Here is a 71,281-nt window from a genome sequence, read left to right as displayed (position 1 = left end):
TGCAGAGCCACAAGGGCCCCTGAGCCCCCTCTGCTCCTGCCCCTGTGCCCTGGGATGGTCCCAAATCCCCCGGCTGTGCCCTCCTGGCAGGAGCTGTGCAGAGCCACAAGGGCCCCTGAGCCCCCTCTGCTCCTGTCCCTGTGCCCTGGGATGATCCCAAATCCCCCTGGCTGTCCCCCTTGTGCAGAGCCACAGGGTCCCCCCTGGTCCCCTTTTCTCCAGGATCTCTCCCCTGTCCCTGCAGGAAGGAGCTCCCCAGCCCTGCCCAGGCTCTGGGGTTCGCTCTCTGAGCCTGGCCCTGACAGCTCTGTCACAGGGGACAGACAGCAGCCCTGATTCGAGCTGAAGTCTCCTCTCTGATGGCAGCAGGCTCCAAAGCAGATGCTGATCATCAAGACAATCAAATCAAGCTGCTGAGATGTGAGCCTGTGGGACGGGCAGACACGCTGGGCTGTGTGAGCAGCCCTGGCATTTATTGCACTCACTCCGGGCTGCCCGGCCTCCACAACCTTTTCCACACAGATTATTTTGGGGCTGGGCAAAATCGCTGTGAAGAGCGCGGCTGCTGCTCTGGGAGGGCCTGAGCCAGCCCTGAGCTGCTTTAATCTGCTCTGACGTGGCTCAGTGCGGGCACAGATTGCACTCAGCAGCTGCCTCCCAACTGCTGGGGACAAATGATGCTCCCAAAGTGGCCAAAGTGTCCATGGAGTGTCCCTGGGCCAGACTCTGTGCAATGAACTGGCAAATTCTGGGAACAACTTCCACATTCCCAGCAGCTCAGGAATGTCCGTCGCACTTGTAGCTGGGAAAAACCCAGCCAAAAATGGTTGGAAGTGTCCCAGGCCAGGCTGGATGGGGCTTGGAGCAGCCTGGGATAGTGGGAGAAATCACAGCCCATGGCAGGGGTGGGATGGGATGGACTTTCAGCCTTCCAACACAAATATTTTAGCATTCTGTTATTCTTATCCTTGAATTATTTTTTAAAAAATTTTAAGGTGGGTTTGGGAGAGTCCAAAGCATTCATCATTACCAGATGGACCTTGTGGCTGTATCTTAAAACTTCCTGTACCTATCAGGGATCTCCAGGAATGAAAGATCAAAGCACAGAACTGAGGGTCTGCAGCTCTTCCTATAAACCAAAAATTCCTGTGCCTGTCAGGGATTCTGGGAACGGCAGAGGGAATCCCAAATCCCAGCCCTGGGATCTGTAAGGGATTGCAGGAATGGGAAAGGGAATCCCAAATCCCAGCCCTGGGATCTGTCAGGGATTGCAGGAATGGGAAAGGGAATCCCAAATCCCAGCCCTGGGATCTGTAAGGGATTGCAGGAATGGGAAAGGGAATCCCAAATCCCAGCCCTGGGATCTGTCAGGGATTGCAGGAATGGAAAAAGGAATCCCAAATCCTAGCCCTGAGGATCTGCAGCTGCACAGCTGGGGCTGACCTGGTCAGGGTGGGGCTGACCCATCTCAGGTGGTTCTTATCCCTATTTTTTTTTTTTTTAACATTCCTGGGCAGGGAATTCACTGGGAGTTGTGTCTCTGGTGCTCGGTAAGCCTTTCCTAAACTGGGTCTGAAGCTGGGAAAGGGAATGGGAATGGTTCTGGAGCTGGTGGTTTGGAACTCTGCTCTGGCTCTGGAAGTACTCCTGCCTTCAGTGGCACTTGTGTCTCGCTGTTATTTACTCCCTGAAGGGAAAGAGCTCATTTGGATTTTATTTTTAGTGAAGTTTGGGATAATTTGTCCCAGAAGTGTGATCTGAGTGCACACAGGAGGTCTGGATCTGAGCAGGGGCAGTGCTGTGAGTCCCTGTTTGGGCCACAGAATGGCAGGAGTTGGATGATTTTTAATGTTTATTACTGCTTCAGATAAATTGCAGAGTAACCAAGTAATCAAAAAATGCCACATTTTTATTAAGGTAAAGAAATAGGAGTTTCATTTGGGGGAGGAGGGTGTGCTGGGTTTTCTTCCTTTTTTTTTGTTAGTGATTTTTGTGTTGCTTTGTTTTTTGTTTGTTTGATTGGGTGTTTTGGGTTTTGAGGGTTTTTCCCCTCTCTAAAATCTTTCCTTGAATTGTGGTTGAACCTGAAATGACAACCCCAAACCTGCAGCTGCCTTCACTTGCAGCCCTTCAACTGAAGTCAAACCACATCTGCTGCTCTTGTCTTTGGCACTTCTGCAGTCACAGGCTCAGATAAAACTGAGAACAGCCTCAGTGATTTGAGATGAGCTGGCAGGAAAGGTTTCTTTAAATTAAATAAATAAGCAAACCATCCTCTGGCTGCGGACAGTGAGCTTGGAGCTGGAGTTTTCTGGGAAACATGGAAAGGGAGATGGGGTTGAACCGCAGGATTGCTTTTGAAGTTTTAGATGATTGGCTTTAAGGCATTTACAGCATGGTGTGGCAAAAGCTGATAGGCCAAAAATGCTTATAGTGTACTGTAATTAGGAAATATTTGGTTTCTGATTGTGATGATGTGAATTACAACATCTGAATTGTCCCACCCTTCTCATGAGACTGGAAATGGAGTAAAAGTTTTTAAAACACCTAGGCAGTCACTGCATTTTTCTGGTTTATCCCCTTTTCTAATTCATTTCCAGGGACTTAAAATGGGCTCAAATGCTGAGCCTCAATGTCTTTATACCACCCCCAAATAAGCCAGAAAAAAAACCAGCTGAAAAGAATTGTTATATTTTCTTGTTCTGTGATCTTGTGAATGATGCAGCTGCACTGCCTGGCACCGTCTGGAAGGGCTGGAATTTGGGATGGAATCCTGTGCCCTTTTGGGACCACGTCTGTGTCAGGGTGGGACCATCCTGGGGCCCATTTGGGACTATCCCTGCTCCCACTTGGGACCATCCCTGCTCCCTTTTGTGACAATGTTTGTGCCCTTTTGGGACCATCCCCAGTGCCCTTTTGGGACCATGCCTGCTCCCTTTTGGATACATCCCGGGTGCCTTTTTGGGACCATCCCTACTCCCATTTGGGACCATCCCTGTTCCCATTTGGGACCATCCCAGCCCATTTTGGGGCAATCCCGGGCTCGATGCTGCTGCAGCTCCCGATCCAGCTCGGAGGGATAAATGAGGAGCTGGAGGAGCGGCTGCCGCTGATGAGGGCCAGCTCCGCGGGAATGTTAATTGCTGTAATTGGCTCGCGGTTGCCATGGCGATGGCAGGGCGCTCCGCCGGGGCTGCCACGGGCGAGGGGGGTTTGTTCTCTGCATCCTCCCTGGATCCTCATTCCTGGAAAAAAATAAATATGCCCATGTCCCTGCCACTCGTGCCTGGATCTGCGGATGCGCTGCCTGTGGCAAGACACGGATATCCCATGGATATTCCATGGATATTCCATGGGTATTCCAGAGATATTCCATGGGTATTCCATGCATATTCCGTAGATATCCCATGGATATTCCGGGTGTATTTATTGCCGTGGGTGATCCTCTGCTGTGGCTCAGTCCGTCCTCTCTCCAAGGGCTCCCAAGAGTGAAGATGAAGGGTGGTGGGATTTAATTGGCATCTGTAGGAATAATTTCCCGGCTGATCCAGATGGGATTTGGGATTTTTAGGAGTTACCACATTCCTGGAATAAGGAATTGGAAGCTGCACAGACAATCCATCCCTGCCTTCCTCAGGGTTTATTTTTGGAGGATTCCAGCTCAGGTATTCCTGTTGTGGAGGAGCCTTCAGGAATTTCAAGCTTTTACACTAAAAGGACAATTTTGGGAAGTTCTTGAGGATCTGTCACTTTTCCTAAGTGAGGATTCCTGTGTCCAATCTCCCATTTCCTCCCTCCATCCCTCCCTGGGTCCCCCCTGTTATTTTGAAGCACAACAAAGTTTCTAACGGAGAGCAAAAGCTGCCAGAGGCTCTTCCACGTTTCCAGTGGCAATAATTCCCTGCCCAGCTCAGCCGGGATCAATCCATCCGTGGCCATTCCTTCCCTGCAGCCCAGAGCAAGTGGGAGAGTTAGAAATAAATAATTTGGGAGGGTCCGAGCAAAGCTGGGCATGGCTGAGGTGCCCCTGCCTGGCGCAGAAGGAGGATTTGGATGTGCAGCATTCCCGGAGCTCAGGGATCACAGCTGATCCATTTGTGAACCAGGAAAACCCATCAATAAATCCCGTGCAGGAAGGATCCTTTCCCCCCTCCTTTTCCAGGATTTCCAGGGTGATGTGCTGGATCCAGCCCCGCTCCCTTTTCCCTCCCCGGCTCCCAGGGAAGCTCTGGCCAGCCGGGAGAGCCACGGGCCGGCTAATCACAGGCCCGCAGGAGCTGCCCTGGCCTGGCACAGCCCTCCCTGAGAGGTTGTTTATTTTCCATAAATAACCCAATTTTTATTTTCCGAGTTTAAAGAGCTGGGGTGGGGTGGTTTGAAAGGCACTGGATAGCTTTCCCTGCAGGAACAGCGCCAGCCGTGCTGGGGAAAAAGGGGAAAAGGGGAAAACTTCTGTCCCGGCTCTCTTGCCCAGCCAGGGTTAAATCCTCGCAGATCCTCTCAAACAGAAAGCGGAACCGCCGAGCTCGTGGGGGATCCCGGATTTGATGGGGATGCAGGTCCGGGAGCAGTGAGAGATGGTGGGTTGGTTATTCCCAGGCTTGGTTATTCCCAGGCTTGGTTATTCCCGGGGTTGGTCATTCCCGGGGTTGGTTATTCCTGGGGTTGGTTATTCCCAGGGTTGGTCATTCCCAGGGTTGGTTATTCCGGGGTTGGTCAGTCCCGGGGTTGGTTATTCCCAGGGTTGGTCATTCCCAGGGTTGGTCACTCCCGGGGTTGGTCACTCCCGGGGTTGGTCACTCCCAGGGTTGGTTACTCCCGGGGTTGGTCACTCCCGGGGTTGGTCACTCCCGGGGTTGGTCACTCCCGGGGTTGTTTATCCCCGGGGTTGGTTATCCCGGGGTTGGTTATTCCCACAGGGATCCCGCGGAGGCAGCGCCGTGCGGGGCTGGAGCAGCTCCTGCCTCCCCTTCCCGGCTGCCACCCTGCTCTGAGTGTTCAAATTAATGACTAAAAGAAGGAATTTAGGCAGAGATTTCCGTTTGAAGTCTCCCTCGCCGTGCTGAGCTCTGCAGGGACATTCCCATCACAAAAAAGCGTCCCTGGAAGAGGCACCTTTATTTCTCCTGGATGCGCAGTTGTTAGCCCAGTGCCAATCTCCTTTTGCCGTTCTGCTCTCAGACAGTGACAATAAATCCGAGCTCCGGGGCTTTTCCTCCGATAATTCCTCCCGAATCCGGGCTGGGTCTGCTCCCCGTGCCAGGAGCTCGGCTCTAGCCCGGGTTTTCCTTCACGGGAACAGCCTCGGGCAGGAATTTCTCTCTCCCCGCTCCAGCTCCATCGTTCCTAAGTTTATTCCAAATATTTAACTCCGCGTTGTCCCCCGTCCCATTTACCGGCTGCAAGCGGCGGTGCTGCGGGATCAAATCCCAAATTCCAGCCCAAAACACACAAAGGGGTATGCGGGCAGGAAATAAAACCCATCCCAAAGGAATGCCCAGCCTGGGGAAAGCCGGGAGCGCGGCCGAGCGGCTCCGGGATGGAGGGAAGGGGACAGAGCCCTGATTTAAATTCCCTGTGAAACCGCAGGGCTGGGGTGCCGAGAGGCTTTGGGAGCGTTGTGTGCTCGGGAATATTTGTGTGTTTTCGCTTTGGGAAAGGAGGGATTGGTGCTGCTGCTGCCGAATTCCCGCTGGAAGCAGCGGGATCAGCGCGGGGCTCCCCGAGCCCAGCCGGGAAGGCATCCCTGTGTAATTGGGACTTTTTGTTTTGTTTCCTCCAAGGGAATGATCGCCCTGATTGTTCCGGGAGGGCAGGAAAAGGGTGATGGTGGGAACAAAGCTGGAATGGAATTCATCCTCCCGGGAAAAGGGGCTCAGCCCGCCGGGCTGGGTGCTCTCCTGAAAGAATTCCTTTTTTTTTTTTTCTTTTTTTTTCTTTATTATTAATAGAAATGCCAGTTAATTTGATTTATAATCCGGAGTGTTAATGGAAGAGAATCGTAAAGCAGCCAGCTCGGGGAGCTCGCCGTGCAGCTCCTCTTTAATTAGCCCCGAGCTGACGGACAATTCCGAGCCCCCAAGCCCCGAAAATCCAACCCCGCTCTGTCCAGCACCCAAATCAAACTTTTCCTTCCCGACGATCAGAACAGAACCCTCTGTTGTGGCGGGTTCGGTTTGTTTGTTTGGTTTTGGTTTTTTTTTTTTTTTTCCCGGTAATTTTATTTTCTCTCCAGCACGGCGGCTGCCAGAAGCCAGCAATGAGCAATGTTTGAAGGGGCAAAAGCGCTGGCTGTAAATGTGCACAATATTCCACATTATATACATGTCATTCCTGAGCACTGTTGGAACGAGGCAGTGTCAAATCTGGATGACAGATTGAGGTGAAAGCTGGGAAGGGAGAGCCTGGGAAGGAACAGCCCTGACTGAGGCGGGCACCCTATAGAATTTATCCTGCAGGCTACGAGGAACCGGTTCCACCGCGGAGAGCGGCGCAGGAGGGATAATTGTCACTAATTTGGGGCTGGGCAGCCGCCGGTCTCACAATGCCACCTAGTGCTGCTGGCCGGCTCCTCAGAGCCTGACCCGAAACCGGGACCTGGCCACGGGTCCCTAAATCCCAAACCTGACCCCAAAATCGAGACCTGACCCTGGGTCCCCAAATCCCAACCCTGACCCCAAAACCGGGACCTGGCCACGGGTCCCTAAATCCCAAACCTGACCCCAAAATCGGGACCTGACCCTGGGTCCCTAAACCCCAACCCCGACCCCAAAATCGAGACCTGACCCTGGGTCCACAAATTCTGGCCTCGACCCCAAAACTGGGACCTGGCCCGGGGTGCCCAAAGCCTGACCCCAAAAACGGGACCTAACCCCTGGTCCCCAAATCCCAGCTCCAACCCCAAAATCGGGACCTGTCCCCAGAACCCGGCCCGACCCCAAAACGGGACCTGGCCACGGGTCCTCAAAGCCCAACCCTGACCCCAAAATCGGGACCTGACCTGGGTCCACAAATCCCAACCCCAACCCCAAAATCAGGACCTGGCTCTGGGTCTCCAGAGCCCAACCCCAAAATCGGGACCTGGCCCGGGTCCACAAATCCCAGCTCTGACCCCAAAATGGGATTTGACCCCGGGTGCCCAAATGCCAGCCCTGGCCCCAAAATCGGGACCTGGCCCCAAATCCCAGCCCTAACCCCAAACTGGGATCTGCCCCCGCCTGCCCTTTCTGAGCTGGAGCACAAACTCCCCCACACGGAGTTGTTGAAAATCTGCTTTTGAGGGGTTCCCATGGGAAGGTCGTGCCCCCAGGGCCGGGCATGGGTGGGATCGGGGCTGCCCGGGGCTGGGAGGCTCCAAAGGAGGGATAACATGGAATGATGGCTCAGGTGGCAATGAGGGGGCTGCTCCCCTTCATTTGGGGCTGGCAGGAAGGAAGGAATTACCACAGGAGTAAGGAAAGGCAGGCTGCAGCCCGAGAGCTGCACAGGGCTGGGCATCCAAGGTTTATATTTCTCATTATTTTTAAAAATTAGCTTAGATTATCTGATTTTTTTTTTTTTTTAATTTATTTGCTCCCACTCAGTGCTGGAAACTTTCTGATAAAGCATCCAGGCTGCACAGAGCTGGAAACCAGCAATGAGTTCCCGTGGGAGATGGAGAAGCTCCTGTGCCGCCAAGGAGGAGCATCAACACCATCCCTGGGTCAGTAAATTCCAGGGGAACATTCCCAAAGTGAACCTGGGTGCAGGTGGGAGCCAGCATCTGACATCCCGGCCTCCAGGGCCAACCATGTCCTTCCTCCGGGGTGGATTTGGGGAGCAGAGTGGAAATTCCGAGCTTTCAGTCATTTTTTAATTTTCAGTTTTTAACAGAAGTCGTGATTCTCAAATGCCTTGAAAATCTGGGAAACAACTTTGGGTTTGTTTTGGTTTTTCAGTGGGAGTTTTTTTGGTTGGGTTTTTTTTGGTTGGTTTTTTGGGGGGGAGTTGGGGTTTTTTGTTTTTTTGGGGGTTTTTTGCCTAAATCTGTAACATCTGAAGCAAATATTCCATCAGAAATACATCATGGATCTCAGGAAGGGTTTAAACACCCCATCACTATTCCATATGGAGGAATCAGGGAAATTTATTTGGGATTTTTTTTTTTTTTTTGGTGCTGTTTCCCTTTCCCTGCACATTTTGGGCCTGGGACACAAATCCAGGGATGCTCCAGGGTTTGGGGGCAGAGCTGGGCAGCTCAGAGGGTTTTCCTGGGAAACCTGCCTGGCTTTTGTCAGAAAGAGCAACAAAAAACCAGCAGGTCCTTACAGTGCAGTTCTATCCCACCCAGCTGGCAAAAAGGACCCATTTAAAAAATAATAATTAAAAATCTGAGGAGCCCTGTGAGGAGCAGCCGTTCCAAGCTCCCCCGAGCTCCTGCTGCCCGTGTGTGCTGCCGAGTCAGACAGGAGAAACTGGGAACTGTTCACAATTGGGGCACTGTGTTGAAAGGGATGTTCCTGGCAGGAATGAATCCTGGTGCTCTGGATACATCTGGGGGGCTCCGGAGAAATTTTAACTTGGAGGAGCTGGGAACAGCCAGGAATCAAGGGTGATGTTGTTATTTTATTAATTGTGGAGACATCCAGAGGTGCTGATTCCTCGGAGAGGGAAGGATGATCAAATCCTGGAATGGTTTGGGGTGGAAGGGACAGGAAGGATCATCCCACCCCACCCTGCCATGGCAGGGACACCTCCCACTGTCCCAGGGTGTGCCAGCCTGACCTGGGCACTGCCACAGCTGCTCTGGGAATCTGTGCCAGGGCCTCATCTCCCTCACAGGGAAGGATTCCTTCCCAATGTCCCAATATCCCATCCATCCCTGTGGATCTGTGAATTTACTGATCCCTGCAGGTCTGGGAATTCACTGATTCCTGGGGATTTGTGAATTCACTGATTCCTGGGGATCCGTGGATTCATTGATTCCGGGAGATTTGTGAATTCACTGGTTACTGGGGATCCATTAATTCCCTGATTGCTGGGATCCATGGACTCACTGATTCCTGCAGATCAGTGAGTTCCCTGATTCCTGGGGATTCATTAATTTATTGATTCCTGGGGTTTGTGAATTCACTGATTGCAGGGATCCATGGATTCACTGATTCCTGGGGATCTATTAATTCACTCATCCCTGGGGATCCATGAATGTATTTATCCCTGTGGATCCGTGAATTTATTGATCTCTGTGGATCCATGAATTTATTGATTCCTGGGGATTTGTGAGCTCACTGATTGCTGGGATCCATGGATTCCGTTTGCCCAGTGCCGAGACCTGGATCTGCAATTCCTTCCTTTGGGATCAGAGTGATGCCCAGCACTGGGATCAGCACACAGGGTGTGCTGGGGAGGCTGCTGTGGGACTGGGGTGGGCACTTCCCATGGGATACCTGCCCCCATCCCGGGATATCTGCCCCTAAGCGTTATTGAACTCTGGGCAGCAGCCCCGCTTTTCCCCACAGGGATATCTCTCCCAGGCCTCCATGAATTCCCATTAAAGCGATCCCGAAGGACGCTCGGGCTGGAGGGAGCGGGGCTGAGCCCGAGCCCGCATTCCTGGGGCTGCAGCTCCATCTACCAGGGGCTCCGGGAACGGCCTGGGATGCGGGATATGGGATATGGGATGCGGAATATGTGATATAGGATGTGGGATAGGAGATGTCGGATATGGGATAAGGGATAGGAGATGTGAGATGTGGAATGAGCCATATGGGATGTGGCATGCGGGGTATGGACTATGAGATATGGGATGTGGAATACAGGATATGGGATGTGGGATATAGAATGTGGGATATTGGATATGGTACATGCGATGTGGGATATGGTATATGGGATAAGGGATAGGGGATGTGGGATATGGGATGTGAGATATGGAACATGGGATATGGTATATGGGATTTGGGATGTGGGATAGGAGATATGGGATGTGGGATGAGTGATATAGGATATGGGATGGGGGATGTGGAATGCAGGATATGGAATATGGGATATGGGATACAGCCACGCCACCCCAGCGCACCTCCACCTCCATCCTCCTCCCTGCAGAGCTCATCACCCCCCTCTCTGTGACCACAAACACCTCGAATTAATCGGGATCTCCTTCCTTTAGCTCTTTTCCAGCTCCATCCCCGTTCTCTGGCGCAGCAGGCTGTGCTGGGCAGGACCAAGCCCTGGACCTTTGCTAAGGAATTTCGGAAGGATTTTCCTCCCGCCTGTGGGAAGAGGAGCTCAAAGCCCCTTTCCTGCCCATCAGAAGTGTCAAGTGTTGCCTCTCTCTAGTGATGTAATTAACGCCCGTAATTAGCGGCTGGAGCGGATCCCCAGCGGACCAATGGGGATAACAAAGCCCTGAATTTCTGGGGTGCTGAAGGACAGCCTGACCCGGCCCAGCTCGGCACTCCTTGTCCCCTTTGGAATAAGGCCGGCTCGGGGAGGCACTGCCACCCTCTGTACACCGAATTCCAGCCAAATCTCCGCTCGTTATCGGCTCGGTGCCTTTGTCGGGGGCAGCTGATTGCAGCTCGCTCGTTAATTGCCGTTGATTAGCGGAGTTTGATAGCACGGACACCTTTCTGCTGCTGCTGGGGTTCGCTGGTTCCAGCGAGCGCCGGCAATGTGGGGAAATGCTTCCCTCTAGTGCTGCTGGCTGGGCTGTGCCCGGAATTACATATTCCGTCTTTGCCAAGGCGCAGGGCTCGATTTGGGGTGATTTGGAGGGTGCTGGGTGGGGCTGGGGATTCCCTGGTCGGGCTGGGGCTCCTTGGAGCGAACCCCTCATCCTGCAGGGATGGGGCAGCGAGGGATGCTCGGGGGAGACTCCCCAGAATTAACTGCCCAGCAGGGCAGGGAAACCTGGGCTGTGGGAATCGCTGTTCTGCTCCAGATGAGCTCAGTTACGGCTGAGCTTCTCCTTGGTGTTTTGCGGAGATAATCAAAACTCCACAACTTTGTGAAAGTTGTAAAGCCGGGATGTTTATTACAGCACTGGACGAGTGTGGGAATCGCTGTTCTGCTCCAGAGGAGCTCAGTTACGGCTGAGCTTTGTGGGAATCCACAAAATCAGAGGGGTTTGGGAAAGCTGCAGAAGGCAGGCCTCAGAGACAGCAGAACTGTGATTGGAGCTAAGCAGCAGCCATGACATTGGTCAGCAGAAAAATTATGTGAAATGTAGAAAAGCAAGGGCAAATAGAACAATGGTCTGTGTACTAACACTTGTCTAGAATGGCTCTCTAAGCTGCAGAAAAGTTTATCTAGTGAGATATTAGGAAGGTTAAAGCTTAATAATGGAGCTCTGTGCATTGTGTTTAAGGCTCACAAGCAGGGATTGTATTTGAAATAAGCAAGCATTGTTTAACTAAAGGTACCTGTGCTTATGGTGGTTGGATGGAACTGCTGTCAATGTGCTTTTGCTTTGTGTGATTGGTTAAGAAGCTTATAAAGTGAGTCGTAGCATTAAGTTCTGTGTCTGCTGCCTGGGATGTGAGCTGGTGGCATCTTCCCATTGTCATCACCATGGAATGAGACTGATGCTGAAAATCAAACAGCTCAAAGCACGTTCCCAGCAGTCCCGTCCCGTTTGTGATTTGTACAGAGCCCCCAGCCATTGATAAGCTTCTCCTTGGGGACACAGGGCTGGCCCTGGGGCTGGGGGCTCCTGCTGCCCCTGGGAGTGGAGCCCACCCAGGGCTGCTCTTGGAGGAAAACTGAGCTCTCCTGAATTTCCACCCAATTCTGGATGGAAACAACCCCTAAAAGGCAGCCCAGGGCAGGGCTTGACCCCCCTGAGGTGGTGCTGAACAACCCCACCTGGGACTGCTCCCAAACCTCCCCAAAACGCTGAAATTTGTGTGGGAATTGGGGAAAACGGGGAAGGAGATGCTCGTGGATGGCTGCAGAGTGAAGGTTTCCTGCCATTAATTCCCAAAGTTATTCCTCATACAGCATGAAAAGCTCTGCTCTGGCAGCACTCTACTGAAGTGTCTCAAATGTGCATTTAATTTGGATTTAATAACACCATTTTTCCCTCGGAAAACTCCGTCAATTATTGAAAGCATTTCTTGAGGTTTAGCAATTATTTAAGAGGTACATTTACAGTAAAGTAATTAACTCAAATGGCATCGTTGTGGAAATGGTGTATTTCAAACAAATTTCAATATTTGTTCGCCAGAGAAAATATTTTCTCCTGCTCTAATTTGATCATCTCCCAGGCATTGTCTGGAAAAGTTTTTGGTCTCATTCAGCAGCTTGCTGGGGAGTTCTGATGGGGATGTGATAACAGGGAATTGTTTTAAAGGGGGGAATGGCTCCAGCTGTGTCCAGCCTCTCAGGGATTCTTCCTAAGCTGCTTGTTGGGTTTTCCTTAGAGAAAAAAAATCAATTATAGGAGAAAGTCACGGGTTCTCAGATTGATTTGGGTGGGAAGGATTTTAAATCCCATCCCAATCCAGCCCTGCCACAGCAGGGACACCTCCCACTGTCCCAGGCTGCTCCCAGCCCCAATATCCAACCTGGTCTGGGACATTTCCAGCGATCGAGGGGCAGCCACAGCTGCGCTGGCAATTCCCAGCCAGGAATTCCCAATTCCCAATGTCCCATCCAGTCCTGCCCTCTCCTCTCCCCTGGGCAGCAATTTCCTGTCCCCAGGGAAAGGAAACAAACCCTTGGATTTGTTTAATCCCAACAAGAACCCTTGGAGACCCCAGGGAGGGGCACAGGAGGGAGAGACCCCTGGGAAAGCAGCCATGGAGTGACCTGTGAGGGACATTCAAGTGATCCCACTCCAACATGGGGCAGGGACATCCCCACATTTGTGATTATTCCTCAGATATTCCTCATTGCTGCCCTGAATTAACTCCTCATCTCTCCTCCTCTTCCTGCCCTGCTCACTCTTAGACATCTTCTGCTCATTTAGAAGAAACAGAATTAAATGGGTGTCCAAGAAATTGTCACCAAGACTGCCTGGGACTGCACGGCTGGGGATGCTGAGCTCCCTGCTGGAATTTGAAGGCAAGCCCTGAGCTGCAGCTGCATTAACAGAGGTCCAGAGCTCAGGTGAGTGCTGGGATGAGCAGATGAGGAAACTCAGCATTCCCTCTGGAATGGAGGCTGGGGTGGCCCAGGTGGAAATCACAATGAATGTGTGCCCAGGGATTGCCAGGATAACAAAAACTTGGGATGAGACCTGCCCAGGGTAACACAAACCTGGGGTGAGACCTGCAGGAGCCACCTGTCACAGAGAGTTCCTGATCCATGGAAGGTGATATGTTGGAGTTCTGGTTGCTGAGAGTTTCAGGCTTTCTGTGCTGAGAATTTCAGATTTCTGTGCTGGCAGGCACTGACCCCCAGGAGAACACTGCATTGACCTGAGGCTGTGGAGAAGCTCCCAGAATGGAATGATGGAACTGGGATTGTGGGTGTGGAGTTTGGATAGAAGTGTGTGATATCACAGGGTGGGAAACTCAGAGTTTGAGGGTTTAGAATACAGTCATGTATATAGCACAAGATGGAGGGTTTAGAGTGGAGGCTGGTCCTTCTTCTTCACCTTCTCCTTTTCTTCACCTTCTTATTTTCCTTCTTCACCTTCTTCTTCTCCTTCTTCTTCACCTTCCTCTCCATGGGTTTGGGTGTTTTTGTGTAATTAATAACCAAGAACCAGCAGTTCTTGGTTATTAATTACAGACGTATGCAGGGCAGGGGAACAGCACAGAGAGGCCCTGGGGGCTGAGCCCACCCAGCACCCCAGCCTGGGAATTGCCTGCCCTTGGCCAAAAATGTGGCAAAACTCTGGCACTGGCTTTGTCCACCTCTGGAATTGACTTTGTCCAGCTCAGGATTGGCTCTGTCCAGCTCAGGATTGGCTCTGTCCAGCTCTGGCATTGGCATTGCCCTGTCCAGCTCTGTCCATCTCAGGATTGGCTTTGTCCTGCTGGCTTTGCCCAGGAATGTCCCTGATGGGAATGTGGCTGGGACAGGGCACCAGGACGCACAGACTGGGCCCTGCTGGCAGCCCTGGGCTTGGTTCTGCTCCTTGCTTGCACCTGGTTTATGGAAAAGCTCCTGCCTGCAGATATTCCTGCCTGGGAAGGGCTGGATCTGCTCAGAAGAGAGGAGGAAACACGAGTGCAGCTGGGACGGGTTCCTTGCTTGAGGCTTCCTTGGAAAATGCTGCATTATAAAACCAGGGAATTGCTCGGGTTGGAGAAGAAATTTGAGGTCATCAAGAGCAACCATCACCTGCAGCATTCACCACTGAGCCATGTCCCCAGGTGCCACAACCACACATTCCTTGAATATTCCGAATGACCGGGGCTCCCCCACTGCCTTCCAGTGCTTTCCAACCCTTCCCATGAAAACTCCTTTCCTCACATCCACCTGACCCCCTGGACATAGCTGGAGGCCAACATCCACCTCTCACTATAGGACATGAAATAACATGATGTGAACACGCTGCTGTTTCTAAGGTAAAAAGGGAAGTTTATTTTCTGACTTTAACATTTATAGATTTCTAAAAGCACCAGTGGATTGGAGGGTGACAGTGCCACCTCTCCAATGACACTGGACAAACCAACCGTTTATCAAAATTTTTTCTTCCATAAAAGAATGTAAAACAATGAGTTATTTACAGAGAGTGCGTGACAAAGTTCGTTACAAGAATGTAAACATCAGAAGGCTCAGAAAAACTTAAAAAATCAGGGTGACATCCCCCCAGAGCTGGAGAACTGCACTCAGAGCACCCAGATCCCCCTGATCAGGCTTTTCCCAGAATTTCTTGAGTGCTGTTTTGTGTGGCTCTGAGCTGCTCCAGGATTCCAGGCTCCATTCCCGGGGTTCCAGCCCAGCTCCTGGCACTGCTGCTGCCTCCCTGAGAGATCTCCTTTGGCGCCTGTTTGCAATATTGGCTGTTAGACACTTTCCCCCCTGAATCTTGTGTCTCCCAGCAGGAATCCGCGCGGGCGAGCTCGGGATGAATTCCGAGGAGATTCCCAACAGGAATTTTCATGGAATACGCGCTGGAGGAAGCTGTGCCATCCCCGGAGGTGTCGAGGCCCGGCTGGACAGTGACTCGGGGCTGTCCCCTCCCTGCATCCCACTGAGGGGAGCTCTAATCCCAGCAATGAGCCCTCGGAATGCCCAGGCTCGCTATTTACCACTTTTATCATTATTTATCATTTTTATCATTATTTATCATTTTTTATATCTGGTGCTTGGGTTTGTTCTGTCAGTCCTTGGAAGCCTCTTGGGTTACCTGATAGCAGAAATTGAATAGTTTGTGGGGTTTTTCCATCCAGGATAAATATAAATATAAATATAAATATAAATATAAATATAAATATAAATATAAATATAAATATAAATTGTTATAGCGTTAATATTATCTATCATTAATAACATTAATGATTATAATGATAATTAAAAATTAATATAATAAATATTATTATAGATACAACTGCATATTTACAGAAGTATACATATAAATATATATGATGCATATTTATGTTCATTTATATATTATTATATCATATATGATATATGATATATAATATATAATATATAATATATAATATATAATATATAATATGATGTAATATATATAAATACTTTATATGTTACATAATATATATTATATATTATATATTGTATATTTGTAACTTTATTTATATTTATATTTATATTTATATTTATATTTATGGTGTATTTTTATATTTCTGTTTATATTTATATAAGTAATTCCTGGAACAATCCACTCTGCCTTCACAGGGACACTGTCCCCTTGGTGTCCCCTCAGTGCCACGAGTGCATGGTGACAGTGATTATGGAATTCCTGGCTGGAGGAACCTGGCACACAATGCTGGATGTCCTCAGTTCCAGCAGCCACAGAACAAACCCCAGCAGCCCTGGGTGTGCAGGGGCTGGGATTTGTCCAGCCCTTCCAGAGGGTCTGTGCAGCCTGGCTGTGGGGCTGGGATGCTCCTGGTACCCTGAGCTCCAGGGGGAACCAGAGCTGGGAATTCTGTGCCAGCCCCTCGGGAGCCTGGTCCTGGTGGGGAACCCTTGGCACAATAAATAGTTTTAGTGGCTGTAGCTGAAAGTCACGTTTGTTCTGCTGAAAAAACTTTAAAATGGCACATTCCTCCCCTTAGGTGTCCTAAAAATGGGATTTTTGTTGTGCAGGGCCTCTCCAGGCAGAGCCCAGAGCCCCTGGCAGGGCCTGAAGGGGCTCCAGGAGAGCTGCAGAGGGACTGGGGACAAGGGATGGAGGGACAGGAGCCAGGGAATGGCTCCCAGTGCCAGAGGGCAGGGATGGATGGGACATTGGGAACTGGGAATTCCTGGCTGGGCTGGGATTGCCAGAGCAGCTGTGGCTGCCCCTGGATCCCTGGCAGTGCCCAAGGCCAGGCTGGAGCACCCTGGGATGGGGAAGGTGTCCCTGCCATGGCAGGGGGGGGATTGGGGGGGATTTTGAAGGTCACTCAAACAAAACCAATCTGTGATTCCAGACTTTCTAAAAAGCAAGAACAGCTCTTGTTCTCTGCAAACCACACAGTTCCTGTTGACTCCGCATGGATTTGGCCCCACCAAGGCCCTGTGGCCTCACCAGGACCTGTCTGAGGGGTGGAAACCACATCTAACCCCAGGTAACTCCTTTCCTCTTGGGCTACCTTCCATTTCTACATTTTCAGGTTTTCTCTGACATTTGAAAATAGCTGTGCTCCTCCAGAGCAGAAAAACAAACCCAGGGAATGTCACCCCCTTCCCAGAGCCCCTGCTGACAGCCCAGGTGCCAAAAACATCCCCCAGGACAAATCTCCCCTGGAAGCACCTAAGGCATGCCTTGGCTGTGGGGTACTGGCCTCACCCCACATTAAAGGTTGATTTTCCCTCTATTATTGGAAGGAATTGCAGCAGGCTCTGTGTGCCCCATGTTTCCTGGCAGCTCCCTTATCTGAGATGCTCAAGAGCAGCCCTGCAATGATTTGTGCCCATCACATGCTTGGGGCTGGGCTATTTCTGGATCCTTATCCGTGGCCAGCACTCCCAGCTCTGGGGTGGCAGTGGATGGGTGGCAGGGACGGGCACAGCAGAGGTGCCAGGGCAGCCAGGAACACTCCCAGGGCCTGGCAGGGGCTCCAGCAGGGCATTTCATGAATCTGGGGCCATTTCTTCCATAGGGATCTGTGTCCTGCTGTGGGGATATCCATGGGAGGGACCTCATCCATCAGCTGATGAACCTCAACCCCAGCTCTGCTTTCCCAGCTCCTACAGGAGCTTCCAGTGACTCTCCAAAGGAATTTATGGGGAGTGGAGGCTCTGCCTCCTCTTCCCTCAAGCCTAGCATCCATGGAAAGCTGCTCCAGCTCCCAGACCCATCCCTGGGCAACTCGGACCATTCCCTGGGCAATCCAGACCTTTTCCTGAATCCAAACTGTTCCCTGGGCAATCCAGACCCCTTCCCTGACCAATCCAGCCCCTTCCCTGAGACCAGACCCTTCCCTGGGCAATCCAGACCCTTCCCTGGGCAATCCAGCCCCTTCCCTAAATCCAGCCCCTTCCCTGAATCCAGACCCTTCCCTGGGCAATCCAGACCCTTCCCTGACCAATCCAGCCCCTTCCCCAAATCCAGACCCTTCCCTGACCAATCCAGACCCTTCCCTGGGCAATCCAGCCCCTTCCCTGGGCAATCCAGACCCTTCCCCAAATCCAGACCCTTCCCTGGGCCATCCAAATCCTTCTCTGGGCACTCTGCAGGTGCTGGAGGTGGCACAGTGCCCTCCCCTCTCCAGCCCCTTTGTCCCAAAATCAGGATTTTCCCCTCGGAAGCTGCTCTGGCCCCAGAGGGCATATTCAGGTGGATCCTTTGCTGGAAACCACTTTAATGTGGTTTTATTTTATTTCCACCAGGAGAACAGGAATCTTGGAGAGCAGTGCCCAGTTCATGGCACACTCCCATCCCAGCTCCCTTGTTCCAGGGCACTGCCCCCTCCTGCTGGAATTCAGAGCAATCCAGGATGGGGAAATGGAAAGGATAATGCCAGAGGCACCCAGCAGGGCTGAGGAGCTGGGACAGGCCCAGGGACGGGGCTGCTCAGTCCTGTCCCACCTGGAACAAGGACCCACAGCCCTCCCTCTGCCTGGGATGGGAGGGAAGCAGAGCAACAACCTCAATCCCCCCAAAATACCCCAAAATGCTGGGATTTGAGTCTGTTCTGCAGTGTTGGAGTTGGCCAAATATAGCTTTCCTGTAGTGAGGAGTATCGATGGATCTCATCTGACTGTGCCCAAAATAACCTCTCCAATGCGCTGAGCGTGGATTTTCTGTCAGCAACTGGAGCAGGGATTTCACTGAGCCCCACTTTGGGCACAGGGAACTCACAGCTCACCCCAATCCCATGGGCAGGGCCAAATCCCAGGATCCCAGATGGCTCCAGACCCCCCCAATCCAGGGTGGAACCCCCCAGGGCAGGCACAGGCACAGCCTGGGGCAGGAGTGTGGTGTTTGTGACATGCCTCGTGCTAGGAAGGAAATGGTGAATTTGACCTTTTATTCCTAGAAGGCTAATTTAATTCTTTAAATTATATATTAATACATAATTATTTAAATTATATATATATATCATATATATTATTATATATTATTTAAATTATTATGTATATAAATAATATATATTATTATATTATTATATCCATTATTTATATATTGATAATATGACCAATTATATAATAATATATCATTATATTAAATTTTAAAATTCAATTTATTATTTTATTATTATATTTAAATATTATTTAAATGTTTTAAATAATAATTATTATATTTAAATATATTTTATTCAATAAATAATATTTATCCAATAATTAATAATGAATTATGTAATTGATTAACTGTTTATTTAAATTATTATCAATTAAATTATTTATAAATTTAAATTAATTAATTATTTAATTAATTAAATAATAAATATTAAGTATTATTTAAAATATTATTTAAATTATTATTTTTAAAATATTATTTCTATTATGTTAAAGAATACTAAACTAAACTATACTAAAGAATACAGAAACGATACAAATAGAAGGTCGGAAAGATACTAATGAAAAACTCCTGACTTTTATTTTAAACACTGACACAGCTGAACCATTATTGGCCAATAAGTAAAAACAATTCACATGAAACCAATGAAACAATTACCTGCTGAATAACCAACCCCTAAACCACATTTTAAAGCAGTTAAACACAAGAGAAATACATGAGATAATATCATTTTCCTTTTCTGAAGTTTCTCAGCTTCCCAAAAGAAGAAATCTTAACAAAGAGATTTTTCCAAAAAATATAACAGTAACACAGCAGTGCTCCAGAAACACTTTGGATGCTGGGGAAGGACAAAATGCCGTGGGAAGGACAAAATGCTGTGGGAAGGACAAAAGGGGCGGCAGCTCCAGCTCTATTTCCGTGCCACGAGGGTGGCAGATGGCGCCGCTTTTGTGCCTCCCCCTCTGCCAATGTTTAATTACAGCCCAGAAATAGCTGCCTCCATGGCTTAGGGTCAGCTGCTCCTCCAGCACGTGGGACAGCCAGGGAGAGCAAAACCACATTTTTGTCCCCCATTCCCTGCAGGAAAAACCCCATGAATGATGGCAGAGCCTTTCAGAGGGATGGGTTCTGTCAGGTTTGTATTTTATCCTGGTTTTCTCTGGGAAAAAACCCAGGAATGGTAGCAGAGCATTTCAGAGGGATGGGTTCTGACAGGTTTGTGTTTTACCCTGCTTTCCCCCCCTTCCCTGGAGGAAAATCCCCAGGAATGGTGGCAGAGCCTTTCAGAGAGTTGGGTTCTGTCAGGTTTGTGTTTTACCCTGGTTTTCTCCCGGAAAAAAACCAGGAATGGTGGCAGAGCCTTTTAGAGAGTTGGGTTTTGTCAGGTTTGTGTTTTATCCTGGTTTTCTCCAGGAAAAAAACCCAGGAATGGTGGCAGAGCCTTTTAGAGAGGGGATCTGTCAGGTTTGTGTTTTATCCTGAGTTGTCTCCCCTTCCCTGGAGGAAAAACCCCATGAATGGTGGCAGAGGCCTTTCAGCAAGGGGGGATCTGGAGATCTGTCAGGTTTGTGTTTTATCCTGGTTTTCTCCCCTTCCCTGCAGGAAATCCCCAGGAATGGTGGCAGAGTCTTTCAGGGGGTGAGTTCTGTCAGGTTTGTGTTTTACCTTGGTTTTCTCCAGCCACCTGAGGGATTCAGTGGTGCTGGAAGGGCTGTTCCCTATCAGGAGTGTTTATTACCCAGAAAAATTCCAGATTTTCTGTCCCATCCCTGCCTGGCAGTGCCCAAGGCCATGGTTTGGAGCAGCCTGGGACAGTGGGATCTGTCTTGCCCATGGGATGGGATTTTAGGTCCCTTCCACCCCAACCACTGCAGGATTCTTGTTTGAGGAGACAATGGCTGGGCCTGGGAATCCCTGGGCCTTGCCTGAACACAATCCCTGTGGAAAAGGAGAGCAGCTGGATGTAATAAACCCAACCATCAAACACCTCCTGCACTGCCTCCACCCCATAAAAAATGGGATCTCCCCCTTCTCCCCTGAGCCTGTGAGGCCTCATTCCAATGGATGCAGCACCCAAAGCTTGGCTTTGGCAGTGAAAGCTGCAGCCTGGAGCCTGGCTTTGAGGGAAATCCTAACTGAGAGCTTCCCCATGCTCCCAGCCAAGGGGAAATGGGGATTTCACCCGGGGTTCAAACGGGTTTCTGGAGCACTCCTGGCCCCAGGCTGTGCCTGTGCCTGCTCTGGGCGTTCCATGCAAGGTTGGGTGGTCCGGAGCCATCTGGGATCCTGGAAATTGGCCCTGCCCGTGGGATTGGGGTGAGCTGTGAGTTCTCTGTGCCCAAAGTGGGGATCAGTGAAAGCCCTGCTCCCTCACTAAATTATAACTGCATATTATGCATTTAGTCATGCACATACACGTGCCTTTTAAAAGGCTGCAAGTTCAAATACTTAGACATTAAAAAATCCCATAAACAAACTTGTTTGTACAATCTAATAGTCCACTCAACATATGAAACTTGGCACCATCTTCAATTAGAGAATGGATGTAACTATTTTTCTGAGACTATTCACCATTCACAACGAACACAATGAAACCATTAAAGGTTTAATTTGCTTGTCCCTGCTCTGTGTGATAGCTACTGACAGAAAATCCACACTCAGCATATTGGAGAGGTTATTTTGGGCACAGTCAGATGAGATCCATCGATATTCCTCACTACAGGAAAACTAAAAACCAGGGGACAGGGCACAGCAGAAGAGTGGGAGCAGATCCCAGGAACATCCCAGACTGGGATTCTGCTCCTCCTGCCTGTGTCATCCCCTGGGTCCTGTCCCTCCATCCCTTGTCCCCAGTCCTTCTCAGGCTCTCCTGGAGCCCCTTTGGGCCTGGAAAGGCTCTGAGAATGCCCTGGATCCTTCCCTTCTCCAGGGGAACATTCCCAGCTCTCCCAGCCTGGCTCCAACCCCCTCAGTTTTTCCTGGATATGTTTTTCCCCTCAGTTTTCCCCCTCAGTTTTTCCACCTGGATATGGAACTTCGTTGTTACGCAGCAGAGCAATCTCTCTCTGTGATTGGGATTTGATTGATTATTGCTTTTCCCCCACGGATTGCCTCATTAGCGTGTTTGGAGCGCTAATTGGTGCTCTCCAGATTGGGAGGCACAGCCCCACTCTGTCACTGCTGGCACCGGGTCCCTCTGCCTGGCCCCATTCCAGGGTGGGCCGGTTTGGTTAAAGGGAAGCAGAAAAACCTGGAGCTGGTTTTTTCCCTAGGAAAATGAGGCTCTGATTGCTGTAATGGCTGAGCTGGGTTTAGCACAGGCCAGGGATGGTTCAGGTCTGGCCTTGGCTCTGTGGCTCTGACGTTGATGACACCCCAAGCAAGGTAAGGGGATCATCAGGGAATTTCCTGCTCCTTAAACAGATCCCACTGACTGCAGGGAAAGCAGGGATTCTCCCAGCCAAAGAAAATGTGTTTGCTGTGCTGTCCATCACCCTGCTGCTCAGCAAAGGGAGCCAGGGCCAGACCTGCTGGTGTTCTACTGGTGCAGCCACCATGAGGCTGAAGAGGACACTTAATAATTAAATTATGGGAAACCCCTTTAATATTTAAATTATGGGAAATCCCTTTAATATTTAAATTATGGAAAATCACTTTAATATTTAAATTGTGGAAAATCACTTTAATATTTTAATTATGGGAAATTCCTTTAATATTTTTATTATGGAAAATCTCTTTAATATTAAATTATGGAAAATCACTTTTGATAGGACTTGGGAGAGCTTTGGGAGGGTTCCCCATCCCTAGAAATGACCCAGGCCAGGCTGGACAGGGCTGGAGCACCCTGGGACACTGGAAGGTGTCCCTGCCCATGGCAGAGGTGGCACTGGATGAGCTTTAAGGTCCTTTCCAACCCAAACCATCCTGAGGTTTTAGGACTCTATGGTATGTGTATGGATAAATTTTCCTCTGCTTATTTAAGATTTTGATGGGACTCAGAACAATACCTGGAACAATCTCGCTTCCATTTTCAGTCATGTTGTCTCCCAAATATCTGGGAACCTCAGGAAACCTTTTAAGAGGAGGAGCAAACCATCAGCAGATGGTTTCCTTCCCCTGGAAGAGGATGAGGAGGAGAAGAAAAGGTGAGGCTGAAGAAAATGGAGTGAAGGAAATCCCAATGCACTGGGGATCCATTCCCTGGGAAAACCTGTCTTCCCTGGGCCTCTGAGACTGGAGAAACATTTCCTTGAAACTGGGAAGTGATTTCCCTGCTGGGATGGATCCAGGTTGGGAGGGATCACTCCCACAGCTCCCTGGGGAAGATGGGCTCTGCAATTCCCAGATTTTGGGAGGGAAATGGAATCACAGAGAGTCACAAGGCCACAGCTCCACCCAGGGTGTTCCTCTTCCTCAGCCCTTGGAATCTGGGGTTCCTGACAAGCTTTGGAGAGGGCCAAGGCTAACAGAGAGGTGAAATATGGGACCTGTCAGGAGTTTAATTAAAGACAGAACCATTCCAGCCCCTCAGCTCGTTTAAAGCCCAGCTCAGGAGGCTCTTCTCTTCTCACAGGTAATTATCCAAGCATTCCGTGCACATATTCCCAGGGAAAAGCAGACTGTGCTCATCCATCACCTGCTTAATGCCAGGGCTGGTGATAAATAGCAAAAAGGAGTTAGCAGGGTGAAATGGGATTGGGATCTGCTCAGCTCCCTCAGCACAGGAGGAGCTTCTCCCAAACCAACCCCAAAGCAGGAATATTTAACATATTAAATAATTATTAATAAAATTTAATTAATTGGATAATTAATTTAATTTCATTTAAATACTTAAATATTTAAATGATTAAATAATTACATATTCTCTTCCCGGTGCAGAGAGGAAGAGCAAACCCTTCCATGGCACAGGTGAGAATGCAGCATTTCCCTGGGCTCTGTGTCCCTCCTGTGCAGGGCTCAGAGCTGGAGGCTCCCCCAGGCTGGTGAATCTCCAGCACCTGGGCTGGGACTCCTTGGGGCAGCTGCTGGAGAGGGAAATGGGGCCCAGCACGGCTGCTGCTCCTGGCAAAGAGCACCTGGAAGATGTGCCAGGGCCTTGGGCTTCGGCCAGGGCAGGCCCAGGGTGCTCCAGGAGGGAACAATTCCCTGGGATGGCAGCGTTCAGCAGGCACGCTTTGCTCTGGGTCCTGGGCTCCCATTTTGGGGCAGAAAAAGCCAATTTAAGGGGCACAGAAAGCCCAATTTAAGGGGCAGAAAAAGCCCAGTTAAAGGGGCACAGAAAGCCCAATTTAAGAGGCATTAAAAGCCCAATTAATTAAAGGTGCCTTCAAGCATGGCTGGAAGGTTCCCTTTCCTGCCCATGGAGGGGATGGAAGGAGATGGGTTTAATGCCCCTTCCAACCCAATCCATGGATGGAGGGCAAAAAGGGTCCTTAAACCCCACATTTCTGCCTCCCTGGTGTGGCAGGGGTGGGAATGCAGCGGATGGGATCGGATGGGATGGGATGGGATGGGATGGGATGGGATGGGATGGGAAGGGACCTCCAGGTTGTCCCTGAGCTCCTTCCCACCCTGTGCCTCCATTGAAGGGGGTCCAGTGGGACCCTCAGTGTCCGGTGAAACCCTTGGTGTCCCAGCCCCTGCAGCTCTGGGATCTCCACCCCACACAGAGCTGCTCCAGAGGGGCTGCAGCTCCACATCCCAATGGCCCCAGGACCCCCAGCCCAGCCCAGGGGGGACTGCAGCTCCAGGATCCCCACGCTGGCACCCCTGGATCCCAGTCCCGTGGCAGCTCCCGAGGAGCAGGGCTATATTTAGGGTGGGAATACTGTGCATTATGGATGAGGGCACACGTCACAGCAGCCCTAACACGGAAAGGCACTCGCAGTGCTGCTCTCCTGAGGGAACAGGGCTTGGCTCCTCTCTCCGTGCTTCATCCATATGCAAAGCTCCTCTCTGGAGGTAAAAACCTTTTATGCTCATCCATAGGTAATGAGGGACAGGGTTATAAATACCTGATGGTGTTTAGATCTTTCACAAGTTGGTGGTTTAGCTCTTCTCAGGGCTCGAGTTTTCCCCTGCCAGCCCTACCCCAGCCTGTTCTCCCTGGAGGGAACACTTGGAGACAGGAAAGTGTTTCATTAATAACTTGTCAGCTCCAGAGGAGTGCTCAGAGGGCTGTTTAATTGGTGTGTGCACACACAGGGGCTGCAGCAGAGCCTGAACAGCTGAGTCACCCAGGGATGGTTCATGGAGCAGAATGGAGCTGTGGCCCACAGGAAAAGGATGTCAGGAACACTGCACAGCCCTCTGTGACAGTGCTCACAGGGGTCCCAGGGTGAGGGGAGAGATGAGAATCTGACTCCATGTTTCAGAAGGCTGATTGATTATTTTATGATATATGTTACATTAAAACGATACTAAAAGAATAGAAGAAAGGATTTCATCAGAAGGCTGGCTAAGAATAGAATAGCAAAGAATGATAACAAAGGTTTGTGGCTCTGTTCTCTGTCCCAGCCAGCTGACTGTGATTGGCCATTAATTAGAAACAACCACATGAGCCCAATCCCAGATGCCCCTGTTGCATCCCACAGCGGCAGATAACCATTGTTTGCATTTTGTTCCTGAGGCCTCTCAGGTTCTCAGGAGAAAAAATCCTAAAGAAAAGATTTTCCATAAAGGATGTCAGGAACACTACACACCCCTCCCCTGGCTGAGCTCCCAGGTGCCATTCATAAATCAGCCTCCCACAGCAGGAGTGCAGAGAACAAGGCAGGGATGGCATCCTTCAGGCTGTCCCCAGCCCCAGCCATGCCCTGGCTCCCAGCAGTGATGGATCCAGCTGGGTTGGATTGTTCCAGAACACTCTGAGGGCAGAGATGTGCCCAGCTCTCCATGAATCCCTGCTCTCCATGGCCCCAAATGCCACATGTGTGTGGCCCTGCAGGGTGGGGACAGTGCCTGGCACCAGGGAGGGGTCAGGCCCTGCCCACCATCAGCCAGAGAGCACCGAGCATCTCCTTCCTTCTTCCATCTCCTTCCACTGAGCATCTCCCTCCTCCTTTTGTCTCCCTCCTCCTTCCATCTCCCTCCATCTCCTTCTTCCTTTCATCTCCTTATTCCTTTCATCTCCTTCTTCCTTCCACTTCTTTCCTCCTTCCATCTCTCTCCTCCTTGCATCTCCTCCTCCCTCCTCCTTTCATCTCCTTCCATTTCCTTCCTCCTTCCATCTCCTTCCATTTCATTCCTCCTTCAACCTCCTTCCTCCTTCCATCTCCTTCCATCCCCTTCCTCCTCCCATCTCTCCCTCCTCCCAGCCCCATTCTGATCTGTTTCCATCCCCTGGGTGGGATGTGTGATGTGGGCAGTGTGTGTGCCAGGCTCCTGGCACCTTCCCTGGGGTGGCACACCCAGCTGCTGTGGGGACACAAGGAGAGCAGGGCCAGGAAAATCATTTGGGATATCATTTGCAAAACCTGCCCAGGGGAAGAGGGGCAGGGCTGCAGTGAGGACGCCACCCCAAGTGTTGGTGATGGAGAGACAGATCAGGACTCGCTGAGAGGGTCAAAGAATTCCAATTTATTGTGGGATACAATGCTTATGTATGTTCTAGGAAGGCCAGTAATGATTGGGTTAAAAATCACATAAACAAACTTATGCTTTTTATGACATCTCTTGCTTGCAGAGTTTGATGCAATTTTCTTTTTCAGGTAAATCCATCTGATTGAATCTTCTCTGAATCTTGATTTAATCCTCCAAGTCCTGTTTGCTCCTGCCAAGGCACTTTGTTTATCACATCTCTTGTGGTCCCAAAGCACTCTCTGTTCTGTGTGCTCCAATACCCAAGCTCCTCCTGCGAGGCCAGCAAAGGGTTACAGCAAATTAGCTGGGGTGCTAATTAGGGGCACCCTGCTCCTCATTAGGAGGCCCAGGTGGAGCTGCCCTGGAAGGGGAGTTTGGGATGGCCCCGACTCCCTCTGGGAATTGTCCCTGCTGCTGGCCTGGGATGCAGGTGGGTGTGGGTGCAGGGATCTGTGGGGTGCCCATGGGATGCAGGGATCTGTGGGGTATCTGTGGGATGCAGGGATATGTGGGGTGCCCATGGGATGCAGGGATGTCCCAGGGGGGTCCCTGTGGGATGCCTGTGGAATTCAGGGATGTGTAGAGTGCATGTGGGATGCAGGGATGTGTGGGGTATTTATGGGGTCCCTGTGGGATGCAGGGATGTGTGGGGTATTTATGGGGTGCCTGTGGGGTGCGGGGATGTGTGGGCTCCCTGTGGGATGTGAGATGAAATGCCTTTTCCACTGCTGGATTTGCTGCTTTATCACCATTGCCCTTGTCAGGACAATGAATCCACAAACACCAGAGGTTTGTGTCCAAAAAGGAGACAGAGGAGTCCTGGAACTTTATCCCAATAAAGGGAGAGCCCATGGAGCATTGCCCTGGGGTCTCTCAAATTTTTGGAGGACACAGCCTCCTTTTTATCCCAATTTCCCTCTCCCCATTTCTGAGGTATGTGAGAGGTTCAGACTTCCCAGAACAGCTGATCCCAAAGATTTCCTTCTAATGTACAACCCTCCCTTTTCATTTTTAGCTCTTATGGAATTTGGGTTTTTCCCCCATTGTTTCTTTCATCTTTCAATGTCTAATTTCATTTATCAGCCAACCCAGAGTTTATTTGTAAAAGCAAATCTCTTTTTCCTTCCATCAATCAGTGGAATCCTTCCCATTGTTTCTTTTATCTCCCAGTGCTGGTTTTACCCACCAGCAGCCCCACAGCTGGTTTGGAAAGACAAGCCCATCATTCCTCTCACCCTCATGAGAAATGTTTTGTGATGTTTAACCCGGGTGAGTTTAAGGTCCCTCCCCACCTGGACCCTTTTGGGATTTTGGGAATGCTCAGAGTGCAGAGCTGGGGCTGTAACAGCAGAACCTCAGAGCCCCAAAGTGCGGCCCTGTGCCAAACCTTGCTGCAAACTGTCGGGATCTCTGCTGCTCACAGTGACCCCGAGATGTGTCAGAAATTCTCTTTTCCCAGCCTGGCTCCAAGAAGGAGTCAGAGCTCTTCAGCTCTCGCTCTCAGGGTTGCTCATTGTTCTTTATCTATAAAATTCTCTCTCCTGTCCAGCCCAGCTCTGCTCAGCAGCACAGACAGAGGCACTCTGCCTGCCCCAGGGTGGTGTTATTTTTTTATGCTAAAAACTACGTGTGCAATATTTACAATTACTGCCCAATGCCCATCACCTGTGTTAGACAGTGAGCTTCTACTCTAGACCAATCTGTAAGTGCCACCATCACAGCAGAAGATGGAGGCCAAGAAGGAGGAGAAAGGCTGGACATGCCCAGATTGCTCCATCTTGTCCCCTGAACCCCCATACCAGAAACCCCAAAATCTACTTTTCCACCCTGTGATAAATTCACTAATATTGTACTTGAACTGTTGTGGCTTGTAGATCTTCATACAAGGTTGGTAATTTGCTCCATGGGCCATAATCAAACCCACAGGTGTTCTGGGCTCTGTGCCAGGGTCTCTGAGCCCCCTGGCAGGGTCTTGGCCATCCTGGACTGCCAGAGGGGTGTCCTGGGTTCCCACATCAAACACCTCCCCAGGCTGCACCAAAGCCCTGCTCCCATCCCATTCCAGCCCATCCCATCCCTCCCTTGCCCCTCCTCACTCCCAGCTTCCCAGAGGTGGCACCACCGGGGGCTGGGGACAAAACCAGCGGGGCTGGGAGGCTCCCAACAGCCTGCAGGGGCTGCACAGAGCTCAGCTCAAACCCTGAGCTGGTGTTTACCCCGGGCAGAGCCACTTTGCCATGGAAAAACACAGGTAATGGGTGCTGGAGAGGAAATTGGGTTTTTTTCAGGGGGCACAGGGCTATTATCCTTTAAATTAACACCAGCCAGTTCCAGCTAATGAGCTCCAGCCCACCCCATGTGCGAGATGAACTCTTGCTAGATAGAGAGCTTTGGTTAATCTTGTAATTATCAGATGAATAAAATGATTCCTAACAGCCTGTAATTTCGTGGTCAAGCAGATAATTGCCAGCCCTGCAAAAACAGGGAAAATCTGCCTTGGTAGAAATCAGCTCTGAGGGCCGAGGCCTCTGCCCAGCCCTGCTCCTGCCCTGGGGGGGCTCTGGGGACACTCTGGGGGTGACCTCAGTGCTGGGCTGAGCCTCTGCCCCAGCCTGAGCCCCTGCCCAGCTCCGTTCCCTTCCCTCGACAGGCTCCAGCCCCTCAGCCCCTTGTTGTGAGGGAAAAATCAAAAAGTGGGAGAAAACATGAGGGGGGGAAGAAATGAGGGCAGTCTGAGGAAGGCTTTGATGCAGAGCTTTTCCCTCCTGGCTCCTCTTTTTCTCTAGGCCAAGCCCTTCCCAGCTCCCTCAGGAATTCTCCAGCCTCTTCCCCAGCTGGGTTCCCTTCCCCTGCCATGAGGGGAAAATCAAAAAGTGGGAGAAAATGTGAGGGAAAAAAGAAGTGAGGGGAGTTCGAGGAAGGTTTTGCTGCAGAGCTTTTCCCTTCTGGATCCTCCTTTGCTCCAGGCTGAGCCCCTGCCCAGCTCCCTCAGGGATTCTCCAGCCCCTTCCCGGCTCCCTCAGTTGATCCAGGTATTTCCGGTTTGGGGGGGAAAAATCATCTTTAGCTTTGGTAATTCCTAAAAACACATTTCCCTAGTAGTTTTGACAACTGGAAATAGAAAACCAGGAAAAAACTGAGAGTGGAGTCTGGGAATGGAGTCACTCAGTGCTCTGGGCTGGGGAGGGGGCACAGGATGGGTTTGATATCCCTCCAGGATGGGTTTGATATCCTGGAGTGGGTACTGGATGGATTTGGAGACCCTGGAGGGGGCACAGGATGGGTTTGATGGTCCTGGAGGGGGCACAGGATGGATTTGGTGATTCTGGAGGGGACACAGGATGGGTTTGATGGTCTTGGAGGGGGCACAGGATGGGTTTGGTGATCCTGAAGGGCCTTTCCAGCCTCAGGGATTCTGGAATTTGGTGGTGCCAGGGCTGCTGGGTGTGAGCCCAGCAGTGGCTCCAGCCTGGCTCTCCCAGCCTTTCCTGGGGTGGCCATCTCACCCTTCTGAGCTCTGCAGCTTTGCCTCCTCCTCGTTCCAAGCCCAATCTGAAATCCCTGCTGCTCAGGAGCTGCTGGAGTTTTGTTTTCCCTTGCACTCTGTGCTGCTCTGGGTTTCATTAGGCAACTGCTGACTTTCCCCTTATTAACATTTGCTGCTGCTTATAAATAAGAAACGAGCTTCTAATAATAATCCCTTTCTTTGCTTAATGAAGGCACTTTCATTTCAGGGCTGCTGAGTGTTTTTCTGCATCCTGGTTTGTTTTTTAACACCTTGCCCTAATGATCCTGGAATTTGAGGGATGGCCCTGGGCAGGAGGAACTTTCCTGGACAAATCAGGGGCTCTCTGGGAAGCAGCAGTGGTGGCACCCAGGGCTCTTCCAGTAATGACTTACAGATGTCCCCAGTGCTGGGAAAATGAATCCACAAACACCAGAGGTTTGTGTCCAGAAAGGAGACAGAGGAGTGCTGGAGCTTTATTCCAATGAAGGGAGAGCCCATGGGGCATCCCCTGGGGTCTCTCCAATTTTGGGAGCAAGCAGCCTCCTTTTTATCCCAATTTCCCTTCTATTTCCCCATTTCTGAGGTAATTGAGAGGTTCAGACTTCCCAGAACAGCTGATAACAGAGATTTCCCACTAATATAGAACCCTCCCTTTTAATTTTTAGTTCTTATGGAATTTAGAGGTTTTCCCCCATTGTTTCTTTCATCCTTCAATATCCAATTTCATTTACCAGCCAACCTAGAGTTTATTTGTAAAAGCAAATCTCTTTTTCCTTTCATCAATCAGTGGAATCCTCCCCATTGTTTCTTTTCTCTCCCAGTGCTGGTTTTACCCACCAGCAGCCCCACAGCTGGTTTGGAAAGACAAATCCCCCATTGCTGTCAGCAGTGAGGTTCTCAGGGGATGTCCTGTGATCCAGGCAGGGGATTCCAGTGAATCCCAGTTCCAAGGGCAGCTCCCTGTTCCTCACCAACAGACTGGAAAGGGCAGAGCAGAGACAAATGGATCCATCCAAGGCTGAGCAATGGGAGCAGAGCAAGGCTGGAGCTTTGCCTCTGTTTCTGACAGCCCTTCCCACCTTATTTAATGTCACTCCCTTTAAAACCTTGGTTTAAAAATACACTGGCCTCAGAAACAGAGAGAGCTTTAGGGTGACATTGTTATACATCTCTGCATAAACACCCAGTGAGAAATGGCGTGAGGTAATATTGAGAGGAATGGGGGATTTGCCTTTCCAAACCAGCTCTGGGGCTGCTGGTGGGTAAAACCAGCACTGGGAGATAAAAGAAAAAATGGGAAGGATTCCACTGATTGATGCATGGAAAAAGAGATTTGCCTTTACAAATAAACTGGAGGTTGGCTGATAAATGAAATTAGACATTGAAAGATGAAAAAAACAATGGGGGAAAACCCTTAAATTCCATAAGAACTAAAAATTAAAAGGGAGGGTTGTACATTAGAGGGGAATCTCTGTTATCAGGTGTTCTGGGAAGTCTGAAGTACCTCTCAAGTACCTCAGAAATGGGGAAAGAGAGGGAAATTGGGATAAAAAGGAGGCTGTGTCCTCCAAAAATCTGGAATTCTTTGCCAGGAGGGCACAGCCAGGGAGATTTGGGATCTGCTCCAGGGAACAGGGACAGGAGCAGAGGGAGCGGCCTCAGGCTGGCCCAGGGTGGATTTTGGGGTATTGGAGATTGGATTTTGGGAACATTTCCTGCCCATCCCAGCAAATTCCCACTTTGCTGCTGGTGGGATTTACGTATGGACCCCGAGGAGCCTGGGAATGCTGAGTGCAAATCCTTCCTGCCCTTTTCCAGCAGGTATCCATGGAATCCAGCCTGTCCTGCAGAGCCCCGGGGCAGGAGCCCATCCCTGCCCACCTGCTCCAAGGTGTGAGGATGGGCTAAAAACAGCTCCTTAATTAAACATTCCCACCTGTGCCAGATGGACCCTGGCTTCCCGGGGCTGGGAGGGATTTGGGATCCTGGGAAGGGACAGAGGCACTGCCAGCCCTGCTCTGGAGGGATTTGGGGACATGGGAAGGGACAGAGGCACTGCCAGCCCTGCTCTGGTGGGATTTGGGCACCTGGGAAGGGACAGAGGCACTGCCAACCCTGCTCTGGAGGGATTTGGGCACCTGGGAAGGGACAGAGGCAGTGCCAGCCCTGCTCTGGAGGGATTTGGGCACCTGGGAAGGGACAGAGGCACTGCCAGCCCTGCTCTGGAGGGATTTGGGCACCTGGGAAGGGACAGAGGCACTGCCAACCCTGCTCTGGAGGGATTTGGGCACCTGGGAAGGGACAGAGGCAGTGCCAGCCCTGCTCTGGTGGGATTTGGGCACCTGGGAAGGGACAGAGGCACTGCCAGCCCTGCTCTGGAGGGATTTGGGCACCTGGGAAGGGACAGAGGCACATGGGGTGCCCGCGATGGGTGCCAGCAGGGGATTTAGAGGGAGATTTTCGGGGCAGGGGTCGGGAATGCTGCTGTGCCGGGCTGGGCGGTGGGAGCAGGGCTCTCCAAGCCTCTGCAATGCTCCGGGAGCCGCAGCCGCTCCGGGATGCAGGGATGCCCTTTCCAGCCAAGGTTGTTTCCATGGCAACCGGACGGGAGCTCCGGGACCGGGAACGGCTCCGCTCCTTTCCCCGGGAACGGCAGGGCTGGGAATAACCCCGCAGCTCCAGAACTTTCCACCCGCATGCCTCGGGAGAGAATTGCAGGAATTTTGGGTGGAAAAGCTGCGGCCCCATCCCGGGCTTGGAGTGTCTGCTGCAGCTTCCATGGGATTGCTGTGGAATGGCCTGGGAGAGCTGGGAATGTTCCCCTGGAGAAGGGAAAGGATTCAAGGAGAGCTCAGAGTCCCTGGCAGGGCCTGAAGGGGCTCCAGGAGAGCTGAGAGGGACTGGGGACAAGGGATGGAGGGACAGGAGCCAGGGAATGGCTCCCAGTGCCAGAGGGCAGGGATGGGTGGGACATTGGGAACTGGGAATTCCTGGCTGGGCTGGGATTGCCAGAGCAGCTGTGGCTGCCCCTGGATCCCTGGCAGTGCCCAAGGCCAGGCTGGAGCACCCTGGGACACTGGGAGGTGCTGGGGTTGGAATGGGTTGAGATTTAAGGCTCTTTTCAACCCAAACCAGTCTGAGGTTCCACACACAGGTTTTTTGGTGATATTTTGGGATTTTTTGGGTAAATGCATTTTTGGTGGTGGTCACAGCCAGTGCAAGTCTCCATCCCTGGGTTCTAATTCCAGTGGGAGTCTCCTGTCCCAGCTGGATCCCACATTCCCTTTCCTTAGGCTGTGCTGCTGAACCGTCCCTGGGGATTCCTTTGTCCTGGTGTGTCCATGAAACTGTGGATGGAAACTCTGGCTTGGGATGCAAGAGCCAGGCTGGATTTGGGATCCTGCTGAGCCCAAACCCAGCAATGCCTGCTTGTGACAGCGTTCGCAGGGGTCTGAGGACGAGGGAAGAGATGAGGATCTGACTCCATGTTTCAGAAGGCTGATTGATTTTATGATATATATTACATTAAAACTATACTAAAAGAATAGAAGAAAGGATTTCATCAGAAGGCTGGCTAAGAATAGAAAAAGAATGATCACAAAAGCTTGTGACTGACCAGACAGTCTGGACAGCTGGGCTGTGATTGGCCATTAATTAGAAACAACCCCATGAGCCCAATCCCAGAGGCGCCTGTTGCATTCCACAGCGGCAGATAACCATTGTTTGCATTTTGTTCCTGAGGCCTCCCAGCTTCTCAGGAGGAAGAATCCTAAGGAAAGGATTTTTCAGAAAATATCATGGCTACACCTGCCCTGTGGGACAAAGGAAACAGCAGGAGGGAAAACATGGGATGTGGGATAGAGGGAACAGCAGGACAAAACCAGAAAACCTGAGATAGGGGATAGAGGGAACAGCAGGACAGAAAACCTGGGATAGGGGATGGAGGGAACAGCAGGAGGGATATGGGATAGAGGAGCAGCATGACAAAACCAGAAAACCTGGGATATGGGATAGAGGAACAGCAGGACAGTAAATCTGGGATAGGGGACAGAGGAAACAGCAGGAGGGAAAACCTGGGATATGGGATAGAGGAACAGCAGGACAGAAAACCTGGGACAGTGGCCAGGGAAGCAGGAGCAGGGGGAAGCTGGGACACGGTGCCTGTGCTGGGAGAAGTGGGAGTCCAGCAGCAAATCCCCTTTCCAAACCCTCATTCCCTCATTAGAGCGGCTCCAAGCCCCAGATCGCCGCGGATTGCAATTACCCAGCGGGTTTAATCACGGAACCATGGGGCCCCGCAGGACCTCTCGGTGGCGCTGCCCTGTCCTGCTCCTTTCCCCGTTTTCCCGAGGCTCTCCGGGATGCAGCAGCTCCGTCTCTATAGAAACGGGACCCGGGCTCTGCTGCAGCCGCTTCTCCAGGGCTCCATTGCACAAACGCTCGGAAAATTAACGGCAGGAGGGGGAGAAAATGAGGGATAGGGAAGGAGCACTTGGGAACGGCTCAAATGCACAAACTGGGGGTTGTTTTGCCCTAAGAGGGAGGGGAAAGGAGGAGAAATATTATGGGTTCTATAGATTGAGTTGATGTTTAATGTACGTGGAAGAATGGGAATGTTCAAATTGCTTTTGACCCAAAAATGGGTCAAGTAACCAGAGCTGGGTGGAAAATAAGCACAAATTTATTTATTTATTTAGGAGCATCAGTCTCAGACAGCCTGACCTCCCGGCTGTCGGAGTTTTTCCCTCTCTGAAGGCAAAACCCAAAGGCTTCTTTGGTGAAATCTTAAATTTTTTATATATTTGTCATTATTTAAGGTTTATGATCCCATGGGTTGTCTGGAGAACCATCCGTGCCAGAATTCCTGCCCCATTCCCAGCAAGGGCTGCATTCCAATGGGAATTGGATCACAATTCCATGGGGAATTGGAGCTCCCAGGGTAACACAGGACTGTTCCCTCATTTCTTCCTCCTCTGGGAGCAGATTCCATAAGAATGTCCATTCCTCTGGTTGAAATTCCAAGGATCTCATTCCAAAGGGTGACTTTGGGCTGGATTCATCTTTTTTTAGTGCGTGATTTAGCAAGTGCTGGAAATTCTCCTCCGTGCTCGTGCAGCCTCCACTTCCAAAATATCCTGGAAAAAGCCTGGAATGCAATGCAGCATCCCAGCTCTGCCAGGAGCAGGGCTGTGTGGGAAGTGTTGTGCAGAAACACAGCCACTCCAGAATGGAGTGGGGAAGGGGAATAAAACCCAGGAGGTTTGTGCTGCTGGAAATGACTAATTAAAAAAAAAAAAAGAGCCAAAACACGTTTCTGAAGCATTGTCTCCGGCTGGAAACAGGATTTTCCATCAGATTTTCAGGATTCGGTAAGAATGTCTCAGGTAAAGCAACCTAAATACTTCAGATGTTCAGCTAAAGATCACTCTGGGGAGGAATGACAACCTGAAGTCATTCCTTGTGGTCTGTTTTATTTGGAATGATGCTCTGGAATCTTCAGGACGGGGCAGGTCCCATCCAGAATATCCCATGGGAGCAGGAACATTTCAGAATTGCTGGGATGGAGCAGTTTGTCCTCAGCTGGGGCCCTCCCAGATCCAGGGGGATCAGGTGCTGCTGTTTGAGGGTTTTAAAAGCAAACGGAGCTGGGAGGGACTGTGGGCAGCCCTGGGCTGGGATCCCCTCATCCCTCACAATTCCCAGCCCCTGCAATGACTGATCCCAAAATCCCCACGGAAAAGAGGCATCCAAACAGAAGTTTGGGATGGTAAAGTTTTAGGAGAGGGGTGATGAGGCCCTGTCAGCTGGGATGGGAATCATGGCAGGGTAAGAAGATGATAATTCGGATTTTATTCTAGAAAAATTTCTATTCCAGGATTTTGGGTGCTGGGAATGACTTCAGCTCCCAGCAGTGTTTCCAGTGGAAGGGTTTGATAATATTCCCATTTCACCATCTCCTGACTCCAGAGCTCTCCTGGTGGGTGCAGAGCTCCCACTGGGCTCTCCCGTAGATGTGGGAGCCAAACCAGAACTGGGGGATTCTGGAGCTAAGGACAAAAGGGGAATATTTTGGAAACACATCCTTTTTAAAATTAAATTCCCGCCCAAATAATATTCCAGCTTTGGAGCCTCCTGCCTCCCTGGCCTCCTTTCCTGGCTGTGTAGGGCACCTCTGGATTTTCCAGCTCCTGATCTGTCCATGGCAGTGGGATCATTCTGGTTCCACAGGACTAACACTGGAAAACACCTTGGATTTCCTTTGTTCCCTATTCCTCACAGGAATTCCTGCCACCAGGACTGGGGAATTGTTCTCTGTGCTGGCAAAGCCTGGAATTCCTCGTGACGTGCTGCCAGAGAAATTTTTCATGGATGCATCCCTTGGTTTCCTCCGTGGATCACCACAGGTGATCTGTGGGTGTTGCCCTGATTTTTAGGATTTTCTAAGCTTTCTGATGTTTCCATTCTTGTAACCAACTTTGTCACACACTTTGTGTAAATAACTTATTGTTTTATATTCTTTTATGGAGGAAGAGAAATTTAATGGACTGTTGGTTTGTCCAGTGTCATTGGACAGGTGGCACTGTCACCCTCCAATCCACTGCCACTTTTGGAAATCTATAAATGTTAGAGTCAAAATATAAATTTCCTTTTTTACCTTAGGAAGAGCAGCGAGTCCACATAGTGTTGTTCACAGGTGGGGAATTGGGTGTTGGATTTTCAGTGTGGATGAGGGAGACCTGAGCAGCTCCTGTGCTCCATCGCCATGGAAACAGAGATCCACACGCGGGCCATAGATACCGAGCAGATTGCAGCCGTGCCTTTGGAACAGCTCCTGTGAGAGCACCGAGGGGAAAGCTGGGAAAAGGTGGGGAAAGGTGGGGAAAGGAGTTTCCATCTGCAGCTCACTCCAGCATTCCTGGTGGGTGATGCAGCTGAGCTCTGGGATGGAGCAGGAGGATTTTATTGTCCATTGGGGAGGGCAAGGATGAGACATAAACTTTAAGGAATTTCGAGATTTTGGAGGAGCTAAGATTTTAGTTAGAGATAAGCTTTATTGGAGTTAATTAGAATAAATGGGTAGGCCTTGATGAAGTTAAGAGTTTGTAGTTAACTAATAAATGATTGCTTGTCAGCACAATGTTTGGTTAGCTGGGTTTCTAATGAAGAATATAGAAACTGGTAAATAGTTTTTAGGAACATAAGACAATTGTGGGCCTCTGTTCTGAAACCAATTGAAGACAGGGAATGGGAGTTCTACCAAGGGTTCATTTGTCATATTTGCATTGAAAAGGCAGAAAGGTCAGAACGAGGAAGACTTCATTTACTTCCTCATTTTGGGACCCCTCCCCATGAAAGGGACCACCGATCCATTTCAAGGAACAAACTACGCATGCTTAATGGCTTTTGAACTAATTACCATGGGAAGTGGGGAATGGGATGTACCAAAGTTATCAATATGTATTTGTATTTGGGGTATTCAGTACTGGTATAGATAAAAGGGCTCTGTGATCACCTGTAAATCACAGTGTGTATTTGGGAATTATCCCACAATAAGCAAACACTTTCTAACTCGAAACTGTTGGAGAGTTTTTGGATATTGGTACCAGATCAATATCCATATTGGGAATGGGATGTACTAAAGTTATCAATATGCATTTATATTTTGAGTATTCAGTACTTGTACAGATAAAAGGACTCTGTAATCACCTGTAAATGGTGGTGTGTATTTGGGAGCTATCCCACAATAAACATTCACTTTCTAACATTAAACTGTTGGAGAGTTTTTGGATATCAGTACTAGATCAATATCCACATTAGGAATGGGATGTACCAAAGTTATGAACATGTATTTGTATTTTGGGCATTCAATACTTGCATAGATAAAGGACTCTGTGATCACCTGTAAATTGGGGTGTGTATTTGGGAATTATCCCACAATAAACATTCACTTTCTAACATTAAACTGTTAGAGAGTTTTTGTCCGTCACAGTTGGATATCGGTTTTCTCCAGGCTCCAACTATAATTACAATTATAGATAATTATAATATTATATACAAATTTCCGTAAATTACATAATAAAGAATATATAATACCAAATATAAATATAATACCTACATTTATAGTATTTATATTTTAAATATAATGGATTATACAGTATATATTTTTAAATAAAATATATTAAGGTATTTCATATCTTTATATTTTCTACTATATCTTTTATTACATATTAAAATATTTTATTATATATTTACTTATACAGTTTATTATATATTTTTCTGTGTATTTATTACATTGACATTTATTATATATATTTGTTTTACATGTTATCTATATTTTATTAAATATTTAACTATGTTTCATTATATATTTAATTATATATTTTAATTAATTTATTAATATAGTATATTATATAATTTTTCATGTTTGTAATATATTTTACATTATATATTCTTGAATACATTTTCTTATTTCTATGTTATTATGTATGTATTATTTTATTTTATTATGTATTTACTAATATATTTTAATACCTATTTTTAATACAGGCTCATATATATTTTTAATACAGACGTATATATTTATTACATAATATTCATTATATATATTATTATAGATATTTTCTATATCATAGATTTATTGTATATTATTATTTTTGTATATTTTCTTTATATTTGTGTTATATATTTATTCATTTAATATTTTTATATATTATATATTTATTATATTTACTAATATACCCAAATATATATTATCATTATTGTTGTTGTTGTTTTGTTGTTAATTTCTATATTAGAGTCTTATTACTACTATATATAGATATTATATGCTATATTATTTAATTATTATTATTTACAATATATATTTATATTTATACAGTATTGTTATCATATTCCTATTCACATTCATATATTCATATTCAATAAATTATTCCATTTATTTTTCTAATAAATTGAATAAATTATTATTGTTTTGTTCCCCAAGTGCTGGTGCCCAGCACTAAAATTTCCCCTCAAACCCCAACTTTTTTCCCTGAAAAGCCCAGAGGAATTTCTGGCAGGGATCTGCCAGCTCTGGGTGACTCCTGGGGCTGGATGTGGAAGCTCCCAAGGAAAATTCCCACTTTTCCATGGACAGGGAAAGGCCTTTCCCAAAGGAATTAAAAGACCTCGAAATGCAGCTCAACCCAACCCAATTTTTATTTTTTGCTGCTTTTTAGAGCAAAGAGACTTTGATTTTTACCCCATCCCAAAGGTGAGAGGAGGAAATTGAGGAGTTTATTATTGGTAATTTTATTAAAGTGACAAAAGTGAGGGGGACAAGTGACAAATGCCTTAAAACCGCCCCAGTTTGGGCCAGTTTAACAAAGCTGGAGATAAAGCCGAGCTTTGCAGCCTTCATCCAAGACTTGGTTTTACTGTAGAACTCAAACCAGACTTGAACATTTATCCAGGGAGACACTGCATGCCCAAAACCACTTTTATTTCTTTTATTTCTTTTATTTCTTTAATTTTAATTGAAATATTTACAATTTCCAGGAGAATCCAAGCGGGAATTCAGCAGGAGAGAACACAGACCGGCTGTGCAATCAATCAATCAATCAATCAATCAGTCAATCAATCACTGTTAATTACAGTTCTTTTCGCTGAGCAGAAGCAAGGGCTGGGTTCAGATGTTCATAAATAAATGAAAATAAAGTGAACACACCATAAAAATGAAATATGAACACAAGGAAGCCTCTAAAATAAATAAAAATGGACAGGTGTCTGTGCTTGTACCTCAGTCCTGGCCACAAACCTCGGGAATTCTGCATCCAGCAGGGATGGATTGAAAATCCAACAACCTCAGCACCCCCCAGCACCCAGACTGCATTTTACCACTGCAATAATTCCCTTAATATTAGCTTTTTTTGGCACATTTTCATTTAAAAATCAGAATTTTCCAGTTGATCCCAACTTGATGTTTTTATTGCATTAAGTGAGGCTCCTTTTCCAGTTTTTGCCCCACTTCCAGGGTTTTTGGAGGGTTTTTCCCACCACCAGCTCTTCTCGCTGGAATGTTTTCCATTTGTGGAGAAACCCCTGGGGAACCCCAAATTGCACCTGGGCTGCTGTGCCAGAGTGAGGAAATACAATAGAATAAAATGGGATAGGATGGGATAGGATATGGAAAAGAGAAAATCAGAATAGAATAGAATAGAATAGAATAGAATTAGACATTAAAATCAAAATAGAATTAGAGTTAATATAGACTAGAACAAGACTACCGCAAGAATAATAATAGGAAATAGAATATATTAAGAAGAGAATAAGAATAAAAATAGATCAAGAATAATAGGAAATAGAATAGAGTAAGAGATTAGAATAAAAGTAAGATAGAAAATAGGATAAAATAGGACAGAATTAGAATGGAATAGGAATAAAGAATAGAGTAAGAACAGGATAAAGGATGGAATAGTAATGGGTTAAAAATAATATTAGAATAAAGAAAAATAGAATAGAGTAGAATAGAATAGAATAGAATAGAATAGAATAGAATAGAATAGAAAAGAAAAAGAGGAAGAATAAAAGTAATAAGAATTAGAATGGAATACAAAACAAAAATGAATAGAATAGAATAGAATAGAATAGAATAGAATAGAATAGAATAGAATAGAATAGGAGGAAGAATAAAAGTTAGAATAAGAATTAGAATGGAATACAAAACAAAAATGAATAGAATAGAATAGAATAGAATAGAATAGAATGATGAATAAAAGGAAGACTAAGAATCAGAATTGAAAACAAAAATAAATGAATAGAATAGAATAGAATAGAATAGAATAGAATAGAGGAAGAATGAGAGGGAGAATACAAATACGAATACAAACACGAATACTAGTAAGTTAAGAAACAAACTAGAATAAGGAAAACCAATAGAATTAGAATAGAATAAGAAAAGAATGATAGTAAGATCAGGATAAACCATGGGAAGGGACTCTGGGAATTGTGCAGCATGCTCAGGAATACAGTGGCAGTCACACACTGACACTTCCAGGGACACTGGTGGCTGAGCCAGCTCCAGCAGTGCTGCACTTCAAAGTCCTCGTTCCATGCCAGCATCTATAAAATCCCAGTTTTTCCCTCAAAACCCATCAGCTCTGTCATCAATTACCCAGCAATGCTGGCATGGCTGCAGGGAGAGCCCGAGGTGCCCATCCAGGGATGTTCCACATCCAGGAGCACCTGGATGTGATCCCAAGGGTTTTACCCACAGGATGGCACTCGGAGCCCTGCTTCTGATGGGGTGCCTTTCCCACCCATCCCTCCTTCTATCCCAAACCTCCCCCAAGCAGCCTCTGGAAGGAAGGCCCCAAACACAGCCCAGGGGTCCACGGGCACCTCAACCCTCTGGATTTTGGGGAGGTGCTCCACCTGGAGGTGGAGGTGCTCCTGGAGGTCCTCCAGGTGCTCCTGGAGGTGCTCCAGGGCTCATCACAGAGCCCACCCTGCCTTGATCCAGTGGGCAAAGGAAACCCAAACACAGGCACAGAGAAATCAACACCAGCACGTCAACATTCGTCCAAGGTTTGGGTCACTCTGGAGCCCCCAGGGCGACCTGCAGCTCAGAACAAGGTCAAACAGCGCTTTCACCACAAAAAGCAGCGAGGAACGAGGCTTGGGAGCACCCTGCCCTGTCTGGAAGGGAAATCCAGGCCCAGAGGGACTGGGGGAATCGGGGCTCTGCTTTTAGGGTGCAGTTCTTCCAAGAGAAGAGCCTGCTTGGCACCACGGGTACATTCAGCTTTTTTCATGGTTGGTTGTTTCAGCAACCAGAGAAATCAAGCACATCCTGCTGATTTTCATCCACATATAAACCACAAAGATTTTTATAAAAATGTTACTAATTGTACCTAAAGCATGAATCGAGTAATTTATTTATCTCTTTGTCCCAGGCTTAAAAAACACAAGTTTCTTTTCTAAACAAAGCCTGATGAAATACAGATTTTTATTTTTCCCCCCGGTCTTTTTCCTGGTGGCTTTGACACAGGGAACAATCCTCCCTCCCCCCCCCCAAAAAAAATCCTGAAAGCAAACTAGAAACCAGCAGTGGATTTAAGGCGAGCAGATTTGATGTGAAAGGTGAACTAAAACACCTCCTTGGAGGAAAAAACCCACATGCAGCAAACAACTTGGGTGAGCAAACCACGACCCACGGCAGGGAAAAAACAAACCCCAAACGCTTTCAACTCAAGTTCAGCTTCCCCTGCACGTTCCCCACTCCGTGTTGTCCCTATTCCCTGGGGAATGCAGGGGCAGGGAGGCCCCTCTGGGTGTTTTTGGGGGTACAAAGTATAAATACAGGAGAGGTCATGCCACGGACGAGATGCAGAGATTGCACACGGTTATTGCATGCGCTGGGACCGGACGCGCCGAGGACGCGGCCCTCGCTCGGAACCCCGCGGGACGCGCCCAGCCCCTGGAGCACCGAGCCCACCCTGGCTCCCCCCGGCTCCCCCGAGCCCACCCCGGCCCCTGGGCGGCCCCGAGCCCCCGGCAGCCCCCGCTGCCCTCCTGGCAGTCCCAGCCGTGTTATGTGAAGCGGTCGGAATTCATTTTGCGCAGTTTGGGCGGGAGGTTCCCCTCCATCCTGCCGCCGCCCCCCGAGAGCTTCTGCAGCTTGGGGGGCAGCTCTGCCACCGACTGGCTCATGGGATCCGACATCATCTTCGTGGTCTTAGAGCCCAGTTTCTCCTCGGAGTTGCCGGGCACCGAGCTGATGCGCTGGAGTTTCATGGGCAGGTCGCCCATGCTGTAGGCCTTCTCCGAAGTGGTGGAGCTCATCCTGAGCAGTTTTTTTGGGAAGTCGTCCCTCCCGGTGATTTTCTGCAGTTTTGAGGGCAGCTTTGTGCCCACCTCGTCGAGCCCATCCAGGCACTCCACGGAGTTGTTCCTCTCCTTGCTGTTGCTGACGGCGGGCGGGATCAGGGGCGAGGACATGAGGAGCATCTCCTCCTGCTCCTTCACGCTGTAGGGCGGGGTGGGCACCTCGAAGGTGGCGTGGAACTGGGAATAATCCACCTTGAAGAACCCCTCCTCCAAGGAGATCACCGGGAAGAAGCGGTGGCCCCAGAGCACCTCGTCCTCCGTGTAGGATGTCCTGGCTTGGCACGTCATCCCTGCAAGGAGAAAGGAGGAAAAGCTTCCAGCAGTCCTGAGAAATTGGGAATGCACAGAAATCCTTCAGCAATTCCATGAAATGGATTTTGTGGGTTTAAATGTATTTAAAAAAAAAAAAAAGAAAAAGGATTGGCCTGCTCTTGTTTGGAGGAAATGATGCACCAGGGGAGATTTAGTTGGATATTAGGGAAAATTCCTTCATGGAAAGGGTTGTCCAAGGCAGTGGTGGAGTCCCCATCCCTGGAGGGATTTCAAAGCCCTGTGGATGTGGCCCCTGGGGACATGGGACAGTGGCCTGATGGTTGGACTTGATGGCCTTAAAGGTCTTTTCCAACCCTAAGGATTCCATGATTTTAGGATTCTACAGCTGTTAAATTGCCATTCCAAAGGGGGAAGGAGCCAACACCAGCGGAAGGGGCAGAACTGAAGAATTCCCACCTACATTTACCGACCCTTTCTGAAGGTGCTGCTGCCAAAGGGGCATCAGGGCTACCTGAGAACCCTGGGACTGCACCAGCAGGAGCTGTAAGGGCAAATGGGACCTGTCAGATCCTAAAGTATTCCTAAGTCATTCCATATTCCCAAATTATTCCATATTCCTAAGTCATTCCACATTTCCCTCATATCCATGAACGCACACAAAACCAGCCCCTCATCAGCACATTCCAACATATCACCAAGTCCTACAAAATACATTTATTCCTCCCCAAAGGCCTCACCAATCTGCTCCCACACCCATCGCTGCCAGGCTGGGATCCAGCTCCAAAAGATTAACAGGGAATAAAATCCATGACTAAGAGGCACAAAACATACTGCCCTTCCTCTTCCTCCCACTGTGGAGAAAAGTCCCCTCAAGCATCAGCCCTGGCCACCCTGGTGACTCCTGGGAATCAGAGGGAGATGATGCTCATGGATTGCTGGAGGCTTCCAGAAGAAATCCTGCTTTTTTTCATCATCATCATCATTATTATTATTATTATTTTTAACCACTCTCTGTAGAAATCTGCAAATAGATTTACGCTGCCATTTGCTCCACACGCAGCCAAGTGGAAATGTGACATTTGGATTTCAGGAAGCTCCATCCACCTCTGCAAACACATCCCCTGCCTGGCTCACCAGGAGCCAGGAGAAAAGGAAGGGAACTTGGGAAGGCACAGGAAAAACAACAGCGGGGCTGCAGCGGGGGGGAGTGGGATGGAATGTGACACACAGCCAGGAAAATTCCAGTTTATCCCACCTCATGCTGCTGCTGATGGAATCAGTGCTGGTCCTGCTGCTGATCACAAGACAAAACTCTTGTTTCTCACTTTATCTCTTGGGAGGAAAACATGAATCCAGGGGTTTTAGCACTGGATGCTGCTCCCACTGCCAGGGAGAGCTCACATCTGCAGGAGCACAGCCAGAGCCACCCCACAGCCTCACCCAGGACACAGTTTGTACTTCCCAGTGAATTTTCACCCAGAGCCCAGGTGCTCCTGTCTATGAAGTGGAGTGGAAGCAATCCCGTTCCTAAAGGGCTTAGGAAAAACCTGCAATTCTGAGAGAAATGGCAATTTGAGTGAGTTCCTCTTCCAGCTGGGCCCCTCGCTCTGCAGCTGCTCAGCAGCTGCTTCATCAGCACATCCCAGAGCTTCCCCTTCTGAGCCTCAGCCCTGACCCTGACTGGGACCTCCTTAGGGACTGAATGTGGGATTCCACATCTGCATCCAAATCCACATCTGTATGCCCATCCACATCTAAATCAGTATCCACATCTGTATCCCCATCCACATCTGCATCCACATCCCTTTCTGCATCTCCAGACCCATCTGCATTCCCATCCCTATCCCAATTCCTATTCACACCTATTTCCATATCCACATCTACATTCTCATCCCTGTCAGCATTCCCATCCCATTCCCATCCTCATCCCCTTCTGCATCCACGTCTCCAGACACAGATCCATCCACACTCACACTCCCATCCAAATTCCCATCCCAGTCTGCATCCACACCCCTGTCATCTCATTCCCATCCCCATCCCCTTCTGCACCCATATCTCCAGACCCAGATCCACCTGCATTCCCACTCCCATCCCCACCCAAATTCCCATTCCAATCCCAATCCCCATCCTCATCTGCACCAGCATTCCCATGCCCTGTCCCATGTGCATCCCCATTCCCACCCCAGGCAATCCCATGGCAATGTCCCAAGGACTATTTCCACCTCCTGTCCCATGGCCCTCCCTCTCCCAGCAGGCTTTCCAAGGAGGAATTATTACCATGGAAAAATGATCAGCAGAATCTCAGGAAAATCAACTGCAGATTCTGTCTCATTCCCACATCAGCTCACTGGAGGGGAAAATATCTGCAGGAATATCATTTGTCTTTCAGATCCATTTATCTCCTTCCCAACAAACCCAAGGGCACAAATTATTTAAGAGCCTCTCAGGGTGAAGAGCAGCAGCCAATATTCCCAACGTCCTTGGGAATACGTGTCAGCCAGCAGACAGTGCTGAGAGGTGCTACCATGGCCAGGACGAGAAATCAATTCCCAGCTTTTCTTCCAGCCCTGCTGCATTTTCCAGCTTTTCCTTTGTGTTCTGTTCTCTCAGCAACGCCTTAGCCCCAGCCCTGAGCTCTCACTGTTGTTCTGCTGTTCCACACTTGTATTCCAGCAACAACAGAACCCCACAATGGTTTGGGTGAGAAGGGATTTAAAAAACAAAACCATTCCATCCCTGCCATGGCAGAGACACCTCCACCATCCCAGGGTGCTCCAAGCCCCATCCAACCTGGCCTTGGGCACTGCCAGGGATCCAGGGGCAGCCACAGCTGCTCTGGCAATCCCAGCCCAGCCAGGAATTCCCAGTTCCCAATGTCCCATCCATCCCTGCCCTCTGGCACTGGGAGCCATTCCCTGGCTCCTGTCCCTCCATCCCTTGTCCCCAGTCCCTCTCAGCTCTCCTGGAGCCCCTTCAGGCCCTGCCAGGGGCTCTGAGCTCTGCCTGGAGCCTTCCCTTCTCCAGGGGAACATTCCCAGCCCTCCCAGAGCAGAGGGGCTTCATCCAACCCCAAATCCATGAACATTTCCACGTTTTCCCACACACAGATCAGGATCAGTTGCTCCCCACCTCTGTCAGCCCTTCTGACAACCACCCCAGGATTCTTTTCCATGAATTTTCCTCATGGATATCCCTCCCTCCTGGTTCCCAGTGTTCCATTCCTGCTGTTGGCATGGAAGGGTTTTCATTTTTTGAGCTTTTTCCCCTGAGGAGTTTCCCCTCAGCAGGGCCCGCGGTCTGCACTGCTCTGAGGCCTGCACCCCGACCACAGGCCTGATCCCATCTCCCCAAGTTCTCCCCACAATTAATATCCATTTGCAGGATAAATTCCCAGCTCTAGCTTGGGAGCAAACAGGCTGCCTGCAGTGGAATTATTTATTATGGAATTAAGCAGTGTTTGTCAAAAGAAAAGCCTTTGGAGCATTTTGTTCCCTGCTCCCAGCTCAGCCCCCCTCACTGAGGGCTCTGGGAACCAGCAAAGCTCTGCCTGCACACAAATCCCACCTGAGCAGGTACAACAGTTCCAGCAGAAACACCCCAAAATATCCAATAAACCCCTTCTCCATCTCTTCAAAACCAGCGAGTGCTTTTTGTGCATGTGGGGAACCCAGAGGAGCTGTGGCTGCCCCATCCCTAAAAGTGTCCAAGGCCACTTGGACAACCTGGGATGGTGGAAGGTGTCCCAATCATCCAATTAAGGATCCTCCTTAATTTCCCTTCCAATCCAAGCCATTCCACGACTCTGTGACTCGCTGTCAGCCCAGCTCATTGCTGCTTTCCCAGATTAATGAGGGGGCAGATGGAGGCCAAAAAAAAAAAGCCGTAAATAAATGCTTTGACTAATTCCACCCTCTAATAATCCTCCAATTACTTCCAAATTTCCAAAGGGCCCAGATGGAGCTGGCTGTTTTCGAGAGCTCATCATAAATTGCCTTGAAAAGAATCCCAGCCCTGTTATTTATCCCATTTGATCCCCGAACTTGGCCGCTGCCTGGGAAATCACAGATCATTAATCAGCTTTTAACAGCTTCCCCCTGCCCTGGGAGAGGCCTCAGAAGCAATTCTGGCACCCAAAGGTTCCCTGGCTCTTTCTCTCTCCAAAGGAACGCCAGAAATGTCACCTTCAGCCGTTAGCTGGACACAGGGACACACGGGTGTCCTTCCCAATGGGGAAAAGTTCATCCTCATCAGTGCAAAGAGGGAATTAATTGAGAATTGCAGCAACTCACAGCACAGGGTCCCAACGGCCACAAAAAGAACATCTCTGTGTCCTAGCATTGGGAGGAAGAGGCACCTCCAGCAGGACTTCCTGGCCAAAAGGCATAAATATCCTTCTTTTTGTCAGGTTTTTACCTTTTTCCTTAGGAAGGGCTCCTGTCCTGCAGGTTAAAACCCCCAGAGCTGAGCCAGGGGCTCCCTCCCTGTGCACTTTGAGGGGATGATCTGCCTTAAACCTGCAGCTTACCTGTAAAACCTCCAAAATACCTGCGAAAAATTAATCACACAGCAAAGTTTGATGAATTCCTGACAACTGAGCTAATTTAGAACAGCAATTTAAGGCCCATGAAGGGAAGAGTAAAGCCTGATTGGGACTTGATATAGAGACATACAACACCTGCCCTTTGCTCTTGTAGGACTGAGGGAGGATTTGCTGCTGCAGGGAGAAGGATTCCCACAGCAACCTCTCCTCTTCCAGGAGAGCAGGGGAATGATGGAATCTTGGGATGGTCTGGGTGACGGGGGAAATCAAGGATCAGAAATCAGGGTTCATCCCACCCCTGCCATGGGCAGGGACACCATCCCAGGCTGCTCCAAGACTCATCCAGCCTGGCCTGGGATGATCCCAGGGATCCAGGGGCAGCCACAGCTTCACCCCAAATACAGAGATATCACCTGGTTCATCCCATTTAGCTAAGGAAAACTAATAAATGGGATAACTGATAAACAAGATATCCTGATGTTCACATCTGCAACGGTGACAGACTGTTACCATGATATTTTCTGAAAAATCTTCTTTGCCCAGGATTTTTCTCCTGAGAAGCCTCAGAAAAGAAATGAAGAAACATAAACAATAATTACCTGATTGCTTTGGAATGTGGTCTGGAGGTTGCTCACCAACAGGTGCATCTTTGATTGGTTCCATGTGAATTGTTATTAATTAATGACCAATCCCAGTCCAGCTGTGTCAGGACCCTGGTCAGTCATGGGTTTTTGTTATTCATTCCTTTCTAGCTTTCTGATGTGCCCTTTCTCCTTCTTTAGCATAGTTTTAGTATAGCATCAGAATAGAATAGAATAGAATAGAATAGAATAGAATAGAATAGAATAGAATAGAATAATAAATCAGCCTTCTGAGAACATGGAGTCAAATTCTCACCTCTCACCTCATCCTGGGGACCCTCTCACAACACAACAGATGGCTGAGATCTGCAATCAGCCAGAAAATGGGGACACCAACGGGGCTCAGCCCCCAAAACCAGGGGGGTTTCAGCTCCCAGGTTCTCCCTGTCCCCCTGTATTCTCTATGGCAGTTCAGCTGGCAGACTGGGAAGTGCACAGCCCTTTGGGAAGGCTCCTGAGCAGCACAGACAGCGTGGGGCTGCAGCCCCAGCACCTCCAGCTCCCTGGGAACAGCAGCAGCAGCTATTTCTGGCACTCACATTTCCCCAGCACTGGCACAAGGCTGGTCCCTGATTACAGTGATGATTGCTTGGAGTGCTCCAGAATGTTCTGGCAATCCTGGCCAGGGAGCTGGGAATGTTCCCCTGGAGAAGGGAAGGCTCCAGGCAGAGCTCAGAGCCCCTGGCAGGGCCTGAAGGGGCTCCAGGAGAGCTGAGAGGGACTGGGGACAAGGGATGGAGGGACAGGAGCCAGGGAATGGCTGCCAGTGCCAGAGGGCAGGGATGGATGGGACATTGGAAATTGCTCCCTGTGAAGATGCTGAGGCAATCTTTTTATAAAAACCCGCTTTGGTTAAAGAGAAAAAAATACAGCATTTCCTGAAATGGAAGACACAAAATGTGTCCTAAATGTACCAACCACAAAAACCCTTTATGAATCCATGAAAATACCAGTGAATCCCAGGATTATCTGGCTGGGAAGATGATTAAAGCCCATCTAATTCCAACCCATGGGCAGAAACACCTTCCATTATCCCAAGCCCTGTCCAGCCTAGCCTTGGGCACCTCCAGGGATCCAGGGGCAGCCCTGGCTGCTCTGGGAATTCAAATCCCTGGGAATTCCAGCACACACAGATTTAACACACAAAGTCTGTGTGCAAAAGGGAGCTAAGATGATCTCCAAGATCCCTTCCAACTCAAACCATTCCATGCTCCCGTGGCTCCAGACCACACTCTTGTCAGTCAGACATGATTTATCCCTAACACTTTATTTCTCCTCACCCTGGGGAGCAATTCAGGCTCCTGCCCTGCTCCTCAGTTCAGCCACGCTGTTTATCTCCATTCCATAAATACCTCCTAATGTCCTCACGGAGCATTCCTGACATTTAAACAGAGCCATGACACCAAAGGTATGCTCCTTATCAGCCAAGCCTCTTCCAGGGTCACTTTTTGATCCTCACACCCCCAGATTTCCCTGGCACCCTCAGCAGCTCATCCTGGTGTTTGCCAGCACCATCCTTAGCCCAAATCACAGCAGGTTTCCAAAATCCCAAGGAAGCAGCACAGCAAAGCACGTCCTGCTCCTGCCCCCACATCCAGGGATGCAACATGCTGCTGGCAGGTCGGGAACCTCCTTTTTTGGTACCAATAAAAGAGGGGAAAATGAAGATTTGGCAGCCTCCAGGGCTGCCCTTCCAGGCCTGGAGCAGGGCTGTCCATCCCTTTGGAAAAGCAGAGGCAGGAGCAGTGATCTGGATCAGACATTCCCTGCAATAACACACATTCCACGCAATAATTAATCCTGGCTGAGAAATCTGCCCTTCTATTTTTAGCCTCTCCTGATTATATTTTGTTTTTAATCCCAACCCCAGGCTTGGCTCCCGCTCCCCGCGGCCGGGATGCGTCAGGGCCCAGCCCAGCCCCTGCAGCTCCTGCCTCGGAGCAGGCTCCGTTCCCAGAGCCATCTGCCACCCTCCCAGGCCTGCATCACTGCCTCCCACCCGCCTGGGACTGACTCAGCAGCGCCAGCAGGGCAGCACTTCCCTGCCTGCCCCACGCAGCTCCTGCTGGGAGCAGGGCAGGGAGAGGGATGGGAATGGGATGGGAATGGACCCCCTCTGTCGCAGACATCTTTTTGTGAAAATCCTTTTCTTTAGGATTTTCCCTTCTGAGAAGCCGAGGCCTCAAAAACAAAATGTAAACAACGGTTATCTGCTGCTGTGGAATGCAGCAGGTGCATCTGGGATTGGGCCATCTTGAATGCTTACAGTTAATGGCCAACCACGGACCAGGTAGCTCAGACTCTCTGTCCGAGACACAGATCTTTGTTATTCATTCTGTTCTATTCTTAGCCAGCCTTAAGAAGAAACCTTTCCTTCTATTTCTTTTTAGTATAGTCATAATGTAATATATATAAATATCATAAAATAATAACTCAAGCCTTCTGAACATAGAGTCAACATTCTCGTCTCTTGCCTCATCCAAGAACCCCTGTGAACACCATCACACCCCTCTCCTGGGGTGGGGATAGTCCCAGGCAGCTGAGGACATGGGTAAAGTGGGGTTTGGATACAAGCTGGAATTGCCCATCCATGCCCTGGAAAAATGCAGTGGGTGCTCTCCAGAGCTCCCACCAGCCCCAAGTATTCCCAGATTTTTCCTGACAGCATGGAAACATTCCTTATGCTGAACAGAGAATTCCAGACTGGTTTGGGTTGGAACAGAAATTAAGGATCATCCCATTCCACCCCTGCCATGGGCAGGGAACACCTCCCACTGTCCCAGGCAGCTCCAAGCCCCATCCAACCCAGCCTGGGACACTTCCAGGGATCCAGGGACAGCCACAGCTGCTCTGGGAATCTGTGCCAGGAAAAAACTCCTTCATGGAAAGGGCTGTCCATCCCTGGAGGAATTCCAAAGCCCTGTGGACGTGGGGACATGGGGCAGTGGTGGCCTGGGCAGACTGGGAATGGTTGGACTCCATGGTCTCACAGGGATTTTCCTAAAAAAAACCAAAAAAAACTGGTTCTGCTTTTCATGGAATTTGGGTGCAGCTGGAAATGAGGGGATTCATTTGTAGCTCCATGTTGGGAATGGTGGGGAAGAGCCACTGGGAGAAAGGAATGTTTTGTTAAATCCCAGGGACTGGGAGGTCAGAGCAACACCTGAGGCAAGTCTGGGGATCAGTGAGAAAAGGAAAAAAAAAAAGATATTTACAATAATTTCTGGTCTCCAGACAAGAACATTTGCATTGTGAGGCTGAGCCCAGCCCTCCCTCCCCTCTCACAGCCACTCCTCCAAACACCCACCCGGCCATATGGGCTCAGCACCAAAATAGAGCTTCCCTCTGCAGCCCCAAAAACACCCTGAGGGATCCAGAGACGCCTTCCTGCATGGAAAATCCAGCTCTCCTCACGTGGAAAGGCACAATTCACTGGGGTGGACACAGGGCCACACAGGCAGAGCATTCCTGGGCTCCAGGATCTGGGGATGATCCCCAGAGGGAGACCTGCTCCATGCCAGCATCCCTGCCTGCAGCCACCCCATGGAGAAAGGATGGCTGGGAGACTGATTGAAATAGAACACAAAGTCAGCAGCCACCTTTTGAGCTGGAAATAATCTGTATCCACGTCAGGGCTGGTACAGAGAGGGATCATCTGATCGTCCAGAGAAGGTGCGGAATCCCCATCCCTGGAGGTGCCCAGGGTTGGATGGGGCTTGGAGCACCCTGGAACAGGGGAAGGTGCCCCTGCAGGGTGAGTTTAGGGTCCCTTCCCACCCAAACCAGTACGGGATTCCATGGTTTACAGGAGGCAGCATGGAGATGTGTTTGGGAATAACCTCTCAGGATTTAGTGCTGCTGGTTTAACACAGGGATTCATTTGTTGAGTCTCTTGAAACACTGAGCATTTTGAGGCCATCAATTCATGGCCAGAACTGCTTCCAACACAGCTGCTCTGTGATTCCTGCTCCTCTCCTGCAGCCTCAGCTTGGCCAAGGAATTCAAGGGGAGACCCTCACAAATCCATCATGGGAGAGGAAAAACAGCCAGAGCTGAGCCAGAGGGGCTGGGATGGAGATCAGAGCAAGGCTCTTCCCCCAGAGGGTTTGGACAGCACTCCAGGGATGCCCAGGTGGGATTTTGGGGTGTCTGTGCAGGGCCAGGGGTTGGATCCATGATCCTGTGGCTCCCTCCCAGCTCTGATACTCCTCAATTCCATGCAAACCTCGCTCAGCATCCCCTCCTATTTAAAACTAATGTTTATAAATCAATATCCCCCAATACTCAAAACTCCTGGAGAACACAGACTGCACTCCCATGCTCCCAGGGCTGGATGCAGGGGATGATCCCCAAAGGGGATCAGCAGCCCTGCCAACCCCAAACCCCTCTTCTGAGGGATCCTTCTGCACCCAGACAGCTGCTGGGGCTGTGTGTGAGCATCTTCCCCAGCTCCTGTCCTGCATCCACCTGTCTGGCACTGGGAAGAGCCCAGTTACCCTTCCCAGCATCTCCCAGGCTGGAACAGCTCCTGCCCTGCACCTCAGCACAGCTGGAACAGCTCCTGTCCTGCACCTCAGCCCCATGCACAGCTGGAACAGCTCCTGTCCTGCACCTCAGAGCTCTGCACAGCTGGAACAGCTCCTGTCCTGCACCTCAGAGCTCTGCACAGCTGGAACAGCTCCTGTCCTGCACCTCAGCCCCGTGCACAGCTGGAACAGCTCCTGTCCTGCACCTCAGCCCCATGCACAGCTGGAACAGCTCCTGTCCTGCACCTCAGAGCCGTGCACAGCTGGAACAGCTCCTGTCCTGCACCTCAGCCCCATGCACAGCTGGAACAGCTCCTGTCCTGCACCTCAGAGCCGTGCACAGCTGGAACAGCTCCTGTCCTGCACCTCAGCCCCATGCACAGCTGGAACAGCTCCTGTCCTGCACCTCAGAGCTCTGCACAGCTGGAACAGCTCCTGTCCTGCACCTCAGCCCCGTGCACAGCTGGAACAGCTCCTGTCCTGCACCTCAGCCCCATGCACAGCTGGAACAGCTCCTGTCCTGCACCTCAGAGCCGTGCACAGCTGGAACAGCTCCTGTCCTGCACCTCAGCCCTGTGCACAGCTGGAACAGCTCCTGTCCTGCACCTCAGAGCCGTGCACAGCTGGAACACCACATCTGTGAGCTAAACACGGATTGTGGCACACAGCTGGCACGAGGGGCTGGCAAACACTCCCTGCCTGGCAGCAGGAGCACACAGACTCCCTGGAAAGGGAGGATCAGCGCTGTCAGCCCTGCCAGCTGGGATCTGGGGCTGCAAGAGGCTCTTCAGGAATCCACACGCTCCTTGCTGGGCCATAGATATACAAATATATGCAAATACCATGGAATGACAGACTCCCAGGGTGGGAGGACAGTAAATCCCATCCCATCCCATCCCTCCCTCTATCCCAGGTTGCTCCAGCCTGGCCTGGAGCACTCCCATGGATGGGGCAGTTCCTCCTTCCCCTGCAGTGAGCAGAGATCTCACTGGGACCTCTCCAACTTGGAAAACCTGGAAATCCTTTTCCCCTAGGAAAAAATTCCCCAACAGCACCTCCACACCCTCAGCAATTCCATGTTGGATTCTCCCCCTTGGTGACACATTCTCCTGCCCCTCCAGGTGACCCAGGTGCTCAGCATCTCCCAGCTGCTCCTCCGTCCTCAGCGTCCTCACACCTCTCCCGAGGTGAGCCCACATCCCAGAGTACCTGGGACCAGGATCCCCAAATCCCACAGGCCCCACACCTCCTGCAGCAGAGGAAGAGGAGGCTCAGAGGGGCTGGATGCTGCTCCTTCCCTGTGGCTCAGATCCCAGGGTGGCACAGGGAGATCATTTCCTGCAGGAGGGAGGGAGGGAGGGAGGGAGATGATCCCGACCCCATCCTGCAGTCAGGGGGTCAATTAGGGCCCCCATCCCCAGGGATGTGATGTCATCCAGCAGGCTCTTTATTCCCAGGAGGATCAATCTCGTTATTCCCAGGAGGATCAATCTGATCCCCAATCAGGGGGGTTTATTAGGGCCCCCATCCCTGGGGATGCGATGTCATGCAGCAGGCTCATTTTTCCCAGGAGGATCAATCTGATCCCAAACCCATCCTGCATTAACTAGGGCCCCATCCCCAGGGATGTGATGTCATGCAGCAGGCTCGTTATTCCCAGGAGGATCAGTCTCGTTATTGCCAGGAGGATCAATGTGATCCTGACCCCAGCCCACAATCAGGGGGGTTAATTAGGGATGTGATGCCATCCAGCAGGCTCGTTATTCCCAGGAGGATCAATCTGCCACATCCCAGCCCGAGCTGCACAAATACCCACATGCCTGCCAGGGGTTTCTAATTTTACATCCCAGCCTTGCCTGCCATCCCCATCGTGCTGATTTAGCTCTCCCCAGGCTGGCTTTAAAGCCTCCAAGTCTGGAGCGTTTTTGCCATTTTAGGGAAAACGACGCCTTTTATTTCCTGCAGGTTTCAGAAGCGTTTGGTGTTTATGACACTGGCAGTTCTGGCTTGGGCTCTTTCCCTTTTCCCATCCCACATGTCAGGGCATTGATTTGCTTCCAGGAAAAATCCTGGTGGGCTGCAGAGCTGCTGCCACACCTTCACAGGGTCCCAGCCTGGTTTGGGTGGGAAGGGACCTTAAATCGCATCCCACTGCAGCCCTACCGTGGCAGAGACACCTCCCACTGTCCCAGGCTGCTCCAGCTGGCACTGGGCACTGCCAGGGATCCAGGGGCATCCATGGAATAACCTGTGCCAGGGCATCCCCACCTCCCAGCCAGGAATTCCCAATGTTCCATCCATCCCTGCCCTCTGGCAGTGGGAGCCATTCCCAGTGTCCTGTCATTTCCAGCTCTCCTGGAGCCCCTTTTCCTCTCTGGAAGTGTCCAAGGCCAGGCTGGACAGCACTTGGAGCACCCTGGGACAGTGGGAAGGGTCACGGATGGGCTGGGATGGGCTCTAAGATCCCCTCCCACCCAACCCAGCCCGAAACTCTGTGATTTACTGGTTAGGAGCCACTGCTGCTCATTCCCCCATCATTTTCCAACCCCATCGTTCCCAGGTGCCCAGTTTGGGATGAACAAGCCCCAAAGCAGGAAGCCACCCCACCGCACCATCCCAGCCCTCCCACACCCCAAAGGACATTCCAAAGGGAATTCCCTCGGCAGCAGCACCCCCAGAGCCCCCCAAACCCACAGCACACCCGGCCCCGCCGCACCTCTCTGCTCGCAGGGCAGCAGCAGCGCTGGAAAGGTGGAGCCACTCCCTGAACATCATTAATTGCTTTGTTTGTGTTGTCGGGGCGCTCAGGCTGATCTGCTCAGCACTAATGAGCCATTAACTCCCAATTAGGAGCCTCTCTCTCGGAGCACGGCTCTAATTCCAGGCAGTTCTGCTGATGAATTAATTACCAGGTGAGCTCGGCTGCTGCCTCCGGGCCCCGGCAGCCAGGGAACGGCATTGCCCGAACGCTGCCCCTGCAGGCGCCTTCCTGTGGGGGGACAGACACACGGACACGAATCCCAGCGTGGGCTGGGTGGGAAGGGATCCCAAATCCCATCCCATCGCACCCCTGCCATGGCAGGGACACCTCCCACCATCCCAGGCTGCTCCAGCCCGGCCTTGAACACTTCCAGGGATCCAGGGGCAGCCACAGCTGCTCTGGGAATTCTGTGCCAGGGCTTCAGCATCCTCAGAGCCAGGAATCCCTTCCCAAAATCCCACCTACAGTGCAAACCTGGGATGCTTCCACAGCCATCATGGACCAGGCCGCAACTCCAGGCATGCAGCTTTTTAATTCTTAACCTCTCCCAGCTAAAACAAAAAAAATAAAAGGGAAAATCCCCTTTTTTTTCTGGCTGGGGTCTTTGGCACAAAGCACTCCATGAATTTTTCTGAGTTTTCCATGATTTTTCCAAGTTTCCCAGCCCTGCCTGGGTCTGGCTGCTGAGCAGCAGCCACGGGCAGGGAAATCGTGGGTAATACTGAATATAAATCCCAGCTCCTCCATCACACAGAGCTCTGAACACGGAGTCAGCAATGTTCCACTGGGGAAATCCCACCCCCAGCTCCCTGCCCCGGGAATTTAAAGTGTCTGCAGCACGAGGAGGAGCAGGAAAGGCTCCAGAGGGACACTGGGAATGTGCTCAGCACCACGGGAAAAAATATGGGAAGAGTAATGCTGTGGGATAAAAAGGGAAAAAGGATGGATCACTCATAGGGATCCTGGGCTGGAATTGCCAGAGAAGCTGTGGCTGCCCCTGGATCCCTGGAAATATCCCAGGCCAGGTTGGACAGGGCTTGGAGCAGCCTGGGACAGTGGGAGGTGTCCCTGCCATGGCAAGGTGGCACTGGGTGGGCTGGAAGGGACCTTACATGATTCCCTGATTTTTACTGCCCTTGCACTCACAACATATTTTCAATTTAAACATTCTATTTCTACCAATCCAAACATTCTTATTCCCGGTTACACCGATCCCAAAACATCCAGAACCCACGGCCAGCCCCACACGTGCCCAATTCCAGCCCCTGGGGAGCCGAACCCGGGGCACAGAGAGCAGGAGGATGGAGAGACCCCGGCTCCTAAATCCCAATCAGTGCTGCCTGTCCCGGGTTCTTTATCCCGGAGCTGTGTCCTGGGGGAGGGCCTGCAGCCACAGATCAATATCTGAACGAGCAGAGCAAAGCTCAGCAGGAACATTGCTGCTCCTGGCTCAGGCTCCATTCATCTCTGCACCTCGGGATTATCATTTTATCTAGCCAGACCTGTCCCAGTGGAGCAGGAGGGGATTCCTGAGGGGACTGGGGTGCCCGACTCACCCCAGAGCAGCTGTGGGACCTCTCAGCATCCCAAAGATATCACAGCCACCAATCCCAGAACATGGCATGGGCTTGGAATGAACCCTAAATCCCATCCCATCCACCCCTGGACACCTCCCACTGTCCCAGGCTGCTCCAACCCGGCCTTGGACAGGTCCAGGGGCAGCCCCAGCTGCTCTGGGAATGTGTGCCAGGGCCTCCCCTCCCTCCCAGGCAGGAATTCCTTCCCAATATCCCAGCTAAATCCCCCCCAATCCTTCAGTTAAAAGCCATTCCCTCTTGTCCTTGTCAGCAGTGGCTCCTTGAATCATTATCCCTCCTGACAAAGCCTGAGCTGAACGAATCCTAGCCGGCAATAAATGGAATAAATGCATAACAGCAGCAGGAATTCCAGCAGGAGGGGCAGGGCAGAGGCTCAGAGCAGATCCAGGAGCTGGGAAAGCACAGGGGGATTCCAGCCCAGGCTGCACTCACACAGATGAGGGCTGACCCAGCTCTGCTCCACAGCCAATAAATCTCTGGATAAATTGAGAATGCTCCATGGAGCATTTTCCTGTCTAGGGGCCCAATTGTTTCTTTGTTGGGTTTTTTTATCCTGCCAGTGCTGAATGCAGGGGCAGCCACAGCTGCTCTGGGCACCCTGTGCCAGGGCCTGCCCACTCTTCCAGCCAGGAATTCCCAGTTCCCAATGTCCCATCCATGCCTGCCCTCTGGCACTGGGAGCCATTCCCTGGCTCCTGTCCCTCCATCCCTTGTCCCCAGCCCCTCTCAGCTCTCCTGGAGCCCCTTCAGGCCCTGCCAGGGGCTCTGAGCTCTGCCTGGAGCCTTCCCTTCTCCAGGGGAACATTCCCAGCTCCCAGGCTGGCTGCAGCCCTAAAGCAGTTCCAGGTCCCTCTGAGGGAGCCCAGGGCTGGGGCAGCTCTGCAGGTGGGGTCTCACCTGAGCCCAGGGGCACAGAGGCAGAATTCCCCCTTTCCTGCAGGTCCCAGACTCCAGAGGCACCTGGACACCCTGATCCAGTGCCCTGCTCCTGGAGCCCCACCCCAGATTGGGTGTGAAATCCAGATTTGGGGTTCATCCCCAGCACTGCCAGCACTGAGCCTGCTCTGCTGGGAGCTCTGGCATTTGCTCCTCTCCTGCTCAATGTGTGCAGGAGCTGCAGAGAGTCACTAAGGCTGGAAAACAAGGACAAGGAGCCTGTAATAAATATTGCAATTACAGGAGGGAGCTGCTCCCAGCATCCCCAGAGCCTCTCCCGGTGCTGGAATGGCACAGACAGCTCCAAACCTTGGGAGCCCTGTCACTGAGGTCACTGAGGTCACTAATGGGCTTGTTTTGGGCTCCCAGATCCACTCAGGGCACAGCTCATGATGATCTCCCCTGGGTGGCTCCAAGGGCAGCTCAGTGCTCATAAAAAGGGGCAGCTGGGATGGTGTTCACAGGGGTCTGAGGATGAGGGAAGAGATGAGGATCTGACTCCATGTTTCAGAAGGCTGATTGATTATTTTATGATATATATTATATTAAAACTATGCTAAAAGAATAGAAGAAAGGATTTCATCAGAAGGCCGGCTAAGAATAGAAAAATAAAGAATGATAACAAAGGCTTGTGACTGACCAGACAGTCTGAGCCAGCTGACTGTGATTGGCCATTAATTATAAACATCCACATGAGCCCAATCCCAGATGCACCTGTTGCATCCCACAGCAGCAGATAACCATTGTTTGCATTTTGTTCCTGTGGCCTCCCAGCTTCTCAGGAGGAAAAATCCCAAGGAAAGGATTTTCCATAAAAGATGTCTGTGACAGGCTCTGTCTCCATCCCCAGGAAGGATCAGCCAGGAGTGGGCAGAGCTGCAGCCCCTCACTCTTTCCTCCTGCCCCTGCTCCCAGACCCCACAAACCCCCACAAAACCCCTAAAAACTCCAAAACCCCCCAAACCCAGCCCGGAGCACAGGGAAGGGAGGCAGGAGCAGCCCCAGCCCTCCAGGCTCTCTCCAGCCCGAGCACAGCTCTCCCCTCCATGAATTCCCAATCCCTCCTGACGTTTTTGATGACTCTCCTGCAATGTCCCAGCGTTTTACCCACGCCAGGCCTCTCCCCCTTCTCCTGCCAAGCACTTTTATCATCACTGAGCTCACAGCAGCCTCGGTGCAGCCTGGATTGTGTAACACACCAGGAGCTAAACCAGCGCCTTCCTCTCAAACCTCACCTCCAAATCACCCCAAGAACCAACAGCAGCCACAAAGCAAGGCCTGAACTACAACCTGAACTACAACTGGTTTGTGTCACACGTAAACTGGGAGTGCCCAGCTGGGACAAACCTGGCTGCAAAGGGTCAGACTGGGAAAACAACGGGCTCTGCTCCCAGGGAACAGGGACAGGAGCAGAGGGAACGGCCTCAGGCCGGCCCAGGGCAGCTCAGGGGGGATTTTGGGGCAATTCCTTCAGGAAAAGGTGCTCAGGTGGAGCCCCCATCCCTGCAGGGATTTTCCTGTGTCCCTCACCCCACAGCACATCCCGTTTCCCAGAGAATTCCAGGGGTTCCAAACCTGGAATTCCAGGAGAGCTCAGGGGTTTGTGCCTTTCCCAAAGGAGACATTGAGCCTGGCTGCTCAGGGATTGCAACCTCTGCCCTGGGAAGTCCAGTTCAGCTGGAATCATGGAATTCCAGAGGGGTTTAGGCTGGAAAAGCCTCTCAGAGCATCGAGTCCAACCATCCCCAGCACTGCCCAGTGTCCCCAGTGCCACATCCACAGGGCTGTGAAACCCCCTCAGAGATGGAGACTCTGCCAGGCCTGGACAGCCCTACCCATGATAAACGTTCCCAAATATCCAACCCAAACCTCCCCTGGGGCAGCCTAAGGCCATTCCCAAGCCAGGATCCCTCAGGAGAGCGAGCCTGTGAGGAAGCAGCTGGCAGGGAGCTGGAATATTTAATATTTAACACCCTCCCATTGTGCAGAGCTGGAAATGAAGAATAACAAACAGCAGAATATCCAGGCCAAGGAACAGGTATCCATGGAAAAGGCAGCTGGGCATTCCTGGAGCAGCACACCTGCCCGAGGCACAGACCTGCTGCAGGTTATTGAAACAATAAATAAATAAACAACACTGAGGAGGGATCCAGGGGCTGCTGACAAAAACCTCTGGCAGCAGCACCCATAACTCACTGAGGGCAAATATCCAGGGAAAGCTGGGCTGCCAGAGCATCCAGGAGGGAAATAAGGAGTGGGCAGGAGCTGCTATAGAGAAAAAATGGCTCGGATTGCAATGCAGTGAGGGATTCAAGGACAGGGACACGAGGGAATGGCTTCAAATGGAAGGACTGAGGTTGGTTTAGGTGGGATATTGGGAAGGAATTCCTGGCTGGGAGGTGGGGAGGGGCTGGGATGGCATTCCCAGAGCAGCTGTGGCTGCCCCGGATCCCTGGCAGTGCCCAAGGCCAGGCTGGATGACCTGGGATGGTGGGAGGTGTCCCTGCCCATGGAATGGGATGGGATTTGAGTCCTTCCATCCCAAACCACTCCAGGATCCTGTGAATCAGCACCACTCGAGCAGTGAGGGTTTTATCTGCCCATCAGTTTCTGCAGGAGGAGCAGTCTGGGGCTGTATTTAGCCAGCAGCATCCCCACATCCCAGCACGCCAGGACAAATTCCAGCCCTCTGCCTTCCGCTTTCCCACCCCACCATTCCCAATTCCCCCTCCAGCTGCAGCAGGAGCTGGAATATTCCCCTTTCCCTGCTCTACCCCCTGGCAGCAGGTGCAGAGCCACAGCAGAGATGGGGTTTTGGTGCTCCCAAATCATCGTTCCTGCTCAGCCTCCCCAGCAATCCCTGGAAAATGGGGCTCAAAATCATCATTGCAGCTCAGCCTCCCACAGCAATGCCTGGAAAATGGGGCTCAAAATCATCATTGCAGCTCAGCCTCCCACAGCAATGCCTGGAAAATGGGGCTCAAAATCATCATTGCAGCTCAGCCTCCCACAGCAATGCCTGGAAAATGGGGATCAAAATCATCATTGCAGCTCAGCTTCTCACAGCAATCCCTGGAAAATGGGGCTCCACGGGGAGCCTGCTGCTCCAGAGGCTGTGGGAGCAGCAGCTCAGCACGGGGAGCTGCTCAGGCAGAAGGAATCCGGCCTGATCAGGCGTGAGCAGCGAATTTTGGCAGAGATCTCAGCGATTTCAGCTCAGTGCCTGCTCGCTGGGATCAGCCACGGGAGAGGAGAGGGAAAAGGGGAAAGGGGAAAAGGGAAAAAAGGGAGAGGGGAAAAAAAAGGCAAGGGAAAAAAGGGAAGGCAGGAAGAGAAGGGAAGGGGAAAAGGGAGAAAGGCAAAAGGGAAAAAGGCAAAAGGGAAAAAGGCAAATGGGAAAGGAAAGGAGAAGGGGAAAAGGGGGGAAGAGGGGAAAAAAGGGAAAAAAGGGGGAAAAGGGGGAACAAAAGGGGAACAAAAGGGGAACAAAAGGCGAAAAAGGGAGAGGGAAAGGAAAGGGGAAGGGAAGGGGAAAAGGGAAAAAGGGAAAAGGGAAAAAAGGGAAAAGGAAAGAAAAAATGGGAAAGGGAAAGGAAAGGGGAAGAGGCAAAAGGAAAAGAAAAGGGAATAAGGGAAAAGGGAAACTCCTGCCCAGCTCCAGGTGAAAATCACTCCCAGTTCTCTCTCCTGGACAAAATCACTCCCAGTTTTCTCTCCTGGGCCTCCAAAGAGATCTCAGGGAGGAGGGAGCAGGAAGGCCTGATGCAGGGAATGGGCATTTGGGGAATTGCTGCCTCAGGCAGGAGGAGGGAGCGTTATCCAAGATAAAAGTTATGTAAGGGATGGATCCCAGAATCCCAGGCTGCTCTGGCTTGGGACAGACCCTAAATCCCATCCCAATCCAGCCCTGCCGTGCCAGGGACACCTCCCTCTGTCCCAGGGCTCCAGCCTGGCCCGGGACACCTCCAGGGTGTGTTTTGATTTTTTAGGATTTTCTAAGCCTTCTGGTGTTTATATTTTTATAAGGAACTTTCTCACACACTTTATGTAAATAACTTATTGCTTTGCATTCTTTTATGGAGGAGGAGAAATGTGATGGACTGTTGGTTTGCCCAGTGTCATTGGAGAGGTGGCACTGTCACCCTCCAATCCAGTGGCACTTTTGGAAATCTATAAAGGTTAGAGTCAGAAATTTAAAAGTCCCTTTTACCTTGAAAAGAGCAGCATGTCCATGTTGTGTTATTTCGTGTCCTATACTGACATCAGGGATTTATTGTTCCAAACTCTCCTCTCCCAGACACTTCCCTGCATTTCCCAGCACATTCCACCTTTTCCTCAGCTTCAAAAATCCTTTTTTCCCCTTTCCCAGCCCGGCAGCTCCAGAAGGAAGCTGGAATTGAAGGTGCCAATCCCAGGAAATCCCAGCTCTGCCAGGGCCAAACATGTTTGTCCACATGACTAAAGAATATTGGATTTTCCACTGACAGATTTCCTATAACGGCAGCACAGGGAAAGGATCCGCGGGATGTTCGGCCCCGAGAGTTTTAAAGGAATATTTTACCGTGCTCAGGCTGTGCTTAAAAGTGTTTAAAATAAAATAAATGCAATTTCAAAGCTACTGCCAATATGTGAAGTGCTGAGTCCTCTTTTCCTGTTGCCCTCCCATTCAACACATAAAAAAATCCAAAATCTGAATGGAAAGATTAAAAAACCCCCACAAATAATTTGACCTTTAAAGGTCCCTTCCAACCCAAAGCATTCCACAATTCCCATATTTTATGTTCCACCTTTAAAGCTGCTGAATTTGTATTGATGTTTCTCACTGGTCCTCAGAACAGACATGCAAAAAAAATCCCATTTTAACTGGAATTATCAGAATCCTGGTAATTTTCAGATCTGTCCCAGCTCTTTGTTCCCTCAGGTTTCTGGATTCTGAGCTCACCCCATGGATCTCAGAGAACCCTTCCTGTGGCTCCAGAATTTCAGCTTTTTTTCATGTTTTTAAAAGCAAAACCAGAGGAAAAGGCCTTTGATGCCATCCCTATTTCTTTAATTAAAAATCCTGGCAGGCTCTGGAGTTCTTTAATCAGCAAATCACGGGAAGAGGCTTCCAAAATAAATTTAATGAGTTTGGAAAACGGATGCACAAACTATTCCTGCAGGGTTTTGTCGGCTTCAGATTCCTATTAATGGCTCATTTTTTCAGGAATTTTAGCAGCTTATCAATAAATTGCAGGATAACACAAAATAATAAAGGGTTACATAATCCCAAACACATCCAGAGGCAAATCCCAGCAGGACAATCCAGGATGAAAGTCAAATTCTGCACAGGAACAGCACCAGGAAGCTCTGCTGGCAAAGGAGCTTCCAATTTTCCATCCCAACAATGGGAAAGGAGGACAAAAGGTTTGGGAAATAAACCCTTGGAATGTTCTTCGCAATTCCAGGTTATCCTAATAATGGGGGGGGTGGAAGAGATATCCAAATATCCAAAATGTAGGGGTGGAAGAGAAATCCAAAAAACCTGGAATGATCAGCACTGACCCTCAGGAATGATCACCAGCTCCATTGGAGCATCTCCACTGGGAAAGGCCCCAAAAACTGGGAACAATCCAGTGCCAGAATGGGGCTGCTCCAGCTCCTGGGGGCTGGGACTGGGAGGGACTCAGAGCACTCCCCAGGCAGGAATTTTAGCTCATGGAACCATGGAATGGTTTGGGTTGGAAGGGAACTTAAATCCCATCCCCAACACCTTCCACCATCCCAGTGCTCCAGCCTGGCCCTGGGCGCTTCCAGGGATCCCTTCTCCCTTTCCCATGGGTGATCCCAGAGAGTTCTTCTTTCCTTTTTCCTCTTCCCTTTTTCATTTTCCTCTTCCCTTTTCCTCCTTTCCTTTCCTTTCCTTTCCTTTCCTTTCCTTTCCTTTCCTTTCCTTTCCTTTCCTTTCCTTTCCTTTCCTTTCCTTTCCTTTCATCCCACAGCTGCTCTGGGAATTCCAACCCAGCCCTCCCCACCCTCCCAGCCAGGAACTCCCTCCCAACATCCATATAAATATTTCCTCTTTTAGTCAAAAACCATCCCAAGGAATCACCTCCACCATCCTGGGCTGGGACCCCCCCTAAAAAATCCCCTGAGGAAGAGGAGACACTTCCCTAAACCAGGGAGGAATGCCAGGAATGATCAGGAGATCCCAGGGAATTCAGGAAGGATCAGGAGCTCCCAGGGAATTCAGGAAGGATCAGGAATGCCAGCAAGGATCGGGAAGGCCTTCCAGGCCTTCATCCCAGTTGCAGGGTCACATTCCCAGTACCACACTCAACCTCTCCAAACCCCCTGAATGAATCCCATATTTCCACGGGAAATGCATCCCATTATTCCCAATATTTAATGCCCATTTATATCCAGGGATGTTGGCAGTGTTTGCTCATGGACCACTGCACGTTCCCACAGGAAAACCTCTGCTTTTCCAGAGCTTTGGATGGCAGGGGAAATGCAGCATTTGCTGGGGAAAGCCTGGAACTGAGAGGAGAATCTGGAATTCCTTAAATTAAACCCTTAAATTGCAGGGTTTAAACCCACAGAGGTGTCTCCTCTTCCCTAAAAGCATCCCTTCAGCATCCCTGGGTGAGCTCTCCCTTCCCTCAAATCCAGCCCTGCCCTCTCCTCCTCCTCCCTTTGCTCCCACTGGAAGATTTTCCCAGCCCTTTCACTCCCTCCTGTGTTATCCAGATCCAGCACAATTTGCTCTGTTTTGCCCAATTTTCAGCTCAGCTCCCTAAAGTAGGTCACAACATTTGGAACCTTATCCCAGTTAGGCTTTAAAGACCCAGAAATTCCCTTTTTTTCTTTTTTTTTTTTTTTTGCCCATTTCCTGTATAATTTCCAGGTTAATAATATTTCGCAAAACAAAGCCAGGGTTTTAAATTCCAAGAGTTATTTACAAAAAAGCTTTTCTTCCCTGATTTTGTTTGGAATTAATTATTTTGAGAAATAAAAGCAAGAAACCTGCAAGGTCAGGCCTGCAAGTTTTCCATGAGCTTTTCCAGGGAATTTTTATGGCAATATCACAAAATATTTAGGGAAATAACAGGAAGTTTATAGGGAAATATCAGGGAGCTTGTAGGGAAGTATCCAGGAGTTCTGGGGAAATATCAGGGAGCCTTTATGAAAATATCAGGGTTTTTTTTTTTTTAGGGAATATCAAGGAGTTTTTAAGGAAACACCAGGAGGTTTTTAAGGAAGCATCAGGAAAATTTTAGGGAAATATCAGGGAGGTTCAAGAGAAATATCAGGGAGTTTTTAGGGAAGTATCAGGGGGGTTTATGGAAATATCAAGAATTTTTTTAGAGAAATACCAGGATTTTTTTAGGGAAATATCAGGAGATTTTTAGGGAAATATCAGGGAGTCTTTATGACAATACCAAGGACTTTTTAGAGGAATATCAAGGAGATTTTAGGGAATTATCAGTGGGTTGGTAGGTAAAGATCAGGGGGTTTTAGGGAAGTATCTGGGGGGTTTTATGAAAATATCAGGGAGTTTTTAGAGGAATATCAAGGATTTTTTAGAGGAATATCAAGGAGTTTTTAGGGAAGCACACAGAGGGTTCACCTTCCTCTCTCTGGGCTGTGCTCTCCTGCCTGGGGAATCAGGATGGGAACACTGGGACCCCACAAGATGGCCCCAAAATGCATCAAAGGTACCCTGGACACTCCCTGTGCCTGGCAGCAGCTGGGAAATGCAGGAGCCCTACATCCCAGCCAGGAGCTCCACATTCCCAACCCCATATCCTGGGAGCCCCAAAATCCATCTCCTTTGAGAGAGTCCCAAAGTCCATCCCCTGGAGAGAGCACCAAAATTCATCCCTTCGGAGAGAGCCCCAAAATCCATCCCCTGGAGAGAGCCCCAGCACCAAAATCCATCTCCTTGGAGAGGCCCAAACCCCCAAGTCTTGGGACTTGGAGAGTCCCAGAACTCCTCTGCAGCAAGCCCCAACTCCAGCTGCCCCCCAGCTCTCCAGCCATGCCCAGAGCCAGTGGAACCCCGAGTTGTGCAGGTCCAGCAGGGAACTCCACCAGGCCGGCCCCACTCACCCGTGGTCTCCACGATGCCCTCGAGGATGACGACGATCTCGAACTGCTCCGTGTGCATGCTGCGCTGGGACAGGTCGTAGAAGGGGCTCTTGGAGTCGATGACGTGGCAGATGGTCAGGGGGGACACCAGGAAGAGCTGGTCAGCCCCCGTGCTGAAGCCCACGTCCAGCTCCAGCTGGTCCAGGGGCAGGAATTCTCCCTCCGGGGTCTGCCGGGACTGCGGGGCACAAGGAGGGGACATTGGAGCTCCTGGTCCCCGGGAGGGCCCTTGGAGCTTGGACAGGGCCTGGAGCAGCCTGGGACAGCAGGATCCCTGCCCAAGGGAGGGGACTGAGAGCCCTTCCTGAACATCCCAGGATTGTGGGATTTCAGCAGGGGGAATCGGGAGTTTGGGGACACGGCCAACCCAGGGAAACAGGGTGAGCTTCAGGGGGAGGGAAGGAAATCGTGGAATCCCAGAAAGTTCGGGTTGGAAAAGCCCTCCAAGATCGATTCCCAACCATTCCCAGCACTCAGGTCCTCAAGTGCCACATCCAAGGTTCTGCAATCTCTCCAGGAATGGGGCTCCATCCCAGGCTCTGCAATCCTCCCAGGAATGGGGCTCCATCCCAGGCTCTGCAATCCTCCCAGGAATGGGGCTCCATCCCAGGTTCTGCAATCCCTGCAGGAATGGGGCTCCATCCCAGGCTCTGCAATCCTTGCAGGAATGGGGCTCCATCCCAGGCTCTGCAATCCTCCCAGGAATGGGGCTCCATCCCAGGTTCTGCAATCCTCCCAGGAATGGGGCTCCATCCCAGGTTCTGCAATCCCTGCAGGAATGGGGCTCCATCCCAGGCTCTGCAATCCTTGCAGGAATGGGGCTCCATCCCAGGTTCTGCAATCCTCCCAGGAATGGGGCTCCATCCCAGGCTCTGCAATCCTTGCAGGAATGGGGCTCCATCCCAGGCTCTGCAATCCTTGCAGGAATGGGGCTCCATCCCAGGTTCTGCAATCCTCCCAGGAATGGGGCTCCATCCCAGGTTCTGCAATCCTCCCAGGAATGGGGCTCCATCCCAGGTTCTGCAATCCTTGCAGGAATGGGGCTCCATCCCAGGTTCTGCAATCCTCCCAGGAATGGGGCTCCATCCCAGGTTCTGCAATCCTCCCAGGAATGGGGCTCCATCCCAGGTTCTGCAATCCTCCCAGGAATGGGGCTCCATCCCAGGCTTTACAATCTCTCCAGGCAGGAATGGGGCTCCATCCCAGGTTCTGCAATCTCTCCAGGAATGGGGCTCCATCCCAAGCTCTGCAATCTCTCCAGGAATTTGGCTCCCTTTTATTTTCCCTCCTTCCTTTTATCTTTGTTCCTTCTTTCATTTTCCCTTTCTCCTCTCCTTCTCTTTTTCTTTTGTTCCTTTGTTTTGTCTTTTTTTTACCCTTTTCCCCTTTTATTTTCCCTTTCCTTTGGTTTTCCTTTTTTATTTGATTTTTCCTTTTATTTTTCTTTTTCCCCTTTTAAATTTTATTTTTCCTCTTATTTTCCTTTGGCCTACTTTTTTCATTTTACTTTTCCCTTTTATTTTGCTCTTCCCTCATTTTTTCCTTCTAATTACCCTTTTTTCCACTTTTTTTCCCCCTTCCCTTTTTTTTCCCCAGGTGGCCTGGCCTGGCACTGCTTTTCTTCCAAGCACAAACCTTTCTTTTCCCATCATTCAGATCCAGGCAATTCTTTTGGAGCCACACTAAATTTGAAGCTCCATCTTTTAAAATTCCTCCTCTGGGACTTGCAGAGCCAAAAAACAAAAAGAGCAGTTTTCAAATGCTGGACTGGAAATTACTCATTTTTGATCTTTTATAGCTTGAAACATATGAAATTATTTAAATATATTGATATAGTATGCAAAGATATATTTACACATTATTAAATACTTTAAAACAAACTGTATAAGTTATATCTTGGTAAACATAAATATTTATAATTGCATATTACATAAACCTATGGTATTATGTTTTAGTGCTATTTTGTATATTTATCCTTATAAATAACATTTATAAATAATATTTATAATATTTATAAATTATATTCCATCATTTTAAAGGTATTAAAGGGTTATTTTGGGAGATTTTTAGGAATTCTTTCCCTCTTTAAGGCACAGACTCCCTGAGGGTTTAGGGGACCCCAACAGTGGGCCAGTCCTGATCCTGAAATCCCACGGGAAACAGGCAATTTGGGAGTACAGGACAAACTCAGGAGCCTCCCATGGGCTGAGCTCCGTCCCTGGAGCTGTGGGGGAAGAGGGAGGAAAACTGGGGAGATTCCCAAGGGGATTGTCCTGGGAATGGGGACCCTGCTCTGCCCTGCACCCACATCCTGAGAAAAGGGCACCCTGCAGGACACCCCCAATCCCTGCAGGACACCCTTCCAATGGAATCAGCAGCCCCATTCTCTGCAGGACACCCCCAATCCCGCCAGGACACCCAGCCCAAGGACAGGACATCCCCATTCCCTACAGAATATCCCAGATCCCACCAGGACACCACCAATCCCTGCAGGATGCCCATCCCAAGGACAGGACACCCCCCAACCCCTGCAGGATATCCTAAATCCCTGCAGGACACCCTTCCAATGGAAACAGCACCCCCAATCCATGCAGGACACCCCCAGTCCCACCAGGACACCCCCAATCCCTACAAGATACCCTTCCAATGGAAACAGCACCCCCATTTCCTGCACAACACCCCATCCCAAGGACAGGGCACCCATCCCAAGGGCACTCCAATCCCAAGGACAGCACACCCCATTCCCTGCAGGACACCCATCCCAAGGACAGGACACCCTATTCCCTGGAGAACATTCTCCCAAAGGACAGCACACCCCAATTCCCTGCAGGACACCCATCCCCAGGACAGGACACCCCACTCCCTGCCCCGCGGGTATCCCCATTCCCGGGGATCCCTGTGGGATGCTCAGTGTGCATCAAAAGCCCCCCGAGCCGGCTCCTTCCTCCCACCTGCTCCATCCCCATCCCCGATTCCACATTCCCCATCCCCATTCCCAATCCCCTCTGGATCCACGGCCACTGGGCGAGCCCCAAAGCAGCACCGGCTCTCCCCAGCCCTCTGGGGCAGGGATGTTCCAGGGCCAGGGATGTTCCAGGGCTGGGGATGCTCCAGGGATGGGGATGCTCCAGGGACGGGGATGCTCCAGGGGCAGGGGATGCTCCAGGGGCAGGGGATGCTCCAGGGCAGGGGATGCTCCAGGGATGGGGATGCTCCAGGGACGGGGATGCTCCAGGGGCAGGGGATGCTCCAGGGGCAGGGGATGCTCCAGGGATGGGGATGCTCCAGGGATGGGGATGCTCCAGGGGCAGGGGATGCTCCAGGGACGGGGATGCTCCAGCTCTAACCCCGGCACTCCGCTTTCCTTGGAGCTCACGTCAATAAAGTTCAGCCTGCCCAAAAAGCTCTGGATTATGCCCGGAGCTTTCTCCTTCCCAGCTCACGGAAGGAAGGCTCAGAGCTACAAAGGATTTGATTTCCTTGTCAGGGAAATGCAGCGTTTTATAGGAATCTATAAATATCCATCCCAATCCTGCGCCGAATGCAGGAATTATCTCCAAGGAGGCTGGGAATGCGCTGCTGATGGCTGAGCCCGCAGCCCGAGGCTCCCGGAGATGTTCCCTGCACCAGGAAAGCAGGGCAGGGACGTTGGGATGGCAGCAGGACCCAAAACACGATCTGGGATCATCCAGTCCGACCCCGGCCACGGGCAGGGCCACCTTCCATGGACTGCTCTGAGCCCCAGGGACGAGGGGACAGCCACGGGCAGCAGCGAGGGACATCCAAGGGACACGGAGAGGGGGTGGGATGTCCCCAGGGGAGCGGCAGTGGGGCCACGGTTCTGCCACTGAACCATGGAATTGACGTTGGAAAAGCCATCCAAGGCCATGGAGTCCAACCATTCCAACCATTCCCAGCACTGCCAGGGTCTTCATGGAATTACTGAGGTTGGAAAAGCCCTCCAAGACCATGGAATCCAACCGTTCCTAGCACTGCCAAGGCCCCCATGGAATTACTGAGGTTGAAAAAGCCACCTAGGACCATGGAATTCAACCATGGAATTCAGCACTGACAGGGCCCTCATGGAATTACTGAGGTTGGAAAAGCCCCTCAAGACCACGGAGTCCAATCATCCCCAGCACTGCCAAGACTCTCACAGAATTACTGAGGTTGGAAAAGCCCCCCAAGGCCATCCAGTCCAACTATCCCCGAACTGCCAGGGCCCCCATGGAATTACTGAGGTTGGAAAAGCTCTCCAAGGCCATCAAGTCCAATCACCCCAACCATTCCCAGCACTGCCAAGACCCCCACATTCCCAAGTGCCACCTCCACTCGGGATGGGGACTCCCCCACTGCCCTGGGCGCCTCTCCTTGAGGGAATTTCCCCATGTTCCCCCCGGGGCACCCACCTTGAGCAGCTTGCAGCGGATCTGGGCGGACACCATGTGGCTGTTGCGGAGGTTGCCCACGCGGAACATGAGCGTGAGCTTCCCGTCGCGCATGGAGATGGCGGCGTGCTCGCTGAACATCAGCGTCTCCGCCCGCTTCTTGGGCTGGGACATCTTGATGAACATGCAGCCGATCAGGAAGGCGTCCACGATGGAGCCCAGGATGGACTGGAAGAGGAAGAGGATGATGCCCTCGGGGCACTTGTCGGTGATGTAGCGGTAGCCGTAGCCGATGGTGGCCTCGGTCTCGATGAAGAAGAGGAAGGCGGAGGGGAAGTTGTACACGTTGGCCACGCACGGGGTGTAGCTGTCGTCGTGCGCCTTGTTGAGGTCCCCGCGCATGTAGGCGATCACCCACCACATGGAGGCCATGAAGAGCCAGGCCACGGTGTAGGTGAGGATGAAGATGAACAGGTTCCAGCGCCACTTGAGGTCCACCAGCGTGGTGAAGAGGTCGGACAGGTAGCGGCTGGTCTCGCCGCCCAGGTTGCCGTGCTGCACGTTGCAGCGCCCGTTCTTGTCCACGAAGCGCTGGCGCTTCCCGCGCGGGGCGCTGCGCGGGGGCGGGAGGCCTCCGCCGCTGGCCGAGGTGCTCACCACCTGGTACTCATCGCCCAGCTTGCGCCGCAGCGCCGACATGCTCCGCGCAGCCCCGCGCAGCGCCGCGCAGCCGGCACGGTCCGCGCAGCCACCGACAGCCGGCAAAACCCGCGCAGCCACAACACCCGCGGAACTGGCAAAATCCGCGCAGCCACAACACCCGCGGAACTGGCAAAATCCGCGGAGCCCTCAATACTCGCGGAACCGGCAAAATCCCGGCAGCCACAACACCCCGCTCAGCCCCGCGCAGCCGGCAAAACCCGCGCAGCCACCGACAACCCGTCAGCCGGCAAAATCCGCGCAACCG

The 71,281-nt window shown here is 50.5% G+C and overlaps 1 protein-coding gene across 1 annotated transcript; it reads right to left on the bottom strand.

Annotated features, from left to right (window-relative positions):
* Positions 1-42,171: 42,171 nt before the first annotated feature.
* Positions 42,172-71,040, bottom strand: KCNJ3 (potassium inwardly rectifying channel subfamily J member 3). Its single transcript, XM_054277771.1, has 3 exons — positions 70,336-71,040; positions 65,888-66,104; positions 42,172-42,811 (listed from the first exon to the last, which is right to left on the bottom strand). The coding sequence occupies exons 1-3, from the start codon at positions 71,011-71,013 to the stop codon at positions 42,225-42,227; spliced, it is 1,482 nt and encodes a 493-aa protein (XP_054133746.1). The 5' UTR covers positions 71,014-71,040; the 3' UTR covers positions 42,172-42,224.
* Between the last annotated feature and the right edge of the window lie 241 nt (positions 71,041-71,281).

The sequence above is a fragment of the Melozone crissalis genome, unplaced genomic scaffold (genome assembly GCF_028551555.1).
Source record: "Melozone crissalis strain CALT ecotype California unplaced genomic scaffold, PUWL_Pcris_2 ptg000023l_1, whole genome shotgun sequence".
Classification (NCBI taxonomy): Eukaryota; Metazoa; Chordata; class Aves; order Passeriformes; family Passerellidae; genus Melozone; species Melozone crissalis.
Note: the sequence above shows the minus strand (reverse complement) of the source record. Positions and strands in the feature narration are given on the sequence as shown.

Coding starts and splice junctions, on each gene's coding strand:
- KCNJ3 (XM_054277771.1), bottom strand. CDS start 71,013: ATGTCGGCGCTGCGGCGCAAGCTGGGCGATGAGTACCAGGTGGTGAGC. Junction 66,105..70,335: donor TCCGCTGCAAGCTGCTCAAG/GTGGGTGCCCCG, acceptor TGTGCCCCGCAG/TCCCGGCAGACCCCGGAGGG. Junction 42,812..65,887: donor GGGCATCGTGGAGACCACGG/GTGAGTGGGGCC, acceptor TTCTCCTTGCAG/GGATGACGTGCCAAGCCAGG.